The sequence below is a fragment of the Epinephelus lanceolatus genome, chromosome 1 (assembly GCF_041903045.1).
Source record: "Epinephelus lanceolatus isolate andai-2023 chromosome 1, ASM4190304v1, whole genome shotgun sequence".
NCBI lineage: Eukaryota > Metazoa > Chordata > Actinopteri > Perciformes > Serranidae > Epinephelus > Epinephelus lanceolatus.
The window spans coordinates 14,982,659-15,039,743 of NC_135734.1; the positions used below are offsets into that span (position 1 = coordinate 14,982,659).

General features: G+C 40.0%; 4 protein-coding genes across 5 annotated transcripts; 2 read left to right on the forward strand and 2 right to left on the reverse strand.

Moving 5' to 3' along the window:
• Positions 1–4,662: 4,662 nt before the first annotated feature.
• On the reverse strand, positions 4,663–13,075 carry pmela (premelanosome protein a). 2 transcript variants are annotated; one of them, XM_033625692.2, is made up of 12 exons: positions 12,921–13,075; positions 11,775–11,870; positions 11,532–11,678; positions 11,005–11,139; positions 9,587–9,748; positions 9,205–9,489; positions 8,241–9,098; positions 7,978–8,133; positions 7,749–7,851; positions 7,256–7,461; positions 7,078–7,168; positions 4,663–5,221 (listed from the first exon to the last, which is right to left on the reverse strand). In XM_033625692.2, exons 1-12 carry the CDS (start codon positions 12,976–12,978, stop codon positions 5,077–5,079), a joined length of 2,442 nt encoding a protein of 813 aa, XP_033481583.2. In that variant the 5' UTR covers positions 12,979–13,075; the 3' UTR covers positions 4,663–5,076. The 2 variants fall into 2 exon arrangements, with proteins under 2 accessions (XP_033481583.2, XP_033481582.2); XM_033625691.2 differs by having other exon boundaries at positions 7,978–8,136.
• An 8,041-nt stretch (positions 13,076–21,116) lies between these two features.
• On the forward strand, positions 21,117–26,208 carry cdk2 (cyclin dependent kinase 2). The gene is made up of 7 exons (XM_033625474.2): positions 21,117–21,571; positions 23,161–23,238; positions 23,349–23,469; positions 23,595–23,765; positions 23,967–24,068; positions 24,198–24,401; positions 25,226–26,208. Exons 1-7 carry the CDS (start codon positions 21,456–21,458, stop codon positions 25,328–25,330), a joined length of 897 nt encoding a protein of 298 aa, XP_033481365.1. The 5' UTR covers positions 21,117–21,455; the 3' UTR covers positions 25,331–26,208.
• A 1,297-nt stretch (positions 26,209–27,505) lies between these two features.
• On the reverse strand, positions 27,506–33,293 carry olfml3b (olfactomedin-like 3b). The gene is made up of 3 exons (XM_033625610.2): positions 33,103–33,293; positions 31,120–31,405; positions 27,506–30,410 (listed from the first exon to the last, which is right to left on the reverse strand). The coding sequence occupies exons 1-3, from the start codon at positions 33,199–33,201 to the stop codon at positions 29,626–29,628; spliced, it is 1,170 nt and encodes a 389-aa protein (XP_033481501.2). The 5' UTR covers positions 33,202–33,293; the 3' UTR covers positions 27,506–29,625.
• An 8,260-nt stretch (positions 33,294–41,553) lies between these two features.
• avil (advillin) lies at positions 41,554–51,375 on the forward strand. Its single transcript, XM_033627211.2, has 20 exons — positions 41,554–41,705; positions 41,926–42,030; positions 42,249–42,323; positions 42,507–42,703; positions 42,782–42,890; positions 42,971–43,081; positions 44,994–45,199; positions 45,293–45,371; positions 45,580–45,678; positions 45,842–45,995; positions 46,101–46,201; positions 47,224–47,361; positions 47,521–47,679; positions 47,763–47,942; positions 48,473–48,630; positions 48,722–48,866; positions 48,989–49,177; positions 49,255–49,323; positions 49,834–49,944; positions 51,036–51,375. Exons 2-20 carry the CDS (start codon positions 41,971–41,973, stop codon positions 51,147–51,149), a joined length of 2,454 nt encoding a protein of 817 aa, XP_033483102.1. The 5' UTR covers positions 41,554–41,705; positions 41,926–41,970; the 3' UTR covers positions 51,150–51,375.
• The last annotated feature ends 5,710 nt before the right edge of the window (positions 51,376–57,085 follow it).

A 57,085-nucleotide genomic window follows, 5' to 3' on the forward strand; every position in this document is an offset into this window, starting at 1 on the left:
GTTTTCACTGGAGTGAAAATCAGGTTGACGATAATTAAAATGCCTAACAACATAAGAATTTCATGTTCTGTGGACGTAAACATTGTGATGTTTTGCAGATGTTGGGTTTTGGTCTTCATCCCTGATGAATATATGTTGTTATTCACGGTCAAGACGATGGCATAAGACATTTGAAAGATGCTGAATTTTGGTTACTTAACAACACAACCTAAAACAACAAAATATTAACGTCATCTGTCGTCAGTATTCTATGTCAAATTAATGTTGGCATTATCCTGGTCACTCAAAGTCACAACCTAAATTCAACCACATATCAACATTTACATTGACATTGGTGGTCAGTTGGGGCATTTACTATAGACCACTATAGCAAAAAAAACAAAGTTGAAATATTTCATTCTGTAAGACTTTCCATCAACTAGCTTTGAAAACTCCTGAGTAATGTAATTATGCTTCACATGCCAGATTTCTTTATGTTTCAAATCAAGTCTGTGTGACACTACTAAAGTTTATCAATCAATCAATCAATCAATTTTATTTATAAAGCCCAATATCACAAATCACAATTTGCCTCACAGGGCTTTACAGCATACAACATCCCTCTGTCCTTATGACCCTCGCAGCAGATAAGGAAAAACTCCCCCAAAAAAAACCCTTTAACGGGGGAAAAAAACGGTAGAAACCTCAGGAAGAGCAACTGAGGAGGGATCCCTCTTCCAGGACGGACAGACGTGCAATAGATGTCGTACCGAACAGATCAGCATAATAAATTAACAGTAATCCGCATGACACAATGAGACAGAGAGAGAGACAGAGAGAGAGAGAGAGAGAGAGAGAGAGAGAGAGATGCAGGTAATGACAGTAGGTTACAACAACATTATTGAAAGTAATAATATTATAGTTATAGTTCTGGCTACTGTGGTACAATATGTTGAAAGTATGTATTAATATCTGGCAGTATACATGTGTGACAATAGTCATATGTGTATAATAACAGTAGAAGTAGGACTAATGACTAATGATGGCAGTAGCAGCAGGAGGCATCTGGCAGGACCACGGCAGCAGCACAACCACACACGTCACGCTGTCCAGGCACCGCTGCGATATGAGTTAATCTGAGAGACAGTGGAGCACAAAGGCTCCGGAGAAGAAGCCGAGTTAGTGACATCCAGAATGGCCGAGTTAGCAAGATGCAGTAATAGAATACGAGAGAGAGAGAGAGAGAAGGAGAGAAGGTGCCCGGTGTATTATAGGAGGGTCCTCCGGCAGACTAGGCCTAAGTCAGCCTAACTAGGGGCTGGTACAGGGCAAGCCTGAGCCAGCCCTAACTATAAGCTTTATCAAAGAGGAAAGTCTTAAGTCTAGTCTTAAATGTGGAGACGGTGTCTGCCTCCCGGACCGTAACAGGAAGATGATTCCACAGGAGAGGAGCCTGATAGCTGAAGGCTCTAGCTCCTGATCTGCTTTTGAAGACTTTAGGGACCACGAGTAACCCTGCGTTCTCAGAGCGCAGTGTTCTGGTGGGATAATATGGCACTATGAGCTCTCTAAGATATGACGGAGCTTGACCATTTAGAGCTTTATAAGTTAACAGTAGGATTTTAAATTCAATTCTGGATTTTACAGGGAGCCAGTGCAGAGAAGCTAAAACAGGAGAAATATGATCTCATTTCTTAGTTCCTGTTAGTACACGTGCTGCTGCATTCTGAATTAGCTGGAGAGTTTTTAAGGACTTACTAGAGCTACCTGATATTAGAGAGTTACAGTAATCCAGCCTAGAGGTAACAAAAGCGTGGACCAATTTTTCTGCATCTCTTCGGGTCAGGATAGGCCTAATTTTCGCAATATTACGCAGATGAAAAAATGCAGTCCGTGAGGTTTGTTTTAAATGAGAATTAAAAGACAAATCTTGATCAAATATTACTCAAGATGTTACAATCAATATGTGTAGAATTTAGTCAAGGTTGAAACTGCGAGACAAGAATAACTTGAAACTTGTGACAAATGTTATTACCATGGTAAAAAGTAGAAGAAAATGTTGTGTCAGAAGCACTGTATGTGCTGATTGGGTGCTGCAGCAAGACTTATCGCTACATCCTTGACTGTGGTAGGTTTCTGCAGTGTAGAGGACAGATGAAGGAAACTGTATCCCTTTTAACATCAGTTGCTAGGGAGTGGTGTGCAATAAAGAATCGCTCAAATTAATCAGAGCTGTGTAGCTGCTTGGGTGGTGTCAACTCACTGACTGATCTTCAGGTCTCACAGAGGACTCATGACTTGTAAGAGACAGGCCTGGTTATCTGGAAAAGAGTAGCCAGTTCCTGGAGTGTGCTGACAGCTCAGCCACTTTGACTGGGACTAGTGTGCAGGATGCTGTGACCTATTAAAAGCTGCAGGCCTGGTAAGCTGCGGGAGGGCTGTCAGGTCCAAGATAGAGATCATCATGTGAAAAATGATGGCGTTCAAGCAGAGCTGTGGGATTTTGTCTTGACTGCAGTGCACACCCGGAATGAAAGGAGATGGCTGAACAACACTCTGTACATGTGACCAAGAAACACGTTAACGGGAGAGGGTGATTAATGGCCGTGTTTGTGTAATTACTGTAATGGAGCACTGCAGTGTTACACAAGTCCGTTGGAAGGATATTCATTTGGAATATTTATGTATGTTAGTAAAAAGATAGAGAGAGCAAGGACGTGTAGCAGTGTATGCCTGAGTGAAACCCCATCAATACAAGTTTCCCCCTCATATCCTAATAGTTTTGTTAAGAAAAGTATGCTTTTATCTCATATTTTACTGCCCAAAGACTTAGGCGAGTCTGTTTCCCTCTCTGGTGCAATAATACAAAAGGCTGAATTTTAATTTCAGTAAAAACTGACATCAAGAATGCAACAGCCTTCACTCCCATCACACCTTTACTTTGATTCCTAAATACAAACCATGTTATCAAGAGCCATCTTTTCCTTTACTTCCCTATCACTCTACATCTTTGTTTCCCCTGTGCAGGCCAGGCCTTATAGCTTCTTCCAATAAAGATTCTGCTGCATTGACGTCAGCCTCTTGCCTGCACTGCGGTGTGTCATATGATGTTCATGTTACGACCAGCAGCTCTTTGTCAGCTCAATACATAAAGGTACCCTGCAACATCTTAATGAATCATTTTAATTGAGCAGAGAGCAGAACATGATGGCAGTATTTTTTTTTAGCATACTCAGCTGCAGTGTTCCTGTAACCACACCACTTCCTGAGCGCATCTCTGCTCAACCTATAAGTGCCTGCTGAATACATGTGAAATGTTCCTGACATGCTTGTACATATTTTATTAGGTGGTTTGCTGCCATCTAAACAAGGTATCTTTTGTTGTTTTTAGAATATTGTCCATTAATTTTTACTTTTATTTATCAATGCGTTGAGTATGTTGTCTATATGTTATGTACCCGCTATTTAATCTGTGGCTCAGTGTAAATGTGTGATATGTTTTAACGCCCATTTCACTGTTTTATTGATTTATGCTTTTCTTTAAACATAAAGTCGTTGTAATAGATTCGCCCCGATGGATGTTTATGGTTTAGCGCTAATGACCTTTAAAGATATACTATGCAGGTTAGTTACTGTTTGTTAATAGTATCGCTGGCAAAAGTAAAAGCCAGCGCTAGATTCACTTTGCTTGGTTTATGACCTCACGACCTTTGCATTTTTATTTATTTCTTTTTTCAGCGCTGTGTCTGCAATATTTGTGGTCTCCTCTTCGATGCGTACTGCTTACAGTCTAGCACCTGGCAACTATATTTCTATAAAGTCCCAACCTCACCTGTACGCTGTAAAGATAAGAAGAAAATAAGAAAATACAGGCAGAGGGCCGAGTCAGATGATGACTGAGAAGGGTTACTATACATTCTATATTGTGTTGTTTTTTTTTTAAAGGAAAATCCTGCATAGCATACCTTTAAGGTTTTCGTTAAACCTACATTTGTTGATTTTTTTGTCCACTTGGGGGCAGCAAACATTATATCACCTTATAAAGTTACTGTAACAAATGTGTTTTAAACAGTTGCCTATTTACATATCCAACAGATTGGGAGCAACATTCACATTCATTGTAGTTGAAACTTTGAATGTAAATGCAATATTAAATTTCCTTTTAGCTCAGTGTTGGTTTCCACCAACTCCTGAGGGAATTGTTTGACCCCTTTAATCTGTAGAGGTGAGTGCAGAGTGGTGAGAGTGAAACAAAACAGTGAAGCTACAGGCAAAAAACAAAACAAAACTACAAGGTAAAAAAACTTATTCTGCAGAGCTTAAGGGGAACTGCAAAGACATGATAATTCTCATTACTTCATCAACCCTTTTCTTAATACACATTTGATCCATTGTTAACATAAAAATAATGTATTACACCTTGCATGTAAAAAAAGATTCAATAAAATAACAAAATACTTTATATAAATATATCAATTAAACATTTTGTAGTGATGACACCGTTAATCAGTTTTGTGTTGTTCCAGCCAAAGTGTTGTTGTATTGACTTCAGGGTTCAATAAATCAACCAAATATTTCCATTTCTGATGATCAGATTCAAAAAATTACTTTCCTCTGCTCTTCAACTCTTCGAGACATAAAATCACATGAATATTACATGAAAATGAAAAGGAGATAAACACATAACGGTAATAAAGTTCCATTTTATTCATTTCATAACGTTCTGTGATGTAAGTGATTTAATTACAATGTAAAGAAAGAACTGAAATGTGTTAACATTGATTTAGTATAAGTAGGCCAAAAATAAAAGAGTAAGGCATGGCTTCTATAAACTAATGGTGCCAATTAATATAAAACACTGCAGGTCAAAATAAATATCGCTTTCAACATTCTTCTGACACTTCTCTATTTCACACTTCTTTCTATTTCTACGCATGTTGTTGCACACGGGGCTGGTTCACTTAACTTGGCTCATTTAATTGGTTCTGGTATCGTACATTGGCAGTTACAATATCACTATAGTTAGAGTATAATGTGCATAAAGTCAGTATTTTAATGGATGGTGATGATGTTGAGTGCATGAGCTGATGATGTTATTCACACAATCCTCCCCTGAAGCAGTGGACGACTCTCTCCTGGTGACTGTCGGCTCAATAGGTTCCACAACAACATAGGCACTGATGTTACCGCTGAACTGCCTCCATTACTGTCTTCTCTCAGTGGCTGATATTGTTTAAACCGCCTGCACAGAAACATGAAACAGGTGAGATTGGTGAGAATGGTTCACTAAAAACTAAGTTAAAGTAAATATGTGGTTTTACCCAGTGACATCTAGGAGTTTATATGGCATTAAATAGGGGCCTAAATGTCAAAAACATACAAAATCATAAAAAAGTAAAAAAGGAATGAAAACTGTTTAACTGTTTAAAAAGAAAAGAAAAAGAAGAAAGATAGTTCCAAGAAGTTTGGTACGGACCACAGACTCTATGTAAAGATGGACCACCTGGTTCTACTTACTCCCATCGTACAAAACGAGACATGTAAAGCAGCAGATACATCCACCTGTATTGTACACAACATGCCCTTACAAACCACTTCCACCACTAGTGCAAGACAAACCCACCATCGTTACGGATATCTGAACCCTGCCACAATGCAACACTGTAATGAATAATTATGAGGGCAAATGTAGCAATGATCAACTTAACAATTCATTCTAAATGAACACGTGATTCACTTTATAAGTAATGAGATCAAACTCTAAATCTTAACCATAACAGCCTCTCTTTTAACCCAATACTTTTTATAGCATCAAATAACTCATTAAAACCAAACACATTAGAAAATGAAAATTGGCACATACAGTACTTTAGCATGATAAGAACTACATAAAATGGCAAAAACCATCTTTGGAAAAAAGTTTGAATTTTTTTGTTTGGCCCATGTCCCATCTGCTAACATAGAGGGAGCGAGGTTACTGCAGCCGGCCACCAGGGGGACAATCAGGATGTTATGGCTTCACTTTTTGGTAACTGTCCCCTCAGTATGAACTGTAAACAATTTGGTGATTCCTTAACTTTTCATCCAGAACCATCATCAGGATAAAATTTCAATTTGTCCAAAACTAAAATTAATGTCCAAATACCTGCAAAGCTATAGGTAGCAGATTTTTTTTTTCTTTTTGGTGCTTATTAATGAATGTTAGCATTCTGACACACTACACTGTGATGGTGAACATGGTAAATGTTCCCTGCTAAACAACAGCATGTTAACATTGTCATTGTGTGCATATTAGCGTACTGATGTTAGCTCAAATTACTGTTGAAAAGGCTCAGCTGTCAGCTGTCTGTTTGGGTGTTCCACAGGGATCAGTCCCCAGACCCCTTACTTTTTCTAAGGGCCCCAACACACCGAGCCAATACTCAGCCGCTGATCAATTTCCTAGCCCGTCGGTTAAATGAAATCACTGTGACTGGTATTTCAGCTCAGTGCAGGAAAAGAAAAACAGAATTGAAGAAAGCAAACAAACAACTAAATCTGAGAGGGTGTGAGATAAAAACAAACTTGTTGTATAAGGTAAAATTGTGTTTTTCAGCCACTTAGCTCTTTAGCAGATACGGTTTGTAATTGCATGTGTTAGTGTTTGCTAGCACATAGTAAATATCATTTGATTTTTCAACATCAAGTTGTGCTGATATTGTGCTAACTGGCTGGAATCCAACTTGTCGGTCTTGAGGGTCTTGGGTAAGATACAGGAGACATGAGGCCACCCAACAGGCAGCCTTCACCGTCACCAGTTCTTTGATGTTGGTTTGGTGTGTCTGGGCCTTAACACTGTATATGTGAATGATACTATACTGATGACTCAGTTTTACTGGTCACTTTTTAATATTGTGCATACTGGCTTATTGACATGGCTTCTGACACACCTAAACTGATCTGAGGCATCATTTATGTCATCACCTGTATGTTTCCTGCTGTGACAAATTAAATCTTCACATTAAAATGGAGGCAAAAACAGATTTTTCTTTTTTTTTTCATTCATATTTGCCTCACATTAAATTCATAAATTAAGTTAATAATAAATTAGGTACTCACCTGTACATCAAACCAATGCAACAGACAACACAGGCGAGAACCATTACCCCCAGGACTGTGGCTGCAGTTCCAGCTGGGGAACCACCAGAGGCTGCAATTGAAGCACATCATACAAATAAGAGAAAAATCTATAAATTGAGTAATTTAGTGGTTATTAGTTCATTTTTCTTTCACCCACCTAGTGTTACACTGACTCTAGCACTTGCCACAGCAAGACTGACATCATTGGTCAGGGAGACATTGATGCAAAATACTCCGGAGTCATTGAAGAACTGACGAAGGATCATTTGACAGTCTGGAGAGGGTGTAGCTGCATTACAGACCGTTTCCACCGGTGTGATACAGTCAGCATCTGATATGACTGTGCAGACCTCATTTGGCAGACTGGAGAAAGGGTAGTGAAAATGCAGAGACATAGTTACAAAAAGAACAATCATAAGTGGATATGTTATATTATAAATAATATTTTTTTTTTTGTGCTAAGCATAATGCTTAATAAGACAATACATATCCCAGTTTCTGTGTTGGCAACCTACAAGATCATTGTTGCAATACTTTTATGGACCATTAGTCAAAATCAATACACTTCTAAAGTTAAGCTGAACAGTAAGTGAACCTCTTGACCCTGCCTGGGTGCTCTCTTTATTGAGTTGATGGATGTTACTGCTCACCTTCCCTGACAGGTAATGGTGACGTCCACAGCATTCTGATCCAACTCAGTCGCCATTGCTACAACGTTGGTCATCTGTACAATCTCTACACTTTCAATACCCTCTGCAGGGTTGAAAGAGGCAGAAGGGGAGATTTAGACACCATTAAACCCTACTCGTTTACTATTAAAGCAGAACATCATCGAATGAAGTATAAACTGCCATAGCTACAAAAACTGTATTGACTCACGAATAACATCTACAGAGGTGGCGAGGGAGCCATAACGGTAGACCATGCAGTCAGCTGTCAGCTCTGGTGCTTGTCTTTTAGCCACAACGAGGGGAACCTGTGCTGGATCTGCTTCTGCCTCTGCTTGGACTTCAGCTGCAACGGCCTCTTCATCACCTGCTGGTTGTTTTGGAAAATAAGAAACATTTTGCCATAATACTTCTGTAACAAGAGACATCTTTTTATTTTCTGTATACTTATTTTAGTTTACAGTAAACACTCACCTGCAGGAGCTGCAGCTTCATTCTCAGTTGCCTGTACTTCAGTCTCAGTATCAGCAGCTGGTGCTGCCTCTTCTACAGCTGTGGCCTCAGTGGCAGCAGGGGCTACGATGTTATCAGCAGGAGCTTCTGTTTCAGCCTGGACCACCTCTGCATCAGCATCAGCATCAGCAGCAGCATCGACAGCTACGTCGACTTCTTGCTCAACAGGTACTTCGGCTGCAGGAGCAACAGTGGCAGCGCCAGCGTCCTCAACTGCAGCTTCTTCACCCTCTGCAACAGGTGCAACTGAAGCAGCAGCGTCAATCACAGGCTCATTTTCTTCAGCTGCATCTGCAACCACTGCGGTTTCATCTGCAACTACTGCAGTTTCATCTGCAACCTCTGCGTTTTCATCTGCAGCAGCTATATCGGCATCAGCAGCTGCGTCGGCATCTGCAGCAGTTGTATCGGCATCGGCAGCAGCTGCGTCGGTGTCTGCAACAGCTGCATCGATGTCTGCAGCAGCTGCATCGGCATCTACAGCAGTGGCCGCCTCACCTGCTGCTGCATCTGCACCCTCGGCAGCAACATCCGTTTCTGCAGCAGTGTCAGCAGGATCTTGTTCCTCTGGAGCAACAGCTGTGTCGACTACTGCAGGTGCTACTGAGGCAACCTCTATCGCCTCTGTGTCTGCATCAATGACTGCTTCTCCATCTTCTGCTTCAGCTGGCTGCATGGACGCAGCGAGGGGAGTGGCGTCAGAGGCAGGAACGTCCAGAGCAATTGCATCTCCTCCCTCAGCTGGTGCTGCAGGGACGGCTGCAGGGGTGGAGGCCATCACAACTACTGCTGGAGCAGCAGAGGCATCCATAGGAACAGCTGAAAGAAATGTTAAAGACAACTGAGCCAAACTTATTGCACACTTCTTATAGGAAAATATGTATGTCTGAAAGATAAAAAGAGAATAATTAGTTTAAAATCTCACCAGCAGTGGGGTTTCCACAGCCATTGGGGATGCTTGCCATCAGGACCACCTGAGGTTTGAATGTCCCGACTGTGAGGTACGTATGTGTGACGGTGAGGTCTCTGGAGATCAGGGTACCAGTGCTGTCACCAAAGTCCCAGCTGAAGCTGATGTCAGCGTTGTTGAGATACTGGCTGGGATCGTGGAGCTTGACGCTGAAAGCAATGGCTCGGTTCTGGATGAAGTTCTGGTCGTTCTCGTTAACATCATTGACTTGGGTGAGCGATATGGTGAAGGGAACCTGGTCTGAGGACGGAGTAAAAGACGTGGAGCTAGTTAAAGAAATAATAACAATGTAGAATCATTTTCCTCCAGCTAGGTTAGAAATTGTTGGCTAGGTCACCTGTGATGGTGAAGACCGTGGAGGCATAGCCGAGAGGGATGAACTTGTCTTTGCCGCGGCAGTGATAGATGACAACCTCCATGTTGTAGGAGCCCAGGGGGACATTGTCTGTACCGATAGTGAGGGAGGAGGAGGGTCCGTCTGCCACCTGCCAGTAACGCCCTTGAACAGAGCAGCATTGTAATTATTTACAGTGGTCTGGCGATCACAGTGAAAGTCACTGAATTCACAAATTTTGGAGACACTCCAGGTGTTACTTTTATCATGTAGAACATGAGATTCTACCATGTCTTTGATTTGTTGTGGAAGACAAACAGAATAAAGAAATTAACTTTTTATTTTCTGAATTGCGTTGAAGAACAGACTTTTGGTTAAAAAACATGGTGAAGAATGTCTCCAATTTTTTCTTAAATTTGGCACATGTTGGCTTCTTCTTACCTGGTGCTCTGCTATTAAATGAATGAATAGTGTCAGACTTTGCAACTAGTTTACCAAAACAGGTAAATAAAATAAAACTTCTTAAGGGGCGTTACAAATTTATCCACATTATACTAATTAATCAGGGAATAAGTTAACAAACAAATCATTTCCCTGAGTTAAAAGCACAATTTCAATACAATATGCATTTTCCTTTACAGTGTGTCTTCAAATGTAAAAATGTGATGATTTTTTTCATGACAGTTATAAAATGCTGGGGATCAGCACAAACAAGTTGTTTACTGAAAAGGCTTTGTTTGTAAAACGACCTGGGGCAAATATTAAACTTTCTGTAACTATACTATTAAAACTATTCATTTAAATGAATAATTTCTTACTGTTTTTGATATTTTTGTCAGATATGCAATGATAATTGTTGGGTAATATATATTTTGATGCTGTCTGATGTCAAGTCTCTATTTGTGTCAAGACAATGCATGCACGATAGCATGTACTAGGGCCCGTCATAATAGTGTGCACTGGGGCCTGTCATAACTTCCTTACGCCACTGCTGGAGGCAATGATGGATGGCATGACACATAGGCAAGACACCTGACATGCATAACACTATCGGAGAGCAACAAACAACAAAACCAGTTGTGTTTTAACAACCCATTGCTGTGTTTCCAGCAGCCTTTTTGGCAGTTTTTTACAGAGACATCGCTGCTTTTCCAAGGGGCCAGCCAAAGTATTTTAAGCCAAAACATCTTCTCCTAAACATGATCAAGTGTTTTTTTATACCTAAACCTAACTGCAGCATTGTTGAAATGTAAAGTGTTCTGTTCTTTGTCTCTATGGAGCTTTTACATGTTAATGTAAAGTATTCATGGCATTTGCAGTATTTTGGTGTCCTGCAGCATTAACTGCAGCTAAGGATCAACCTTGGTTTTTAACAGTAAATATTATATTAAAGTAAATATTATAAAATTAAATATCTTTACCCCATGTCTTCCACACAAACACATAGTGGGGTTTCTTGTTCTGGCTCCTGTTGAAGGGTGTACCATCAGGAAAAACTCCAGTCGACTGGGAGTCCTGGTCAGGATACACAGCCTGACCCGCCTGGTACTGTTGTCCTGAAAAAGACGACAGCCACAGATCATACATTCATAGCAATAACAGACATGTGATCATTCCAACTGTAAGACTGCATATAGTTATAAGGAATTAAAAAAAGGGAATAAATTGTCTTTTGACCTTTCATAATGAAAGTAGCACAGTTTCAAAAATCACATTGATTATGATAAATATTCAGTGGTCTAACAGGTAATTCACAGATAAATTTGTTCTTTTGCATAATCATCTGTACATTATTTAATGAGTTTTTTCTTACTAATTTCTTGATATGGGAGGTCTAAAAACAATTAAAATCCTTAGGAAACATCATGTCAAAAATGTGTCTTGACATTAAGATCATGTTGTAGTCAAACTTGTGATAAAATTATCCTTTCACAGAAAAGTTTCTTACCATTGATGGTACAGTTTTGTGCCCAGACCACCTGTCCGTCAGGCAGCATTGTCTGATTTGGTGGGAAATTAAGATTAATATTGAAGGTTGCTTTTGCTCCAGTCAGGGTGGGTGCATCATTTTTCAGATCAAAAGTTACTTCACCACCTGAAAAAAACAAACACATTTTAACATCTTTGGCTTGACCTGCAGACAGAATATTGTAACATTTCTGTTTTGAGAAACTGAGAAATGAAGCCTCACCAGACCAACAGTTCCTGAATCTTGGGTCTCCATCTTTCCATACGGGATACATCCGTGAGTTCCATGAGCGGTAACGTGTGAACTGACTTCTAGACTCTGGAAGAAATATCAAAGACTCTTCAGGAAAAGAAGCTACATTCTGCAACACATGCTATTTTCATAAGTTTCAACTAGCACATATGATGAAAAAATACATTTTTTTTAAAGCTTTTATTTCTAAAATCCATTCCTCAGCTGCAAAAAATGTACGTCAGTATTATTCAGCGTATGTTATATGATATTTATGTTTTGTTTGTGCCTGTTATACTATTAACTGCTTATTTCATTCGAATTAAAGTTGTGTACGCCTTTTAATAGAGGCACAACTTTTATATTTATTTCTATGATAATCAAGCAGGATTTGGACATAATGACAGATGCTTATGTAAATGAGAGCGGGTCAATGTTTGTGGTGTTGAGGAGGAGTGAGGAGTGTCGGGGTTCTTGGCGGTGGGAGTCACACGACCTGCAATCCCCCTCAATCCCTTTCATGTGACCATCAGCTGAGCAGCAGCATCAGTAATCCCAGTGAGAGGAATGAGGGATCCCAGACAACTGGCTCCCTGGGCTTTTTTCCTCAGCCTGTGATGTGTGTATATGGAAAAGCCATTGCATAAAATAAGATGATGAATGTTTTTCAATTTCCCAAGTGTGACAAGACAAGACCATACATGACAGAACAGTTTTCTGAATAATTGCACTGAATTATCATGGATGCAAACTGCCAAAAGGTTGTACATCTTCCCTCTCAGTGCGGAGCGCGTTAGCATGAAATAAGCATGGAAATGAGAGATATTTATTTGCTTTTCAATTTGTAGTCCAAACAGTTACAGACTAAAGCATGTAACTGATGGCAAAGCAGAACATTAGTCACAGACAATGAACATTAACCACTCTCCCTGTTGCAAAAACTCCATCTTAACAAATTATTTACACTCAACTCTTAAACTTTGCTTTTCGTAAAAGAAAGAATTAAGCTAACAAGATAGATAAGGTAATTCCTCTTTATTCGTATGCAGCTTTTCTTGCTTTAAATCTTTTATAAGAGTATCAAATGAAATACAAAAGTTCATTGTAATAGCACTGAGAAAAAAAAATTGAACTCACTTGTCGCAGTGGCAAATGTAAAAGCCAAAACCAGCAGCAGCAGTGCCAGAGTCCTCATCCTGTATTTGTTGGTCTGTCTCCTCTCTCTGAGCCCCGATCCTCACCCAGCAGTCCTGAACCCCAACACAACTCCCAGAGAGACTTAAGAAATGTCCTTTCGCTCTCTTTATGAGGGCCTCAGACCTGAATTACCATAAAGTTTCTTCTCACCTCTGACATCACTGGGAGTCTCGGACTGGGACCACCCCCTTGAGAAAGAACAGATATGAGTACTGCTTTCTTACTAATTATTACAAACTATTGTTGTGTTTTATAAAAACTGTTGTGTTTACTTGTTGACATTATGATCTTTTCTATTAATTCTTTTTCTCTGCCTGAGTTAGCAATGATTTTACTTTGTGTGTTATGTGTATTTTTGTTTGAGAACAGTGGTAGAATGTAACTAAGTACATTAAGTTAAGCATGGGTGGATGATGAGACAACAGGCCCCTGGGCACAGACATGCAAAAGGCCCCTCCACCTTCCCTACACAGGAGCAAGACACAGAATTTGCGCAGGGTTTGCCTTTTTTAATTGTTGTTGTCGTTTTGTGTATCTTATTAGTTGTCAAGATCTTTTTGTAACCTTGTGTCTCTGTGTGGTAATTTTGTGTGTCCCTGTGGTTGTTTTGTGTTTTTTATAAACATTTTGCATCTCTTAGGGATATATTAATGTCCTTTTTGGTAATTTTATTTCTTTTTGTAGTTCCTTTGCATCTCCTTATAGGTGTTTTGTGTCACTTTGAGGTCATTTTGTGCCTCTGAGGGGTATATTTGTGTATGTTTTGATCATTTTATGTATCTTTGAAATCGTTTTTTGTCTCTATGTACTTCCTTTGCATCTCTTTGTGGTCATTTTGAGTATCTTCCTGATCGATACATGTTAATTTGAGTGACATTTTGCAGGTGAAGGTTGGGGGGCCACTAACACTTTGGCCCCTGGGCCTGTTCCCAGTAGGCCCGTTTGGTGATCATTTATGAACTTAAATACTGTACTTAACTTTTGAAATACTGGTGCTTGAGAATTTCCATTTTATGGTACTTAATATTTCTCCTCCACTACTTGTCAGAGAGAAATAACTGAACTTTTTACTCTACTGCATTTGTTTTAAAGCTGTAGAGTTACTTTGCAGATTTACATTATTAATGCAAAATGTAAAATCAACAGCTAAATTAGGATAGGCCTATATTATTAAAGTAACCCAGCAGTATATAAAGTATATAACTCCATTTATTGATGTACACATTAATGCATCACTAATGATACTCCAGTAATATAGTATACATTATTCTGAAATGAATCCTTCTCCCCAATGAGTACTTTTACTTTTGATACCAAAGTATATTTTAATGCTAATAGGCTATTTATGTACTTTTACTTAAGTAAGACTTTGAATGCAGGGCTTTTACTTGTGACAGTGTATTTTTTACACTGGTATTTCTACTTTAAATGGAATAAAAGATTTGCTTCTTTCACCACTGCTTAAATGTAAACCATATTTAATCCAAATTTCACTCATTTTTTTCTGATTCCAACACAATGTGTCATAAATGCAGTCTCTCAAATAAGGAACCTCTAGAGAAAGGAACTTGTACGGTAATTTAATACAGAAAAAACGCTCCAAAAGATGGATATACTGCACGTTAATAATTCAAACGAACACAAAGTAACAGACGTGCCTCGAGCAGGACAATATTTTCTGAGTGCATTACTGGAAAATCAATGGATTCTTTCTGCGCAGTGTAAGTGAAATTGTTGTACATAATGCCTGCTCAAGGAAGGAGAGAGTGGTGAGATCTGTGAGCAAAGCTCAAGTCATGCCTGTTTTTGACGTATGACCTTAGAGCTATGTGTGCATGGGCATCACAAGAGCAGTGTGTGGGAGGCAAATCAATAGCATCCTTTTATTTCCTCAGCTATTCCTCCGTATTCAGCTGTCCACCTCAGGCTGCTGCTGCTCTAAGAATGTGTGCTCGCAGCAACACAGACACACCCATGCTCAGTTTATGAGGCATAATCCAAAGTTTCATTCAGAAGAGGACAAGAATGCATTTGAGGAAGGAGCTGATTGATTCTGGGAGTGATTAAAGAACAAAAAACCCATCTTCACTGTTAAACTGTCACCTTCTTGAATGTAAATGATTTTTATCAGTTCCCACGTCTGTTATTTTCCACTTGCTTGTTTATAATACAAATATGAGTCACATTAAGGCCAATGAAGCAGCTCACATGTCGCATTCAAACAACACAAGGCACACGGCATCAATAAATCCTGAAATAAGATATCATTATGCAAAATGAATTATTTATGTTATCCTGAGTGCCTGGGTTTATGTTGGATTAAAAAAAACAGTATCCATATCTCAAGTACCCTACAATCAGGCAGGATACTGTAAACTTGTATATTTATCAAAACTGAATATGTTTCTAATATGAAAGCAATTGCTATGCAGAGGAGGCTGGATTAAGGATTTTATTATTATTATTATTATTATTATACAAGTTTATATTATATCATATAAGTGATTCTGACAAAAAATTCATATTGTTTTCCTTAAAGAGTAAAATCTGAAGTTATAAAAGGTGGGAAAAAAAATAAAAGAAAAAAAGTGGATGCGTTCATAATAGTTTTTCAAAGAAGAAGGGCTGTGTGCACATCCAAAGACTGTATTACGTACCAGGTGCAGGACAAACAGGTGAAATCAAAAATTGAAATTGAAGAGCGGACAAGGAGAGAGAGGGAGCAGCAACAAGCAGAGGAACATGTCCGAATCCAGCTAAAGGTTAACACAGACGTTCATTTTATTTCCGTTATGTTGTCGGATAATTATACTAACAATCCGAGCCTATCTGTGTGAAAAAAATGCACTTTTAGTGGACGTATTTTGACGTTGTTTGACGCGGTCTGAGTGCCCTATTATTTAATATAGCGCGCGCTCACGGGCTGCAGGCAGGTCAGCCCTAGCTTCGTACTGGAGAAATGTCAAATATTGAACATCCTGTCACTCATTTAGACAAAAGTAGATCGGAAAATAGGGCCCAGGTTGAAAAAAACATTAGTTCCCCTTTAAGTGTATAATCACCTGAAAGTAAGAATCATTGGGTTTTATAACCTTAGAATGAGCTGTTTATTTCTACATAGGGAGCAGGTCCTCATCCATGGAGTCCACCATGTTGCTCCTCCATGTTTATACAGTAGCCCAGAACAGACAAACTAAACACTGGCTCTAGACAGGGCCACTGTAGTTAGCAGCCCCTCTGTGATGAGCGGTGTCAGAGAAACACTGATATGTAATGTGAAACTGCTTTATTCAGTGTTTTAAACTGTTTAAACCACCTGGTCTGTTTCTTTTGGAGAGGAAGAGACTTCTGCGGATAATTCAGCTCCTGGTAGAAACCTCTTGAACAATGAACTCTAAAGGAATCTTAACCGGGCGAAGTTTCAGCTGGTTGCAATCTGCAATCCTCACCACTAGATGCCACTAAATCCCCCTAAATCTTACACACTGGCCCTTTACAGTTATTTCTCTTTTTCTTAAATACACATATTTTACACATCCTTTTTCTTTTCCTTTGGACTTGTTTCATTTTTCTGTAACTACTTCTGTGTGTTAATGTTAATGTTAATGTGTTAAAATGTAATTTAAATACACAGTGAATATATTATTATGCAATTATATTTTACTGAGGGGCTGTTATTGTCATAGTGATTAGTGGTTTTTCCACTGATGTTGTCTCATGCCTGTGAGTCTGCTCAGGCTGCTCCACATGTGACCCCTCATGTGCTAACAGCAGAGTTCAGGAGGAAGTAAATCCTTCCCACAGAGCACCTGACTTAACATACCACAAACAGTCGACCGTTAGCTTCTTTGCTCATTAGTCTCCATTGTATGGTGTCTCAATATCACGTTTGGGGAATTTGTAGAATTAAAGACAACATAGAGAGTTGTTTTTCAGACTGAGGGACTCATTTCAAAGAATTGAAAATCTGGGAATTTTACAACTGCTTGCTTTCCAGGAATATTCCTTGATGTACAGTACAGGCCAAAAGTTTGGACACACCTTCTCATTCAATGCGTTTTCTTTATTTTCATGACTATTTACATTGTAGATTCTCACTGAAGGCATCAAAACTATGAATGAACACATGTGGAGTTATGTACTTAACAAAAAAAGGTGAAATAACTGAAAACATGTTTTATATTCTAGTTTCTTCAAAATAGCCACCCTTTGCTCTGATTACTGCTTTGCACACTCTTGGCATTCTCTCCATGAGCTTCAAGAGGTAGTCACCTGAAATGGTTTCCACTTCACAGGTGTGCCTTATCAGGGTTAATTAGTGGAATTTCTTGCTTTATCAATGGGGTTGGGACCATCAGTTGTGTTGTGCAGAAGTCAGGTTAATACACAGCCGACAGCCCTATTGGACAACTGTTAAAATTCATATTATGGCAAGAACCAATCAGCTAACTAAAGAAAAACGAGCGGCCATCATTACTTGAAGAAATGAAGGTCAGTCAGTCGGGAAAATTGCAAAAACTTTAAATGTGTCCCCAAGTGGAGTCGCAAAAACCATCAAGCGCTACAACGAAACTGGCACACATGAGGACCAACCCAGGAAAGGAAGACCAAGAGTCACCTCTGCTTCTGAGGATAAGTTCATCCGAGTCACCAGCCTCAGAAATGGCAAGTTAACAGCAGCTCAGATCAGAGACCAGATGAATGCCACACAGAGTTCTAGCAGCAGACCCATCTCTAGAACAACTGTTAAGAGGAGACTGCGCCAATCAGGCCTTCATGGTCAAATAGCTGCTAGGAAACCACTGCTAAGGAGAGGCAACAAGCAGAAGAGATTTGTTTGGGCCAAGAAACACAAGGAATGGACATTAGACCAGTGGAAATCTGTGCTTTGGTCTGATGAGTCCAAATTTGAGATCTTTGGTTCCAACCGCCGTGTCTTTGTGAGACGCAGAAAAGGTGAACGGATGGATTCCACATGCCTGGTTCCCACTGTGAAGCATGGAGGAGGAGGTGTGATGGTGTGGGGGTGTTTTGCTGCTGACACTGTTGGGGATTTATTCAAAATTGAAGGCACACTGAACCAGCATGGCTACCACAGCATCCTGCAGCGACATGCCATCCCATCCGGTTTGCGTTTAGTTGGACGATCATTTATTTTTCAACAGGACAATGACCCCAAACACACCTCCAGGCTGTGTAAGGGCTATTTGACCAAGAAGGAGAGTGATGGAGTGCTGCGGCAGATGACCTGGCCTCCACAGTCACCGGACCTGAACCCAATCGAGATGGTTTGGGGTGAGCTGGACCGCAGAGTGAAGGCAAAGGGGCCAACAAGTGCTAAACACCTCTGGGAACTCCTTCAAGACTGTTGGAAAACCATTTCAGGTGACTACCTCTTGAAGCTCATGGAGAGAATGCCAAGAGTGTGCAAAGCAGTAATCAGAGCAAAGGGTGGCTATTTTGAAGAAACTAGAATATAAAACATGTTTTCAGTTATTTCACCTTTTTTTGTTAAGTACATAACTCCACATGTGTTCATTCATAGTTTTGATGCCTTCAGTGAGAATCTACAATGTAAATAGTCATGAAAATAAAGAAAACGCATTGAATGAGAAGGTGTGTCCAAACTTTTGGCCTGTACTGTAGTTAACAATGTGTTGCACAGACTGGCTGCATTAGATGATAATTGTTTTGTAGTTTTCTTTACAGCGAGCCAGAATAGAGTGATGAATGATTTGCCACATAAAATAAAGGGAAATAACCACAATAATTACTTTGTGGAACTGCCTAAACATAATGTGACAAGTAATAGAGGGTTATCAAATTTCACATCAGGGTCACAATAAGGCTTGGATGCCTTAAAATTATACAAACACAGAGCCTGTCCTTCACTTGCAGTCTCACACACAAACCTTCTGTTTTCAAACACAAACTCATGGAAAATTGGGATTTTTGTTTTATTATTGGCCAAAAGCCAGGTCAGTAAGGCCATGTGGTTTGTGAAATGTCAGCACAATATCAGACCAGACAGGCAAGTTAATTCATGAATACAGCAAGAATAGCAGCCATTCCATGCATTCACAAGGCTTAAACAAACTTCCCTCATATTTGATCCTAATTCCTTCTCTCTGTTAGTCAGTCGATTTCCTCCCAAACACCAACACTCAAAAACGAGACAAATTAGTTGCACACTTCTGCAAACACAAAGGAAAACTTTCATTAGTACATGACTTTCATCAGGATATACTTCTGGTGTTATAAACCCTCGAAAAAAAGGTATCTGTCACTCGATTAAAACATTTTCACACAGATCACTCCAAATCTGTGAATCACTAACTACATATAACCTCCATTAAATGAGAAATAGATGTCACTCAACATATAAACCAGCTGGGTGGATACATTTCAAGCCTCTGGGCTTTGATCATGTGCAGCGCTGGTATGAGTGCTTCTAACAGAGGCTGTTTCTCTTATAACCGGTGACATCAAATGCCTCATGACCAATCCTGCTCTCAATGTCAGATTAATATAGGTCCCATTTTGACTTGTCAAAATACACAGGTGTACAGAGCTAAATCAAGGCCAAACATTTTGAAGATTTTTTAAAAAAAAAAAATGTAATTGAAAAACAAAATTTGAAAATTTAACTTAAGTTTTAATTCAAACTTTAAAAATGGGGCATGGCATCAGTTGAGGTAGGTGTGGAATAATATTTAACCTAAAAAAAAAAAATGAAAAAAAACAACCTTTTCCTACACTTATTTCAAGTTCAATAAGTTTAAGATCAAAACTTAGCTAACTTTCATTTCATGTTTCAATTTCTTTCTTACTATTTATTCCAGTAAGCCATGACAGTGTGACAATGAGCCAGCATTCATAATACTAGGACCCAAAGCTGTTAAATTTAACTCAGCCATCATTCATTGTCTTATTTACTGCTGTACTTTTCCTACTGTGACATGTCAACTTCATTCCAACTGCAGACCTTTGTTGCAAGTTGCCTTGGAGGCTAATAGGGGAACAGTTCTGGGGTCCCATAACTGCTTCATGCGGCCCTGGAGGCACACAAAGCTGTTGCATGATCTCACCATGATTAGATGAAGTGTTAATTGCTGCAAAAATTTAATAATTGATGGAAATGTTATTGGCTCCTCCAGTGTTTTTCGGTTATGATGATTAAACGTGTCTACTGTGAAAAATGTCTATGACTCTGCTTTAGGAATAATAGCCTTTATGGAGGCATATGATATACAGTATATGCCAGGTTGGAAAGAACTCATTACTCTGAATCTGTGAGGGAGTGCACAGCTACACTTACTGCCACTAGAGGGAGCAACTGTATCTCTAGCATCCTGCCCTGTTCAGTGCACTGTGAAACATGGGGCCTTTTACTACATCATTTAATACCAGACAACATGATTTCTGTGCAAAAACAGTATAAAAAATAAATAAATAAACAAAAATACCTGCCTGTATATTTTTGGAAAACAGCTCGGCTATAAAGGTTTCCAGATGTTTGACCAAATAATATAGGCCTTGTCACTTTGTATACTATGCTGCTTTTTTATTGTATTTTACTTTATTTTGTGTCAACCTGTAAAAAGCAGCTTTGCTGACTAATTTATTTTTCTGAAAGCTATTTTATTACAGTCTATATGGTTTTCTATGACGTGTAATTACCATGTATGTATAAAGATAACGGTAACTACCCCCTCAGCTGAAATAACTGTTTCTCTGTCCTTTAAAATTTTATTTTTAATTTAAGAAGTTCGTACTTGTTCTTTTTTTTACTTGTTTTCCTCTGCTACCACTTCCGCCTCGGACGTTGATTACGTAATACGTCACCGTTGTGTCACCATGTGGCCTGTGAGGTACGTTTGATGGATGATTGTTTCCCGTCCCGGTATAACACGACTCCTTTTCTCAACTTGCACCGACTGACATTAAAGGAAAGAATTTAAAGTATTTAAAACACAGTTTCACCTACATGTGGAGTAGTGTATTTCACGGTGATTCATAAGGAAGACGCCTTTGAGGAGTAATTTCGTAAAACCCCGAAACAGCATTCGGCAACAACAGTCTGTGTGTCTTGAACACAAAAACGAGCGCCCCTGAGGTAACGCGGGAAACGCCGCTGTGTTGGTTGAGTGTTTTCGCAGAGAGGAACCGCCACGCTAATCCACATATTTACGGATATTACCATTATCAGAGCTAACAAATGACCAGACTCCCACAGTATTTAGCTGTTTGGCTCTGAACTGAGACAGTGAATCCTCTACGAGGCCGCTGCCCGCCAGCTGTGGTGTACCCGGACAATTTGAACCCGGAGCAGCGGTTAGTTATATGTCGGTCCCCGCGCTGCCCGTTAACGTCTGTCTCTGTAGCCACCGAGCAGTTGTTAGCTCACACACAAAGAGGGGCGTCCTGCTAACTAGCTGAACAACCAACAAAGCTCCTGTTGTGTTGTTTTGTACAATGGATACGTTTCAGAAGGTGGAGAAGATAGGAGAGGGGACGTATGGAGTGGTTTACAAAGCCAAGAACAAAGTCACCGGAGAAACTGTTGCTCTAAAGAAAATCCGACTCGACACGTAAGTTGATTTGTGAGTGTTGTTGGTGAACATCTGGGCACCACGGGAGGCCACGCTAACGTTACTGGAGCTAACTGTTGCTTTTACTCTGCTACTAATGCGATGGTACTGGTTTACATCAGGGTGTGACAGTGACGAGCTCTGCAGCTAACTAACTAGCACAGCTTCCTCCCTTCATCTCTTGCAGTGTTGTATAAGACAAGTCTTCATCAGCCCCACAGCAGGGACATTTACAGTGCTACAGCTGCAGAGGGGAGGGTGCAAATGACATATAAAACCATGCTGCTCATGCGATTCCCTACACATAAAAATACTTATATCTGAAATTTAACACATTGTGCTGCAGCCATTTAACTGTGTTCAACACCAAAACATGACTTGCATGATAAGAAAAAACCTAAAACCCATGGTTGTTTTTTGGGCAGTAGCACCCTATGGTGGTCCCCAGTCTGCTCCAAAGAGGGGTCACATTATATTGAAGGACATACGATTTTTTTTATTCTTTTTTTTTTTTTAATTTTGGTGAAAGTATCTTTTAGGAGTCTCTTAAAAATATACAATTTTGGTTAAACTACTGAAAATTGTTTTTGTGCTGCACAATTAATCATGATATTAAAGTGCAATATTGCCAAGTGCAACATCCAAATCACAGGAGCTGCAGTATCTTGACAAAGGTAAATGTGTCACTGTGGTGCTACAGAGATGCCTCAGCCTACAAATCATATTTATGACATAAGGGAGCATGTTTGTTTGGTGCAGACCCCAGTTAAAATCACATCCTTATCATTTTTATATTTTTTCCAGCGGAAATAAACTGCAAAAAATACAATTCCCATTACAATTATGACTCATAACACAATATCTGTCAAAATAATTGCAGTATGACTTTTTTGCATATTGTGCAGCCCTAATTTTTGTCCACATTAAGGCATTAATTGTGAGCCAAGTAATTCATATATATAATGCACATTTAAATATGGATCTAAATGTTGCTTATGTGCACCATGCAATAAAACATAAATACTTCTTACTAATGCTGCTTAAAAATTGTTTATTTTTGGTCATCAGTGGCTGCAGTTTTTTTTTTTTATAAAGGTAAAATGTGTTACAACACCATGCTTGTTTGGTACAGACCCCAGCAATAATTACATCATTATCATTTTTGTGTTTTTGTTTTGTTTTGTTTTTAATGAAAATAAAATGCAAAAATTACCATTCCCAATACAAGCGGGACTCATATCGCAATCACAATATCTGTCAAAATAGAAGTATGATTTTTATTTTTTTTTTGCATATTGAGCAGCCCTACTAATATGTTACCTGCCAATGATGGTGCAGTGATATATTTATAGGACTAATAGCAGTGCCAGTATAAGAGATGCTGCTATACAGTTCTGGTTGTCTCTCAAATGTAAGTCCAAGTTATTTTGTCTCTCAAGTTGCTTTTGGTATAAAAGCTTTGAGTGGTTGCTCTGAAGATACACAACAGACAGAAAGAAGGAACTGAAAACCATTGAAACAAGCCAAATGCTGCGGAAACATTCACCAAGTTCAACATAACCAGGTAATTTCCATTTTATTTCATTCAGGGAAACAGAGGGTGTACCAAGCACTGCCATCCGAGAGATTTCACTCCTCAAAGAACTCAGTCACCCAAATATTGTCAAGTAAGTGCCTGATGTTACAACTCTTAAATGAATCTGGTTTGCAGTATCACCTGCCTGTGTGACTTGATTCTTTAAGTTCTCACACCAGCCTGCCTGTTAACATATTTCAGATTGCGGGACGTCATCCACACCGAGAACAAGCTCTACCTTGTTTTTGAGTTCCTTCATCAGGATCTAAAGAAGTTTATGGACTCCTTCACAGTCGCAGGTCTCCCTCTGCCCCTGGTTAAGGTAAACATCGGCTAGATTTGCAAAAATGAATCTGTCTCAATCTCTTCAATAAATTGAGAGTAAATGGACCCTTGATTTTCAAGTTGACTTACCTGGGTGTATATTTTTGTGTGTGTGTTTTGTAGAGCTATCTTTTCCAGCTGCTGCAAGGCCTGGCCTTCTGCCACTCCCACAGAGTTCTTCATCGAGACCTGAAGCCCCAGAACCTCCTCATCAACGCCCAGGGGGAGATCAAGCTTGCTGACTTTGGCCTAGCGAGAGCCTTCGGGGTGCCTGTCCGCACTTACACACATGAGGTAACATGTACAGCTAACCCATCCAGGTCAACAGGCTTCTCAGAAAAGTTTGGAGTTGTATGGTTTAAAATGTAGCCAGTGTTCACTGTATCATGCTTCCTCTGTGTGAATTGAGCACAATGGTATAGTGAACATTGGCTAATGGCAGTCCTGAGAAATTGTGTTTCTAAAAACCAAACTCGCTTCTGTGATATTTTTCAGGTGGTAACACTTTGGTATAGAGCACCAGAAATCCTCTTGGGCTGTAAATACTACTCCACAGCTGTCGACATCTGGAGTCTGGGGTGCATCTTTGCTGAGATGGTAATTTTCATCCTGTTCCATGTTTTACAATAAGCCTCACTGTGAATGACTGAAGCCTGCACATGTTGCACAGCAGATCAAATGTAACATCTAACCAACAGACTCTCTTCACTGTCCACTGTCATGCAGCTCACCAAGAGGGCCTTATTCCCTGGAGACTCAGAGATCGACCAGTTATTCCGAATCTTCCGCACCTTGGGCACACCTGATGAGACCGTCTGGCCAGGAGTCACATCAATGCCCGACTACAAACCATCTTTCCCCAAGTGGGCCCGACAGGATTTATCCAAAGTGGTGCCAATTCTTGATGAGGATGGAAGAGAACTGCTTGGGGTGAGAACCTTTGTCATTCATTCATAGATTAGTGTTACCTTTGCAAAAGAAGTTTGACTCATGTGTGTTTGTGTGTTAGCCAGATCAAAATATGACAATAATATACATGTTAAAGTTTGTGAAGAGGGTCAAGGACCATGAACTACTGCACTTAAGTGCAACAAAATTAGACAAATCTTGTCCAAGGATAATGTGTTACCTTTTTAATTTTGATGAAGATCCGGATGCAGATTACAAGTTAAATAATTTTGCAGCCTTGGCAGAACTATGAACTCTCAGGGCCAGAACACATGCTGCGTCTTTTACCGCCTGGGAAACGTGAGGTCAGATGATGTGTGCTACTTTTGTGCATACTCTGGGCCGCCATTAAGGATGCAGGGGCAGGTTGCGCCTGACTTTGCTAAGCAGTCATAACCAGCACTGTATTATAGCCTTTTACCAGAAATCCTGAGTAAGGAACTGATGTTCTTCCAGGTGTTGTTTTAAGGTCTAGTGTGTAGGATTTAGTTGCAGAGTAAAGCTCCTCACTTTCATACTGATGCAGGCAGCTGTGGACCCAGACCCAGGTTAATCTGAGTGAGACAGAGGCAGCTACCAATACAGTTCACAGCAACGTCATATGTTACAGTCTCTGGGTTTTGTTTGATATCTAATGTCGGCAAAAAATGTTGTACATTTTTCACTATTTCCTGACATTGTCTAGACTAAAATGATGAATCGATTAGTCAGGAAAAGAAATGGTAGGTTATTGACAATAGTTGTTAGTTGCAGCTGTACTTTATAGACACAACCATATTTCTCTATTTCTGTTTTTGTCCATGCAGGAAATGCTGAATTATGATCCAAACAAAAGGATATCTGCCAAAAACGCCCTTGTACACCGATTCTTCCGTGACGTCACCATGCCAATTCCTCATCTGAGACTCTGAGTCAAGCAAAGCATCAGTCCATTTTGACACCAACAATGTCTAAGCAATAAGAACCTCCTCTCCTCACCTCATACCCGGGACTGGAGTGGACAGAAAAAGTGGACACTACAGGATATGTTGGATCCTTTAATGGATATTTGTTAATACCTAAAGCCAGCTTTCTAGACGGTAGACGTCCCGAGGGTGTTATAATTGTAATGAAGGTTAAACTGTAATTTTCAATATCATATTTTTGCATATTTGTGTTCAGCTGCCATTTTCATCGTTGATGTTTGTGATTGGGATGGTCCTGATGGGGTCAGGGAAACTCATCCTAGTTATCTGCCAATGAAACGGTATGTTGGCTTTAGGATGTTCAAATTCAGATAGTCAAATAGTTAGAGTTAAATATGTTTAAATGAGTTTGTGGGATAGTGCAAATAACAAATGTCATACTTTGTGAGACAGCAGCAGCTGCAATGAAAGATGTGAGTGAAGGTTGTCACAAAGCAAACATCATCAGCTGATCGTAAAACAGTTGGAGCTAAAAGAATATGAGACAGCTGTCGTGCTCTTTTGATTTGATTTTCTTGCAGCTAAAGTCTAAATTTGGGTCTAAAATATCTGAAGATATTTTCTAGCAGCACCTTTTGGTTGTTTAAAACACAAAAATGTTTATTGGTTGTTCGGCTGGCAGGATTACTCACCAAACTGAAGTTCTCAGCGTTGTACATACAGTTGTGATATAGACATGTTCCCCATTGTTATTCAGATTTTACAGAATTTAATGTGCTGTTGCCTCTTTCTTACTCTAGATTTTATTCAAATTTAAGGAACCGTTTTTATGGATTTTGTTAATTTACAGTTTGAAAAAATAAAACTTGTTTAAACAACTGTTACTGTTTGTTCGTGTGAGGATTGTTTTGGTCTTAAAGGAATAGTTCATCCCTGTATGACCATTTGTATATTACACACTCAGGGTTATGTTGAATTCATGAAGAAATCATTTCTCTGGCATGCCTCTGGTGAACAAAGAATCCAAAAATGGAGAAGTCAGTGGGGTCCACATTTAACAACACCAAAACTATATCAAAACATCTGTTTACAAAGTCTGCCACAACTCGTGAAATACAAGTATTATTTATAGTCGTATGCTCAGTATTTCCCAAACACACCGCCCTTTCTGATGGGGAACTAAACTAAAAGTGAAATGTACTTTTGCTCTCTTCAAAGCAGTTTTTGTTAATGGAGTCTGGCTTTGAAGAGAGCATAGGTAAGTTTCACTTTCAGTTCAGTTCCCTGTCTGTTTGGGAAGCACTGAGCATGTGACTGGATAAATGAGACTTGGATAACGTTGCATGAGTTGTGTGAGAGTTTGTAAATGGATGTTTTTATATAGTTTTACTGTTGTTAAGCATGGACCCGTATGACTTAAATTCATCATGAACTTTCTCTGTTTTTGGATTCTTCGTTCACTGTGGAGGCATGTGAAAAAAAAATCAGTTTTGTTCCCAAAGTTCAAAGTAACACAGTAAATAAAGTAAATGATATACAAATGATCATTTTGGGGAAGGGGGTGTACTGTCCCTTTAAGCTTGCACTTCAGGTGGTTCATTTGAGGCAAAAATATTTTCTTCAGTTCTGGAGCCAAGTGACGCAATTAATGCCTGATAGTTGTGAAACTGAAATACCAGAGTCAAATGCTGTCTCGCATTATTAAATCAAATTACTGTCACACATCATTAATCTTGGGCTGGACAAATGCACAGGTCCATTTCTACTGTTGGCATCTCGTCACACTGGTTTTGTTCACCTGAGTAGTTTTTACGGTACATGGTGTAATTTTCTCCAGCAGAGAAGACCCATGTATGTTTTTATGTAATGAAATGGCAGTGATGTCGACTTCAAATTCAAATTCATATCTTAATTTTAAGTCACATTATGTGAAAAAGTGCATGACAGTTTGAGTTGAAACTACAGAAAGCACAGGAAAAGTACAGCAAAAGAGATGTTAAGTTTTCAAGACAAAAAAGGTTCAAGTATGTAAAATTAGATGATTAACTTGAGCTACAAGGTAAAATTAGTTAAAAATTAAATAAATAAAATTAGTGTTTTAAAAGTTGAAAATAACTGCTTCACACAAGTAAATTACTTTAAAAAACGCTCCAATGAAATACCAATCAACCAACAGACTTCCAACTAAATAAGTCTTTATTAGTCGCGCCATATTTAGATGTCACGTCGGTCAATGCAAGAAGGTTGAAATCAAGAAAAGATGAACAGAGACAAACAGATAGCACAGATAATCTGAATCACAGGGAAAGTAATGCATTGCTGTCTGCCACAGTGTCTTTTTGGTGCTACTGTACCACTTGGGAGTGCCAAAGTCTAAAATGTTTAAATCTTACACATAGTGGCTTTATTATGCTCATATCTGCACATCCTGTACATAGTAGGAGACAGAGCTCTAGTGTTAACGGGTGTAGTTTGCCATTTTATTTCCATAATGAACAAGAATTAGAGGCAGAAATGGGCAAAGATAGTTGGGAAATGAGCAGTAAAAAATAGATATGTTATATTCAGATATAAATTAATAAACGATTGCATTGCATGAGAGGCGTTATTCAAATAGTGGTGCTCTATGTTAATTTTATTAATTTCATTTAATAAAATGTTAATAGCACAAAATCCATATGTGCTCGACTTGTGTGAAAAGTTGATGCATAAACAGAGAAATGTAATCTGAGGTTGCCATAGTGACAACATTTTTGTGGCTGCACTATATGTGAGACAACCCCATAGATATTTTGATTATGACAGCTGGTAAATTAAAACAATGTGTACTAGAAATGTTAAAAGACTGACGAGTTAATAAAGCTGCTGAATGAACTTTGAGGCATAACTGAAGAAATGTTTATTTTTTTAATGCTATCTTAAGAACTATGCATTGTCTTTTATGTAAAGTGATAAAAGTTAAATAGATGCTACACATACTGTTATGAGGTGAGTGATTGCAGGAGGGTACATTTGACTATAAACTCAGGTTGAATTCAACTGACCAACAAACGAGTGTTTCTATGCACTCAGCACTGCTACAGGATATATGTCATTAACATTTATTCAGACAGCAAAATGACAGGTTAAGTAGACGCACAGATATTGAGGTTTAAGTGAGTGGTCCAATAAAGTATGATGTGTCCTGTGTCCTGTATATTGACAAAAAAAGATAAGTGCTTGGCTGATTTAACTCAACAGATCACAGGTAAGTGCATTAAGTTGATGCACCAGTAGGCACAGATATAACTGATAAAATGGAAAGGCAGTGCAGTTTGATTAGAAATAACTGTTTGGCAGTGATGACAAAATGTGCCTCAGATAAAGAAGTCACATGATACCTTTTTAAATGTGGAAATATATGTCCAATGTTAACGTCTAAAAGTGCGAGTTTACCGATGCAGCTCAGCAATCCAGCACCAATGAATTTTTTAAGGCTTTATGTGATTCAGACTCAAAGCCCACACTGGTGATATTGCATGTTTAGCTGACTGATTACAAATCACATCACTGCTGACCATTTTGCACACCATGTTGGAGTGTTGGAGACTTTTGAACTTACTTTTCCTTCCCTCCAACCCTTTCCATTCATTTACATATGATATTGGAACCCATTTCTGCCAGTGTGATAGAAGAAAATGATTATAATAACTGATTGTAATTAGAAATTATATGAAAATAATCACTCTGTATTCCAAAATAATGAATTGTTATCATAAAACAATGATTCTTTATCTCAAAATAATGACTCAGTATCATAAAATAATGCCTCTATCTTAAAGTAATGAGTCAGTATCTGATATACTAAGAATCTGACAAAGTATCTGAAATACTAAGTCATTGTTTTATGAAATTTTCTCATTATAATTACTTAAATATTCTTTTTTTTATTTTAAATGGGTTGCAAACTCTTGAAACTTGCTTGAGTTGTCACAGTGCACAAATGTTTAAAAAATGTTCTGTAATTATTGAGACTTCAAACAGTCTGGACTTAAACTTTCATGTACCACACCACAATAATGAAACTGAAAAAAACAGGTATTACTTGATGGTCTCTGGATTACACAGTTAAAGTTTCAAGATTTATTTTTACACTGTACGGACCCCAGTGGCACATTAATCTGAATTCTACATTATGCATTAAAATGGTCAGCAGTGCACATGATTTGCGGTTAAGGAACTAAAGCACTGGTTTGGTACTTTAATGGGGTTTGGGTTTGTTTGTGGGAGTTTTGGGAGGATGTTGTGGTGTATTATGTAACTCAAATTTCTAGTTTCTTTTTCATGATAAGCTTGTACAGAATCTGGTAGCCATCATCCCAGGCATACAACAGCTGCTCGTGTGGGTTGTATTTCAGACTGGAGTGGGCTCCGTAACGCTTTGGAAAGTAAACTAGTGGTGCATCTTCATTGGTCACCATACCATTGACGTCAAACACACACTGGACACCTGAGCGACCAGGCTGCTTGGTGTTGTACACGACATACAAAGTGCCACAGATGACAAAAGCTGCCTCCGCGTTCTCCCTCGGACAGTTTGTGTCCCACATTTGCTCGATGCCCAGAGAGTTGGCGTCCATTTTCGCCAGAGAGATGTACCTCTCGTTCTGCCGTGTGGCATAAATGGCCCACAGGCCTTCCTCGTCCACAGCCAGGTCCATCACTGTCTCAGGGGTCAGGCCGTACACTGGGACGTGGTCCTGCACCGGGAACACTGCGCTGTCTTTCACAGAGTTGTTCTTTATGTCATATTTAACCACCATTATCTCATCAGCCTGATTTATATAATACACATGATTGTTGAAGACAACATGTCCAGTCCCCTTCCAGGCAGACGGCAGTTTCAGGTCCTTGGACAGAGACAGGCCCAGTGAGCGGGAGAAGTCTTGTACAGTTGCAAACTCATGGATGGTGATTTCATCTGTCCCGTTAAAAATGTAGATCTTCCCAGAGCCCCTGCTGGTGTCTTTGGTCCACGTGCCCTTTGGCCCTCCAACTCGCTTCAAGATCTTCATGGCTTTTATGCTGGAGATCATGTCGCTGCAGTCTGAAAATGAGACAGCAGCAGGCTTTACATGATGGGTGAAACCTCGCCAACACACTGATCATGTTTACATTTTATTATAATTTAAATACATCCGGAGCGTCTTTAAAGGAAAAGCTTGAAATTTAAGGAAACACGTTTATTTGCTTTCTTGTCCAGAGTTAGAAAAGAAGATCAATGTCTGTTCACTGGCATGCAGGAGACGCTTAGCTTAGTGCTAAAGTTGCCAAACACCCAGTGGAGACTCCTGGTCACTGCAGCCAGTTAACAATAGTCCAGCACCTAAAACCATAGCCTGTCGGAGTTTTTTTGTACAGATTAAACTAAAGAAATGTAACAAGGTAATTAATGAGCTTTAAAGGTGCTGGTAGGTACAAATTTGTTACCTTCAGGCAGAGCCAGGCTAGCCATTTCCCTCCGTTTCCAGTCTTTATGCTAAGCTAAGCTAACCTGCTGCTAATTCCAGTCTTATTTTTCAATGCACACACACAAGAGTTTCATCAGTCTTCTTACTGAACTCTCATCAAGAAAGAAAATAGGCGCATTTCCCCAAATATTAAACCATTCGTTGAAGTCATTTGGGACAAGGTCAAGTCAAGTCCTTCTGGGTGAATCCAAGTCAGGTCCTCATGTTTATAACTTAAGTCCCCTGCACTATTATGCAGTGTTTATTCTGATAAACATGTCGTCTTGTTGTCCAAGCACATCTAACCTGATAGTTTTGAATACTTGGCCTTCTGCTTCTCCTCTACCAGCGTCACTTGCTGCTCTATCAGCTTGTCATCCACGTCCACACATGGCTGAGCTCCGTTCTGAGTCTCCAGGTAGTCCAGCTCACGCTCAACCCGGTCCACCCTGGTCCCCACACCATCCAGACTCGTCCTCAGTATCTCTTTCTCTTTATCCAGGTTCTCCAGCTGGGAAACCATCTGTTGCTTTAGCTCCCGCAGCTCGGAGGCGTAACGGGCGGTCTGTTCATGCCACAGGGAGATCCGGTCCTGTGTTAAAAGAAGGTGACAAAGATGGGTTATGTCTGAATTTTTACACAAGCTGAAGTGGTCACTTGTTTTCAACTTATCTGTTTGTGCTTTAGTAATATGAGCAACACGTGATGTCAGTTTTATGGTAACTGTAAATCAGAGGTGTGGACCCTGGACTGGAGTCACATGACTTGGACTTGAGTCAGACTCTAATCACAAATTTGGTGACTTTAGATTTGACAAAATAAAAAAAAAAGACTTGCAGCTTGACCTGAACATTAAAATCACTGACTCGTGATTCCACCTGGACTTGAGCCTTTTGTCTTGAAAAAACTTAATGCCTTTCCTCAAGCTGCAAAAGTAATAAATGAAACAAGGTTCCCAGCTGATGTAGCTACATATGCTGCTGTGCTGAAGCAGCATGTAGCTACATCAGCTGACTCTCGCCTCAAGGACAGAGAACTACAGACATTTTTTCAGTATGAGGTGAGTTTACAACAAAACAGGACAGAGACATACAAAATGAATTCTGTTGTGGTACTGGTTATTAGTGCTATACACTATGAAAGTGCAATGTCAGCACTATCTTTTAAGATAAGTTCAGTTGCACTTTTAAAGAGCATTCATGATTTCTGTAAACCAGCCTTATATATTATTACTCTGTTGTTAAAATGGCACGTTTAGGATTTGGAACTTAAAGTTTTGACTTGCGACTTGACGCAGGACTTGCCTATCTTTACTTGGGACTTGATTGAAAAGACCTGAGACTTACTCGTGACTTGCAAAACAATGACCTGTTCCCACCTCTGCTATAAATACACTACTAGAAAGCTCTGAGAAGGCCATAATTTTAAGTTTTTTTTCAGGCTCCGTAAACAGACTGGGACAGAGGGACATAATAAGTAGGAAACTCATCCTTCAAACAACCAGGTTCAACCCACACGTGGCAAGTTTCCACCCTGCTCAAATGTCTTTTAGCAAAACACTAAATCCTACCAGCGCACTATGCTGCAGCCCTTGACCTCTGACCTCAATGTGGAGGAGGAACAAGAAAATAGATTTTCTCTGCAGATGATGAGAGAAATCTGACACCACATTACAGAGAGATACAGATACTGAGTGATGTGGATGATCAACATCTTTATTTTTAGTAACTCCATTCATAGAAAACCACAATATTAAAGTAGAATAACTGCATAACATGATCCACATGTTGAGCTATTACTGGACCCTTGAGGTATATTTGATACATTGGAGATATATTTGTATCCATCACAAAAATCATTTTCCACACAGGCAGGACATTCACTGAAAGATATTTAATGTGTCATGTGCTGCTGGTGATATCAGTACTGACTTCATCATCATGAGAAATGTCATTTTCAGATGCTAATATAGCACAACTCTTCTGAACAAACCAGCTTTCACCTATTTTTTAAAGCATTTTCCATTATGTAACTTTAAAAATTAGCATTTTCTGAGTGCACTGTGTCATTTTTGAGATCATATATGGACCAATCCAACTTTTAAATTACATTTTTGTCTCAGTTTCTGAGGCTCATGCTCCCTACACATTTTAGAAAGCAGCATTTTCCAGCATTTTCCCCAGGATTTGCCCACATCTGCATTCCATTGCCTTTGCCCTGACCCTGAAAGTTTCCTTTCAGAGGGACTCTGGAGCACAGGGCTCGGCAGGAAGGTAAAGTGAGTCTTACCTCAATAGCGAGCAGCCTCCGCTCCAAGTAGTCAATCAGTGCTTGGTGCTGAGCGCTGGCAAAGCAGGCCAAAGTAACCAAGACAACAAGTCCTCTCATTTTGTGTCGGCTCAGTCTCTTTAGCTCCTGTAAAAAGTTTGACTGGAGTTGAGTGAGAGTGTGTGTGTGAAGGAGCCAGCAGATTCCCAGAGGTGGGCTGGAATGTTTTACTAAGCTGTCTGGGAGGAGCCAAAAACATCTGGTGAAGATGGAGGCACACAGTCTCTGAGAGAGACAAGACACTGGTTTTATTCTCACTCCAACTTTTACCTGAAAAAGTGGTGGGAATGTTTTTTATTCAAAACATATGACATTAATGTGGCACACGTTACGTAGGAGGAGCAAGGGAAATGTGAGTCAGTGAGGCACTGTACTCCTGTGTTGAGGGGAGGACCATGGACTGTGGAATTCAAAATTAAATCATGTTGTAAACCCCCCTAATGATGCAACAATGACAAATTATGTGACCACAATATGACCTGTTCTAAGAGATGGATATAGTAGCTGTTGTCCTGAGCTGTGATCCAAACAGGTGTCTTTATTTTGAATGGTGAGAGCAGAAATCTAATGTACCTCATTTGACAGGACATGAAACACTGATGCACACAGATCCAGAGGTTTAGATTATATTAGATAAGATTAAATGACTTTATTCATCCTAAACAAGGACATTAGTTTGGTTGCTGCAGGTCAGAAAGGTCAGATCTGACAGGAGTGACACTATCACATATTCCATCTGGATATTGGTGTTGCTGGGTCCAGTTGTTAAAAAATGTAATCTGGATCAGAATAATCTGGAGTTTGAAATCCCATGTTTTGCTATTCAGCATCAGTTAAGCCATTTGACTTTTGTGTCACTTTTTCAAAGCAACATTGGACTGGATCACCCTGATGCAGGTACAGACTTTTCAAGATTACCAAACCCAGATAACCAGTGTTCAAATGGGAGTACATATCACAGTGCAGGCTACAAAAGACTAGCAGGTAGAAAAGCCAATGTGGGGTCACTCTCAGTGTTTTAATTTGAAAGGACAGAGAACAGCATGAGGGATGTAACTATTAGAAACAATTTTTGCCTGTCAGGGTCTCTGAACATTTTCATGACAAAATTTCCAAACTTTTCCATGACTTTTCAAGGACCTATAATGACATTTCTGTGACCATTTTTAATGTATAAAACAAACATGTATCCATCTAAAAATGCAGAACAATTTATAGTAGTAGTAGTAGGGACAAAATCTTGTATTTATAAACGTTTACTTCATTGTACAGATACAGAAAGACTTAATTGGTAGCCTAATGTCTACTTTATCAATGTAATGGTAAAACAAACCAATGTATATATATGCAGTTTAAAAGTTTTATTACATTTTGTGACTAAAATCCACCCTGAATCCAGCCTTCTGCTGGGGTCAGGATGATCCTGAATTTTGTTTTTGTCTTTTTTCAATCAAAGGTATCCTAATCTTAGTGAAAGAATTTGAACAACACATACAGACGGTTTGATCCAGATCACAACTAAAACCTGTATTTTTACTCTTGAACAACCCATTTTCAATATTTGATCCAATCCAATAGCTGAAGTCCAAACAGATTACTTCTAAATAACTTGGCCCAGGAGACCACCTAACCACTTAATTTGAAAAATAAGTATTTGATACACAATCATTTAATAAATCTGACTGTAAGTCATAAACGACCCATATCTCACATGCCATTCAAAAGTTTCACAGTGTTGGGACCTTCTCAATCCTTCTGTTGAGCATCTTAGCATCCTTAAGTCACTCAGCAAACACTTTATAGACACTAAACACTAAACAGGGGATGACCTTCAGTCTGAAGTTTGGTTTGAGCAATTATGTAAAACTAAACTGTAATGGACCGTAAAACAAAAACATTGTAATAGTGCTGGAAGAAAAATCTTTTAATAACCAAAATGGTTTGATTCATCAGTGCAGTGTTGTTTGGTCGTGTTCCAGCAGAGCCTGCTGTGTTTTCAGCTGTCTCTGTGTACAGTAATACTGGACTGATGTCTGCAGCATAAAAACAGTAGTTAGTTTGGTGAGCAGTGAATTACTGGGGAAATAGGAAATAGTGTCTGCGGTGTCACTTATAATTATCAGACCACCTTGTTGTACAGAAGTCAGTAGTGACATCACTGCACCTCTTTTTCAACACAGCCTGCTTTACTTTAGTTTTTCCAGTAGCTCTGAAACTCACTCACACAGGCCAGAGTGTGTTCATACTATAATTAATAGCTTTATGCTGTTCCTGTCCTTTTAAGTTTTACAGATTTATGATTTATTCTATTTTGGCAGCTTTGAACTACATGACATAACATCCCATAGAGACCCATCTGTGGTGGAGAGACATGAAGTAAAAAGTTTTTATAGAAGTTTGCTGTAACTAGTGCAGTCCGTCTTTCATTCATGCTCTGTCTTGTGTGATTTTATGTTAATTGTGCCGCATGCTTCTGCAGTGGCAAATCGATTTTGCAAATCAAAACAGTATTATTTTCATTCCGCACAAACTATGATGCAATAGTTTTGCATTTTCAGATTTTCAGCACCACTGCAGTATGTCTGCCTACATGGTCCATTGGCAGTATCACCGCTAACAGAATGGCAGCTTTTATCCTCATTAAATCACAAACTGATGCAATCAAACGAGGAACTATGAAAGACGGCGTCTGCTCTGTACTGCTGCTGAACTCTTAACACTCCAAGTCACAGTCCTCTAGATAATGGAATATGAAAGTCAGCTATAAATGATTCTAGTTTTACAGTTATTACTATTATAGTGATAAAACCGAGGTTACTTATGTGTTTAAAAGAAAAACTGTGTAGCCTTTTGATGGACTGTCCTGGGTGTGTCCTGCTGCGTGGAGCTTCAGCCTCCCACAAACCTGAACAGAAAAATTAGTTTAGAAAATTAATCTATGAATGAGATAAACAAGCAACAGGGTCACAGGATTACATTCATAGTAGGGCTGCAGCTGTATCACCGTCATTAGACACTGACATTTGGTTGAAGTTAGGCTGCTGACCAAAATTCAATATCAAGACATCATCAGCCAATGAAAATTTGACGTAGAATACTGACGACAGACAACACTGATATTTTGTTGGTTTTAGGTTGTGTAGTAAAGTAACCAAAAATGACTACCAAACATCTCGTGCTAACATCATCTTGACATAGAATAATGAAATTTAGTAGTGAGGTATGGAGAACAAAACCCAATGTCTTCAAATTGTCATAATGTTAATATCCACACAATGTGAAATTCTTATATCGTTAGACATTTAAAATTTCGTCAATCCAATTTTCAGCCCAACTAAACTTTAATGTCTGTCTGATGTAAGAGAAGAAAACCGATGGTTATCATACTGTGTACATTTGCTCATCCATGGTAGGCCTATTGAAAACTGCGAATATCACCTGCGCATCCAGTCTCTTTTGGTCTTAAAGTCTTCAACTGCCTGGAGTGTTTGTTCAACCAAACATTACCTCGAGGGTCACGGTAACAGATGATAATAATAACTGCGTAATACTGTATACCATGATATTTTCTCAGTACCATGAAAATCTCACACTATTTCAACGTGCTCCACCCACCCAAACACTGTTGCAGACAAAATAAACCCCCTCATGGCCATGACACTTGTCCATGGCAGTGCCCCCCAGCAGGACAATGCACCATGCCACACCATAAAAACTGCTCAGCCATGACCCGAAGAATGGGACAAAGAGCTCAAGGTGTCAACTTGACCTCCACATTACCCAGATCCCAACTTGATCGAACATTTGAGGGACGTGCTAATACCCCAGAGGTACCCCCGATCCACGGTTGGTGCTCCTTGGACTGGACTCACGTTAAGGCATGGACACAGGACCTGTGGAGGGTGTCCCTTGGTGTCTGGCACCAGGGCGCTACCTTCAGATCATTTGTGTCCTGTGGGTTGTGAGGTGGGGTACCAGCATGTCCCACAGATGTTTGATCAGATTGGGGTCCAAGGAATTTGGAGGCAAGGTTGATGCCTTGAGCTCTTTCTCACGTTTCTTGTACCATTCCTGAGCAGTTTTTGTGGTGTAGTATGGCACATTGTCCTGCTGGGGGGTGTCTGGTCTGCACTGGTGTAGTTGGGTGTAGCGTGTCAGGTGGCGACCACACAAATGTCAGAACCCAAGATTTCCCGAAAGAACTTGGCATTGTCACAAGATGATTAGTGTTGTTCACGTCACCTGTCAGTGGTTTTAATGTTTGGCTGATCAGTGTATATTCAAAGATCATATTTTAAAATAATCCAGACTCTTGGCCATGCCTTAGATAGCTTTATGTGATCCATCTGTGGATTACTCAGATAACCTATAGATACAAATCCAAGGCAGGCTATGTACCCTTTTGACGAGTGCCACTGCTGCGGTGTGTAGAAAAATACATGGGAAAACTTTTACAAAATAAGGATTTGAGATAAGCTTGAGATCATACTGAGCCCAGGAAGATGTGGGTGAATGGTTTAACTAAAAATAAAGCTTAAATATCGCTCACAGCTTTTTAAAATCCAAGGTTTTTTTTTTTTTTTTACTTTTTTACCCAACAATAACTCTATTGTGCTGGGCTGCAGCTCATTTGTAAATTGGCGCTACGGCCATCTCAGCATCCTACACAGGAAATATGGTGCTATTTAATGCTGCTACAACTAAAGGCCTGCTGTATTGGTCATTGTTGGCAATTGGGTCATTGTAATTCATGGTCATGTGAAGCACGTTTCTGACTCTCTGTTATCTCACTTTGTACTGTCATTGCTTAAGGTTTGTTTAAGAATGTGCTTATTTGAATTTGCGTCACTTTTATGATCAGTTGATTTTTCATTTCATTTTAAAAAAGGTCAGCATACAGATATACAAGCTGCTATAACAACCTGGATAAATATAAGTGAAAACAACTTAAGGTGGTTATGTTAGTATGTAACAGCCCAGCATGTGCGAGTGTGTGTAGGTGTTCCTGTGCTGTGTATGAAAATGTTTCTGGGCAGTGACTTTGTGTTAAATGATAACAGAACAAATATTTGTTAGTCATTATTGAAAACTATCTTGTGCTTTTACACGCATGGGATTAATCCTGTCACTGACAGAACAGTAAGAAGAGATTCCTAATGTTTGGCAAATCTCTAATAAAAATGCACAGTTGATGCATTCACCTCATAAATCATGACATAAGGTTCTCCCTACATGATAGCACATTAGAGGTTCTGTCTCTGGTTTTACTCAGCATAAGAACCAAATGTTATGGTATCATCCACCCCTATTAATGTATTTGATGTGTTTGTGTCAGGGAAGGTTGGAGCTGCCTGAACAGGAGCTTCAATGCTGGCGTCAAGTCAGAGTATTTTGCAGCATTGTCAGTCTTGTCAAAACCTGGTTCCCACATTACCCACAATGCAACCTAATGCTGTGCTCCAGTTACCCTGACAGTCAAAGGATGGAGCTGGGAATGACATTGGACCCAATTTCACTGCGTTCCAGTACAACTAGTTGGAAAGCCAAGATGTTGCTAGCAATGCTAGTTCTAGCCAGGTTAGCCATTTCCAGCAATACCAGTAAATAAAAACATTACGCTGTATTTTGCTCCTACACACATTGTAGCAACAAGTCCACAGGTAGAGGTTGGACAGGACTGCGTGTGCGACTGTTTTAATGAGAAATCAGACAGAAGTGCTAATTAACAGTGAATTACTACAGCTTTCACTACTGATTATGTGCGGAGCTGCCATCTTGGATTTTGATGACAGGGTTGGTGAAGTTCCTCTGACACTGAGTTGGAATTCCACCTTTAGACGGCAATCCAGTTGAAATTTCCAATTGGGAACTCCGAAATTCCCACTTCCCAGTGCAAAAGGGAGACACCATGAGATCTGAGTGCATTATAATTGTATAGCTGCTAATGTAGCCTCGAGCCACCCAGCCCCAAGCAGGGATGAGCAGCAGGCTACAGAGGTCCGGTAAGCTGGGTCCATGTCATTGGTTCAACAGCCCATTGGTTTGACATCCCATTAGTCCGACTGTCCACGGTGCTGAACGGCTCGCGGCGGGCGTATGGTGCGCCGCGACCAGCTTGAGGCGGAGCAGGCTCACGGTTTGTTTGTCACTTTTTTTTTTTTTCATTTTAACCAAGACCATGATCTTTTCCTGACCCTAACCAAGTGGTTTTTGTGCCTAAACCTAACCAGACCTTAACCACAGGGCATCATGATTTCGGAACGGACTTCAGAACAATGAGTTTAATATGGTCGGAACAATGGGATGTCGAACCAATGGGCAGTTCCCGGTAAGCTCACTACTTTCTACCTCTACACATGCTTTATTTATTGTTTGTTTTTAAACTTGTAGTCTCCACCTGACAACAGGTAACCATACATCCCAAATGACCCTGACTCAAGTGACATCACTTGAGGTTATTTGAGATTTCATGCAGCTCCCTCTAGAGCCACAAAAGGGTTCATATAAATTTTGTCATACTTGCAGTAGTACTTCCAAAAGATTATCCTTAAAGGTGCAATATTAACCTGGTCACACTTCTCTTAAAATACTGAAACTTGGTCAGTGGCTCTTAGCATCAGACACTGACGCACAGAGGCACTCTGTCAAGGAACTGAGCCAAGGTGAGGTGAACCCAAAAGCGAGACACTCAAGATAATCTGAGAAGCAGTTTATTAAAGCAACCAAGTCCAAAAATCCACAATCCAAAATCCACAGGCAAAAAACAGGCAAGCAAAGTCGGTACACGTAAGACAATAATATCAGGCAAAGTCCAAAATCCACAGTCAGAAAACAGGCAAGCAAGGTCGGTACACATAAGGCAATAATATCTGGCAGAGGTACAAAAGGGCTAGGCTAAAGGCAAACACGGGAAGGCAAAAAAGGTCTTACACGGACGACCTGCTCACAGGAAAGAATGCTGGAAACGCTGGACACAGGGGACACAAGACGATCTGGCAACGGGACACATGAGGAAGAGTGCTTATATACACAGAGGGGTGATTAGACAATGAGACACAGGTGAGGCACATGGGGGAGGGGACCCAGGTGAGGTTTTGGAGGGAATCAGACAAAGACAGGAAGTGAAGTCACCTGAAATGAGACACAACAGTGAGTACCAAAGCGAGACAGGAAGTGAATGAAAATAATGAAACACAAGACAGGGGAATGATAAACACAAACTTGACTAATTACTGGGAGAGGCAGAGCGGCTGAGAGGCCTGACACACTCTTAGCGGTGGTGAGACGCACTGGATAGCAGCATTTTTTGACACTCTAGGCAACTACCACAGTATGGAGAACAGGAAAGTCCACATATGACGGTTGAAAGGGGAGGTGGATGGTCAAACAACTTCTGACTTTCACCAGGAGACCGCTGTTTGTTTCCCATGTGAAACCAAAATTCAATGGAGTTATTTAATAACCATGTTGTGTGCTAGTATGTGCACCATGCTAGGCTCATGGCGTGTGTCACGTGATGTATGTCATGATGTTACTTTACGTTAGTAACAACAGTAGCCTACTTACTTTAAGCCAAGTTTTTTTTTATAAACCTAACCATGAGCTTTAGTTGTCTAAACCTAAGAAAGTAACCCTAAAAGCAAAGGTTGTTTTTTATCTATGTTCTAAGTTACTTTTGAAAAAGCCAGTATACATACAATGAGCATAAATTCACCCACCCAAAACTGACACAGAAGGAGGAGTACGTAACGTGTCATATTTTAACGTGTAGGCCAGCTGACCAAAACGTCGGCATTTGAGTTGGGAGTGAGAATGTGTTGGCAACATACAGCTCTTATGTCTAATGTCACAAGTAAACATAAAGATCGTATCAGCTCTAACTGCTGTATGAGTGCAGAGCGGCACCTTTAAAAACAAATTTACGTGAAAGATTTACGACATCACTCTGGACAGGTCTACACTTTGGTGCTCACCTCTGTCCATAAACAAACCCATCTCACTAAGGTGTGCCAGTGCAGCCAGGCCTGACCTCATCTGCTTTAGTGTGTATACGTATGTGATACTAATATAACACTATTACTATCACTAATGCCAATACGACTAGGCCTACTAATAGTAATAAAAACACATAATTATTATTATCTATATCCTTGTAAGTAACTGTAATATACGATTCTTTTGAAGCTCATTAACACAAAGTTGTTATTTATAGACAGTCTTTCTACCCATAGCAGTGGATACATCCATATATGGAGTGAATGTGGTGGTATGGGGCCAAGCTGGCTGTAAATGAATGAACAAGATGGCGCTGATTAGTGTTACTGTGTGTGTTTGTGCATTTGAATATGAGTCAATCCTTTTTTCCAGCACATTTGCCTACAGGATTGTGTGTCTTCTTCAGTGATTGGGCAGAACACCGTGAGAGGTCCAGAAACATGCAAACACAGGCAAATGTTTTAGAGGCAGCGAGGGGAAGAGGATTGAGGGCCTCTTGTTATCACATAGAAATCAGCTGTTTGCACATCATACAAGGCTGCAGGGAAGTCTACAAACAAGAATACAAGGTATGTTCTGATGGATAATACATTGATTAGGAGATTTTATCATGTTGGCTCGCTGTAGGTTTGCTACAAATCTTATTTTGTGTGGTTAAAGAAGTGAAAAGAGACTAAAGAGGAAAGGTTTTTTTTAAAATAATGTTTGTGTTGTTGTAGGTCTGTACTGAAGGAGACTGTATTTAATGTACCAAAAAAAGAAACAGTGATCATTTTGATTTCCCTCCAGAAAGAGAATACAAAGTGCTACTGAAACTGTGAGCATCGGAGCAACATGGAGTACACATTCAGAGCAGTATCTCACAGCCCTGGGATTATAATCTGGAGAATTGAGGTAATTTGATTTTACAGTAGCTGCTGCAATAGTGACTGTGGACTGGGGTTATTCAAAATCAGTTGTACAGTTTGGAAAGAGAAAAAAAGGTCTGGGACTCGCAAATGACTAAAACAGCAGTTATGATGTGGGGGGAAAAAACTGAGATCGAGGAATACTGGTTTTTACATCTGAAATGTAGACCTTTTTTTGGACGCCTTGTTCTCTCTGTGCAACAGAAAATGGAGCTGGTCCAAATCCCTGAGAAATCTTATGGAAACTTTTATGAGGGCGACTGCTACGTACTTCTGTCTGTAAGTCTGGGAAGGTGACTAATAGTGGTTTTGGGTGCCATGGCTGCTTGTTTGTTTGTTTGGATCTGTTGTGTTTGAAGACAGTAAAAAGAAGTGGTGACAAAAATTGCTTTTGTCTTTTAGTAAATCAGATAACATCCTGAACCATGCACACTGTTTCTTCACTCCTGTATTTCTCCACAGACTCAGAAGGTGAGCAGCTCTCTGTGTTATGATATCCACTACTGGATCGGCTCACAGTCCACTCAGGACGAACAAGGTGCAGCTGCTGTTTACACCATACAGCTCGATGAATTTTTGGGTTCCACTCCGGTCCAGCACCGAGAGGTTCAGAACCATGAGTCTGATGCCTTCAGGGGCTACTTCAAACAAGGCATAATGTGAGTGAAATTATCATGGCCATCATTTTATAAACAGTTAAAAAAAAACCTTGAAAATCATCATCCTGTCTTGTGTAGCTATAAGAAAGGTGGAGTTGCATCAGGAATGAGGCACACTGAAACCAACACCTATGACGTTAAGAGGCTGCTTCATGTCAAAGGGAAGAAGAGAGTGATTGCAACCGAGGTGGGCCACGCTTCACAGTGGTTATGTAACATTATGGCACAGAGGATGTCATTTTGAAGGAGTGCTCTAATTTGTTTCAGGTGGAGATGAGCTGGAAGAGCTTCAACCTTGGAGATGTGTTTTTGTTGGACATTGGCAAGACTATTGTTCAGTGGAATGGACCAAAGTGCAACAAACAGGAAAAGCTTAAAGTAAGATTTTTGTGGTCATTTGGTTGCCTGTGTTTATGACTGGGTGCAGAATTCATATGGAAATGCACAAAAATATTGAATAGAAAACTAGATGCATTTACTCCACATTATTTCACTCTTCACTTCTTTTTCAACAATACAAGATATGTCGTATAGGATACAGTAAATCAGCTTACCAGCGAATACATTTGCAACTGTTTTTGCCGGTGCATAATAATAACATAACAGTAACTTTACCTGGCTTACAATTTACATTTTCTAACAAAGATGTTTTATGATCATGTGAAAGTCATGTGAGCAGCTTTTGAGGTGCAGACCCTGAAACAAGACTGACAGACTGCTCTAACTCCTGCCCTCACCCCGTCTAAATATCATCATTACACCTCTATGGAAAGCTGTGGGAGGGTGCAGTCGGAGCTCATTTCCTTCTTCCTGCAAAGAGGCTGGAGGCTCTGAATGATTCACAACCCCACTGCGCACAGTCTAAAGCTATGTAACAGCAGTACAGTGAGGGAGGAAACTTTCAGGTTATTGATCTTTATATTCTAGTATTACCATCATTTTGGCTCCCCCACATAATACTTCATTCAGATATATTTAGCCATTATTCAGGTTATGTGCTCATTTATGTTGCATGTCCTGTCTTTATAATGAGATTTCTGACAAACCAACTTTGGAACTCCATATAGATAAAACTAGTATTGGATATAACTTACAAACTTCTACTTAACTGGGAAGTGAGAAACTAAAAAAATGGTTAAAGTGGTAGCTAGGCTAAGATATTCTGACTTTAAAGAGGACCTAGTATGCTCATTTTTAGGATCATACTTGTATTTTGGGTTTCTGTTAGAACATATTTACATGCTTTAATGTTCAAAAAACACTTTCATTTTCCTCATACTGTCTGTGCTGGAACACCTGTATTCATCCTCTGTCTGAGATGCTCAGTTTTAATGGCTGTCTCTTTAAGCGCCTCTCCTACAAAAAGGCCCAGTCACCTCTGATTGGTCAGCGTTTCCAGATCCTTATTTTGGAATTCCTGCACCTTCATTGCAGCCAGGGGAATGACTGTAACAGAGATTAGTGGCATTTTCTACCATGTAAAATCATCAAAAAAAAGCTTCTAAACACAACCAGACATGTTCCAGCAGGAATATAATCCAAAATCAGAGAGAAATGAACACCATCAGTGACCAGGATTACATGTTGTATTGGAAGCCATCACTTGCAGTAGTCGTGCATGGAGCAGACAACCACATTAAGGAATTTGTCTTGAGCTGACGCCTTGTAGCCAAAGCAGAACAGAACGGTCTGAAGCCTGAGGTCTCTGCTCATTATCTGAAACTTTGGTCACATTTAATTTGAACATGCATTATCATGATACATGACAGAAAATAAGGAAAATATGTCCCCTTTAAGTCTCTTGTATGGCTCCAAAACCACTGGATCTTTATGTCATAATTTTAAGGTCTGGAACCCAAACTGAGATAACCAGGATGACATCATCAGTTTTTTTCCAGGCTTACGAAATCTCCCTCCCTCCACAGAAGATATTATACAGCTGTTTTCACAGTCTGAGTAGGGTAGTAATTATGACTAGTATACTGATCCTCATCTATAAAATCGGTTTAGTTCATCTTTAATATCTGCTTCTTTGCTTTGCTGTGACTAGATGCCTGTGTGCTGATCAAAACAGTTTTACTGAATGAGTTAAAAACAGCACATATATCTTTGCCGAATGAGCTAATGAAAAATGATTAGGGTACACTTTACAGCAATGATGTTTTCACCACATTATGACACCTCACTTTAATATCTTGTGGTGAATTTAGTGGGCATGCTCAGTTTTTTAGTTTGAAGTCTGAGATTTCTTGATTGTGTAGTTTTTCTGTGTCACACTTCTGCTCCTCAGGGCATGTTGTTGGCCAAAGACATCCGAGACAGAGAGAGAGGAGGTCGGGCAGAGATCCGAGTGATCGAGGGTGATGCAGAGGGCAACTCTCCTCAGAGCATGGAGATCCTGAGCAGTGTTCTTGGAGAAAGAAGCTTTGCGCTGAAGGATGGATCTCCAGATGAAACTGCTGACCAGGAACAGAAGGCGAAGCTCACACTTTACCAGTGAGCTGCTCCCCAGCCGTGACATTTTCATGTAGCTTATGTCCAGTTAAAGTGTAGCTTGTTTTTTCTTATTTGTTTGTGCGTTTATTTCAGTGTGTCAGACGCTGATGGTCAGATGAAGGTCACAGAAGTCGCTACCAGACCATTGGTTCAGGATCTCCTGAGCCATGAAGTGAGTTGGTGCAATAAAGACTAAATAAAGATGCATATGTGATTATGGCCAGTGGCACCTATAAAATGTAGCTGTTCGTCTAGTGTGACATTTCCCTGAACAACTTAAAGTTTTAAACTCTTGACACTGCTGTTTAGACTCAAATGACTTGAACAAATAGTTTATTTACTGATTTCATCTTGTAAATTTAATGTAATTATGTGTTTAGGACTGCTACTTCCTGGATCAGGGAGGGATGAAAATCTTTGTATGGAAGGGGAAGAAAGCAAACAGAGCTGAGAGACAGGCTGCTATGGCCAGAGCTTTGGTGAGTGACCCTACATCAGGCCTTCATGTGTAATCTCAGCTTGTGTTCGATTGCTCTTGCATGCATACAACTAGATAAAACTAATGCGGTCCAATACAGCAGTCCTGCAGTACATTCCACCTGAGTGTATTTGCCATAGATTTTTTCTGATTGGCTGTTATAGGAGTTCATCAAAGCAAAAAACTACCCAATCACTACAAATGTGGAGACGGTGAATGACGGGGCAGAGTCAGCTCTCTTCAAGCAGCTGTTCCAGAGGTGGACTGTAAAGAACCAGACTCAAGGTCTGGGCAAAGTGCATACAAGAGGGAAAGTTGGTACGTGTGTTTTTAAATTCACAAAAACACAACAAGAACAGACTATTGCTTCTGATAAACAAAGAAAGAAATGAACTGGTTTTGTTTTGTGACCATATGTTTCAGCTCATGTCACACAGGAAAAGTTTGATGCCTCTCTGATGCACATGATGCCAGAGGTTGCTGCACAGGAGCGAATGGTGGACAATGGCTCAGGTCAAGTGGAGGTATCAGTGGCAATTTAATCTGAATGTACTTCGAGAAGGATCAGTCTGTTATCCACTGTGTTAACTTTTTGAAAAACTAATGAGTAAATCGGTGCCATGAGGCAGTTAGGACAGGCCCCTGTGCATGCTAGTTACTAGTTATGAAACACATTTTGTGTCCAAACTATCTATCGTATATCCATTGTCTCGTCACACAATCAGATAGAGATAGAATCGCTTACTGTTCTGTGCACACCACATTGCTGGAGGGCCCACTCTCTCCATGGGCATGCTAACACTATTATGTTAGCATTATACTATTAACATTCAGCTCAAAGTGCAGCTAAGCATAGGAGCAGGTGACAAACAAAGCTGCATTATAAAATGCTCCTCTTACGTTTTTACTCACACCTCACTCTCATACACTTTTAATTAATTCCTCCACACTCTCACACCCATCATTAATACCCCCCCTGGACTCCCACTCTTTCATAGAGTAGGCCCACATTTCAACTAGGAATGTACAAATAGAGGAGTCTTCAAGAATAATAGAATGACTCAATAAAATAATAAATGTATGATTAATTACAACTTCATTTGGTAATATGTACCACTCAAGGTGCCTTCTTCACAGCAGACATTTTGACTTGTAGCAGGAAAAACAGCAGGTATTACTAATAACATTAATGATGGCTCTGCACTAATCAATTGTGCCATTAGCTAGTAGGCCGTGAGAGTGATAGTGAGCCAGCATGCACGATACCAAGACCCTGAAACTGAAGCTAAATAGACTACAGCCATGATTGATTTCATTATTTAGGCCACACTTGTACTTTTCCTACTGTGACATGCCAAAGTGTCTCCTGAGAAAAAGGTGAGTAGGGTCCCACAGTTCTGGGTTAATCTGAACAAACAGTTCTGTAGTTGGTATTTCTTACCAACATTTTTCTTTTATATGTGTAATGAGCATTTTAACCCTTGAAGGGGAACTTTACCTGCAAATTTCAGCACTTCTAGTAAATGTGCCTTTGCAATATGTTCAGGTGTGGAGAATTGAGAATCTGGAGCTTGTCCCTGTGGACCCTCAATGGTACGGATACTTCTATGGAGGAGACTGCTACCTGATCCTCTACACTTATCTAGTCAACAACAAGAAGTGTTACCTGCTCTATATATGGCAGGTGAGGATTTAATTCAACACCCAGTATCTTACATAATAATAATGGTAATTCACAATCAGTTGCTTACAGGAAAGTCTATCCCTCACTGTCCCTGCTTTGGAATTTCCTGATTTTCACTGCATTATATGATAGAAAATACTTTACCACTTATTGTTTCAGGGCCGTCACGCCACACAAGATGAAGTGGCAGCCTCAGCATTTCAGGCTGTGGACTTGGATCAGAAGTACGGGGGAGAGCCAGTTCAAGTGAGAATAACAATGGGCAAAGAACCAAGACACTTTATGGCCATGTTCAAGGGTAAAATGGTCATCTTTGAGGTACGACTGCATTTATAATCATACATTTGGAAACACTGTGGTGTATACAGTTTTTATAACAGTGTAGATTTTTTTTCTGTTAGGGAGGCACATCTAGAAAAGAGTTTGCTGATCCAGAGCCACCCATAAGGTTGTTCCAGGTCCACGGTTCTGACCCGTCCAACACAAAAGCCATTGAGGTTCCAGCGCTGGCCACCTCTCTAAACTCCAATGATGTGTTTCTACTAAAGTGCCAATCGGGAGTCTATCTGTGGTGTGGAAAGGTAAACAAAGGTGGTGTTAAAATAAGATGGCGAAAATGATGGTGGCTGGTGACAATACAACACAGTATGATACCTTTGTAGTGTCTGTTGTGATACTAATGGGTAAAATACATAGAAATCCACATCCAGAAACATTTGTGTACTTTTGTGTCCGTCACTATTTTCATGTTTTGGACTATGGCCTGTAGCACCAATGAAGTAAAATCGTGAGAGTGTAATGATACTTTAGACAACAGTGTGCTTCCAGTGTTGTGGCAACAGTTTGGGAGGGCCCTTGTGCACAAAGCCAGAGCTGGAACTGGACGCAGACTACGAGCCGGGCCTTATCGGCCAACATCAAGGCCTCACCTCACTAACTTGTGCCTGAAGCAAATCCCTGCAGCGAGAGACTGTTGGAAAGTCTCTCTGGAATAATGGATACTCTTAAAGCAGCATGTTAATACTCATACGTTCTACAATCACATGTGGGATGTAATGTTTGTGTGTCCACATACCTTACTGTAACAGAGTAACTGACTTTTCATTACCAGGGATCAAGTGGAGACGAGAGAGCCATGGCAAAGGAGGTGAGCTCTGTGATTAGCCAGCAATCACAGCAAGGCAATGAAGAGCTTGTGGCCGAGGGTCAGGAGCCCATTGAGTTCTGGGAGCTGCTCGGAGGGAAAGCTCCCTATGCTAGTGACAAGAGGTGATGATGACACATTTACAATACTGTTATTTGCAAATGGGCTTCAAATGGGTTTTTCACTATTTTGCATCTAACATGTTGTTGATAACAGATTACAGCAAACGGTTTCAGACCACCAGCCGCGCCTGTTTGAATGCTCCAATAAGACAGGCCGTTTCATTGTGACCGAGGTGACTCAGTTCACGCAGGACGATCTCAATGAGGATGATGTCATGCTGCTGGACACATGGGACCAGGTATGAAGCGACACTATACATTTAAGAGCTGCAGGTGATTACATCATCAACATACCTAAATTTTTGTGTAGCCTTTTCTGTCCCACGCTACCTTAAATGTTCATTTTTATCGTTGGTCTCAGGTGTTTCTCTGGATAGGTAAAGAGGCCAATGAGGTAGAGCGTAAAGAAGCACTGGTCACCAGCCAAGAGTACCTGCGCACCCATCCAGGTGCCAGAGATCCAGACACCCTCATCATCTTGATCAAGCAAGGATTTGAGCCACCGATCTTCACTGGGTGGTTCACAGCATGGGACCCTTCCAAATGGAGTGTGAGTGGTTTTGAAGTGAAATGTAGATCAACATGTACACTGATGATTTTTTTAAAATAAATATTTCTTTCTTTTAGGGAGGAAAGAGTTACGAGGAGTTGAAGAAGGAGCTGGGAGATGAACTGTCACTTGTTCATGTTACAGTTGTATGTAACATCTTATTTATTTTTTTAAGCTTTTTTGCAACATAAATCATTATTTGTCTGATACAGTGGTCACCAAGATGTTTCCATTCTTCTTCATGCACATTGCATTGAAGTTTCGGTGTTAGTGCTTCAGGTAAAGAGGTTTTGTCATGATTAAATTCCAGTCAGATATAGAAGAACATTTGGGAATAATTACTTTAGAGCTGCAAACATCCAGTCTTACCTAAAGCATTACCAGGATAACAAATCTTAAGAGGAATGCTAAGAACATTACAGTTACATGGAAGAACTGAAGATGGATTTTCAACACTGTTGTTTTTGTTTAGCCGATCTTGAATACAAAAGAGTATGACAAAGAGTCAGGGATTGTATCAAAGAACTCTATCCCTCTACCATTGTCTCACCAAAAATGTGTTTTAAGAGCCGGTTTAATGTCGCAACAGGAAGTGATACATTAATGAAGATACAAAGATCAATACTCTGAATCTAAACCATGATGTGACTTTCTAGGAGCAGAACTGTGTTGAACCTCAGAAAAACTTTCAGTCCTTCCCACCTGACGACTTGGTGAACAAGCTCGCCAGCGAACTGCCTGAAGGTGTTGACCCAACCCAGAAAGAGGTGAATGTGTGTGTGTGTGTGTGTGTGTGAGAGGGGAGCAGGTGCTTAACATGGTGTGATGAAGTTAAAGTTCAGCCACCATGTTCATGCACTCTGCCCCTGGGACAGTTCTGTCATATCTTCTGCATAATCTAACCGGTCATGGCAGAAATAAAACCTCAATTGACAATCAGCCAAAAAAGTACAAGTCTGTGATCCCGAAAGCCACATTAAATTATCCAAAGTGGAAATTATGAACTTGGTAATGCTTTATTTTAAGGATAATCAGTAAGGCAAACCAGGCACTCCAAAATATAAGATAAAATATGTCACTGAGGAAGAAAATAATAAAAAGCCTTTATTGTTGTGGCTATATCATTTAAAAAAGCCAACATGTTTTGACCAATAGGTGTTCATCAGGGCATTTATAAACGGACAACAGGGATGTTGCCTAACCTATATTGTAGCAACTGCCAATGGGAGGCAATCACATGACTCACATGATCCCATGACAGGTAAAACAAATTGAAAATAATGCCTGAATAGCGCCTGATTTGCCTTCTTGTTTATCCTCTTTTGTTCCCTATTTTCTAAGAGCACCCAATACATTTTTGAACTATGTTTGAGTATACAGAGCAACCAGTAATTTCTTTTTCCTTGCTTATTTTTATGGCTTTATAGGGGGAAAATAGGGATTTCCTTATAAAGAAAGGCTCAGTTTATATCCAAAGATTAGTTAATTATTCCTTTATTGTATCTCCATGTTGAACTGTAAGCTGTCTGTAGACAAATGTCACATTTTTATGAGCTGCCCCTATTTTAAAATGAGTATGAAATTACATAGCTTTTTTCTTTTTAAGGTAATTCCAAAGAAATAACTAGGAAACTGCTGACACATAAAACCTTTTCCATTAATAGTATCATTGCCATGTCTGATTCAGTTATTATTTTTCAGGAGCTACTTATAGTCAGCAGTTAGTCTCTGAATTGTTCCCCCCTCAATCATTGTTCATCCACTCAGCATTTTGTGCACCTTGTTGTAAAATGTAACCACGATGCTTTGCTGCTATTGTGATACATTCACCAACTACAGTTTGGGAACTGTTTTTCAGAAACACCTGTCTGACTCTGACTTCTACGACGTATTTGGCATCACCAAAGACGACTTTGCCAGCATGCCGCAGTGGAAACAACTAAACCTGAAGAAAGAAAAGGGGATGTTTTGATCAGATTGTTTTCTGTACTTGATATAAACTTCCCTCTTTAGCTTAACCTGTTTTTGGAGTAAATGTTAATAATGTGTCTTTTTAGGTCTGATTTTTATTGTAATTCATACATTTGTTCCAAATCACTGTATGTCTTGAATACTTGATTCTTTTATAAATTGTGTGGATGTTGTTCAATCAACACTGTATAATTAATTGTTTGTGATAATATTATTTGAACTCTAAGAATGAAAAAAAAATATAAAGTATATTGCTTAATCTGCTGTGTTTGTTTTGTGGCACAACTTACATCTAATGAAATGGCATATTTTAGCTAAAACAAGATGTCACATTCATTACTGATTTACCGACTATAATTGGACATGATCTATTTATTATGGATTCAAATTCCAGCTTGATGCTTTTTACTGCTGGATCTCAATGAAGCTTCTGACACTATTTATTGATCACCATATACTTATTGACTGACTGGAAAACAAATGTGGCATTTCTGGTCTGGCTCTTGAGTGGCAACAATCTTATCTATCTGAAAGAACACAGTATATTATCTTTACTAATACAACATCAGTATTTTGTGATGTGAATTATGGAGTACCTCAGGACTCCATTCTTGGTCCTCTGCTCTTCTCTCTGTAGGCCAATATAAACACAGTCATGGAATTAATTTACACTGTTGCACTGATGAAACTCAACTGTATTCGCCTGCAAAGGCAGATGATCATTCCCAAACTTGGAGGCCTGCTTGCCTGCTGTGACAAACTGGATGTTAAGTAATTTCTTGCCCCTAAATTTAGATCAAACTGAAAAACACTGGTCCTTCTCAACACAGACGCCAGTTTTATCAAGTAACAGAAACTCTAGACAACTGTGTCATATCCCAAAGTTTGACACCCAAGAATCTTGTTGTTACATTTGATTCAAACCTTGTTTTGACCAGCACATTAAAGATATCAAGATTGCCTCACTTCACCCACGCAACATGGCTAAAATCAGGTCATTTTATCCATGGCTGATACAGAGATCTTAATTTCCACCTTTGTACCATTAAGACTGGATTACTGTAACATTTTGTTGTCAGGCCTGCCAGGCCTTCCAGTACTAGAAGTCTCCAAATGGTGCAGAGCACTGCAGCAAGAATTTAAAATAAAACTAGAGTATCTGACCATAATATACCAGTTTTAGCTTTTCTTGATTTGCTCCTTAACCATGTGAGATTGGACTCTCTGCTGTTAGTGTGCAGGGCACCTGTGTGTCCCCAGACTTTAAAAAGAAGTCAGTGGAATTCCCCTTGAGTAACCTCCCTATGGACATCAGACAATCTGACTCTGTTAAAACCTTTAAATCCAAACTCAAAACTTTTTTGCCTGAACTTTAAATTAATTGCTTTCTCTGCCATCACATGATGATGGGTTGGTCTCAGTCTCAATGTATAATTTAAGCCTAGTTGTCCTGCCGACAAGCCACTGCTTCTCAACAACCCTTTGTTGGTTGTGTCCCACAAACACTGCTGTGTGCCTCTCTGTCTCTTTCTCTGTCTCTGTCTTTCTCTCTCCCTCCCTACCTCTCTGTTTTATTATAACTCAGGCTTCTCTGTGCTGGACCATGGGCCCTCCTGGGACCTCTTTTTCTCTCCAGGCTGTTGGTGCCTCATTCCAGATGTCTGGATCTACTTTAGTCTCTCGCTGTGCTTGTTCATTCTCCTGTCTATGAGAATAATGTGCTTCAGTTTTGCTTCTTGTGTGTTTCTGTAGCCTGTCCTCTTTTATCCCAACCAGCAGAAAAAAAATGTTGGCACTGTACGTTTCTCTAAGCCACAGATACATTTGCACACTATTATATAGTGCATACGTTGAAACTTGAAGTTTCAACAGTGCTGTGGTTAACATGTGGTTAGGTTTAGGCACAAAAACCACTTGGTAAGGAAATTATCATAGTTCTGTTGTCACAATCATGGCTGGAGAACCAGCTGATGTCTCTGTAAAAAACAATCAATCAATCAATCAATCAATCAATCAATTTTATTTATAAAGCCCAATATCACAAATCACAATTTGCCTCACAGGGCTTTACAGCATACAACATCCCTCTGTCCTTATGACCCTCACAGCGGATAAGGAAAACTCCCCCAAAAAAACCCTTTAACGGGGAAAAAAAAAAAACGGTAGAAACCTCAACCGTTTTTTTAGTTTGATGGTCCTCAACAGTAATCTGCAGCTTTCCAGCTGTAGCGCCATCCACCATTCCCTCCACCTTCCAATGACAAAGTCAGCTCATATACTACCTTACTTTAGAAACGCTGATATTATACATACAGTACAGGCCAAAAGTTTGGACACACCTTCTCATTCAATGCGTTTTCTTTATTTTCATGACTATTTACATTGTAGATTCTCACTGAAGGCATCAAAACTATGAATGAACACATGTGGAGTTATGTACTTAACAAAAAAAGGTGAAATAACTGAAAACATGTTTTATATTCTAGTTTCTTCAAAATAGCCACCCTTTGCTCTGATTACTGCTTTGCACACTCTTGGCATTCTCTCCATGAGCTTCAAGAGGTAGTCACCTGAAATGGTTTTCCAACAGTCTTGAAGGAGTTCCCAGAGGTGTTTAGCACTTGTTGGCCCCTTTGCCTTCACTCTGCGGTCCAGCTCACCCCAAACCATCTCGATTGGGTTCAGGTCCGGTGACTGTGGAGGCCAGGTCATCTGCCGCAGCACTCCATCACTCTCCTTCTTGGTCAAATAGCCCTTACACAGCCTGGAGGTGTGTTTGGGGTCATTGTCCTGTTGAAAAATAAATGATCGTCCAACTAAATGCAAACCGGACGGGATGGCATGTTGCTGTAGGATGCTGTGGTAACCATGCTGGTTCAGTGTGCCTTCAATTTTGAATAAATCCCCAACAGTGTCACCAGCAAAACACCCCCACACCATCACACCTCCTCCTCCATGCTTCACAGTGGGAACCAGGCATGTGGAATCCATCCGTTCACCTTTTCTGCGTCTCACAAAGACACGGCGGTTGGAACCAAAGATCTCAAATTTGGACTCATCAGACCAAAGCACAGATTTCCACTGGTCTAATGTCCATTCCTTGTGTTTCTTGGCCCAAACAAATCTCTTCTGCTTGTTGCCTCTCCTTAGCAGTGGTTTCCTAGCAGCTATTTGACCATGAAGGCCTGATTGGCGCAGTCTCCTCTTAACAGTTGTTCTAGAGATGGGTCTGCTGCTAGAACTCTGTGTGGCATTCATCTGGTCTCTGATCTGAGCTGCTGTTAACTTGCCATTTCTGAGGCTGGTGACTCGGATGAACTTATCCTCAGAAGCAGAGGTGACTCTTGGGCTTCCTTTCCTGGGTCGGTCCTCATGTGTGCCAGTTTCGTTGTAGCGCTTGATGGTTTTTGCGACTCCACTTGGGGACACATTTAAAGTTTTTGCAATTTTCCCGACTGACTGACCTTCATTTCTTAAAGTAATGATGGCCACTCGTTTTTCTTTAGTTAGCTGATTGGTTCTTGCCATAATATGAATTTTAACAGTTGTCCAATAGGGCTGTCGGCTGTGTATTAACCTGACTTCTGCATAACACAACTGATGGTCCCAACCCCATTGATAAAGCAAGAAATTCCACTAATTAACCCTGATAAGGCACACCTGTGAAGTGTAAACCATTTCAGGTGACTACCTCTTGAAGCTCATGGAGAGAATGCCAAGAGTGTGCAAAGCAGTAATCAGAGCAAAGGGTGGCTATTTTGAAGAAACTAGAATATAAAACATGTTTTCAGTTATTTCACCTTTCTTTGTTAAGTACATAACTCCACATGTGTTCATTCATAGTTTTGATGCCTTCAGTGAGAATCTACAATGTAAATAGTCATGAAAATAAAGAAAACGCATTGAATGAGAAGGTGTGTCCAAACTTTTGGCCTGTACTGTATGTTAAAGTACAAATGTATCATATTCCTGGTTTGCAAAAACGTACAGTTTCAACATTTTCTCCTGGGGACTGGGCTGCTTCTTTCCAGGTTACATGGTAAAGAGGTTGTGTGGCTCTGTTTGGTGTTACCTGGAAGCTGCCTGACATCCTCCTGGATCCACCTTTTTCATATACAGTACAGGCCAAAAGTTTGGACACACCTTCTCATTCAATGCGTTTTCTTTATTTTCATGACTATTTACATTGTAGATTCTCACTGAAGGCATCAAAACTATGAATGAACACATGTGGAGTTATGTACTTAACAAAAAAAGGTGAAATAACTGAAAACATGTTTTATATTCTAGTTTCTTCAAAATAGCCACCCTTTGCTCTGATTACTGCTTTGCACACTCTTGGCATTCTCTCCATGAGCTTCAAGAGGTAGTCACCTGAAATGGTTTTCCAACAGTCTTGAAGGAGTTCCCAGAGGTGTTTAGCACTTGTTGGCCCCTTTGCCTTCACTCTGCGGTCCAGCTCACCCCAAACCATCTGGATTGGGTTCAGGTCCGGTGACTGTGGAGGCCAGGTCATCTGCCGCAGCACTCCATCACTCTCCTTCTTGGTCAAATAGCCCTTACACAGCCTGGAGGTGTGTTTGGGGTCATTGTCCTGTTGAAAAATAAATGATCGTCCAACTAAACGCAAACCGGATGGGATGGCATGTCGCTGCAGGATGCTGTGGTAGCCATGCTGGTTCAGTGTGCCTTCAATTTTGAATAAATCCCCAACAGTGTCAGCAGCAAAACACCCCCACACCATCACACCTCCTCCTCCATGCTTCACAGTGGGAACCAGGCATGTGGAATCCATCCGTTCACCTTTTCTGCGTCTCACAAAGACACGGCGGTTGGAACCAAAGATCTCAAATTTGGACTCATCAGACCAAAGCACAGATTTCCACTGGTCTAATGTCCATTCCTTGTGTTTCTTGGCCCAAACAAATCTCTTCTGCTTGTTGCCTCTCCTTAGCAGTGGTTTCCTAGCAGCTATTTGACCATGAAGGCCTGATTGGCGCAGTCTCCTCTTAACAGTTGTTCTAGAGATGGGTCTGCTGCTAGAACTCTGTGTGGCATTCATCTGGTCTCTGATCTGAGCTGCTGTTAACTTGCCATTTCTGAGGCTGGTGACTCGGATGAACTTATCCTCAGAAGCAGAGGTGACTCTTGGGCTTCCTTTCCTGGGTCGGTCCTCATGTGTGCCAGTTTGGTTGTAGCGCTTGATGGTTTTTGCGACTCCACTTGGGGACACATTTAAAGTTTTTGCAATTTTCCCGACTGACTGACCTTCATTTCTTAAAGTAATGATGGCCACTCGTTTTTCTTTAGTTAGCTGATTGGTTCTTGCCATAATATGAATTTTAACAGTTGTCCAATAGGGCTGTCGGCTGTGTATTAACCTGACTTCTGCACAACACAACTGATGGTCCCAACCCCATTGATAAAGCAAGAAATTCCACTAATTAACCCTGATAAGGCACACCTGTGAAGTGGAAACCATTTCAGGTGACTACCTCTTGAAGCTCATGGAGAGAATGCCAAGAGTGTGCAAAGCAGTAATCAGAGCAAAGGGTGGCTATTTTGAAGAAACTAGAATATAAAACATGTTTTCAGTTATTTCACCTTTTTTTGTTAAGTACATAACTCCACATGTGTTCATTCATAGTTTTGATGCCTTCAGTGAGAATCTACAATGTAAATAGTCATGAAAATAAAGAAAACGCATTGAATGAGAAGGTGTGTCCAAACTTTTGGCCTGTACTGTATATAAAAGCATAATTCTAAGGCTACGAAAACCAAACGAATTTTATTTTATAGCGATTATACACTTGTATAAACATATTAATGGGTAGAGTATTCAGATTCAGATTCAGATTGACAATAAACTATGCCAAATATTACACACTGGCCCTTTAAGTCCCCTAAGGCAAGTTGTGAGTTGTAACATTGGGCTAT

Coding starts and splice junctions, on each gene's coding strand:
- olfml3b (XM_033625610.2), bottom strand. CDS start 33,201: ATGAGAGGACTTGTTGTCTTGGTTACTTTGGCCTGCTTTGCCAGCGCT. Junction 31,406..33,102: donor GGAGGCTGCTCGCTATTGAG/GTAAGACTCACT, acceptor CTTTTAACACAG/GACCGGATCTCCCTGTGGCA. Junction 30,411..31,119: donor CAAGTATTCAAAACTATCAG/GTTAGATGTGCT, acceptor TCTCATTTTCAG/ACTGCAGCGACATGATCTCC.
- cdk2 (XM_033625474.2), top strand. CDS start 21,456: ATGGATACGTTTCAGAAGGTGGAGAAGATAGGAGAGGGGACGTATGGA. Junction 23,470..23,594: donor TCCCTCTGCCCCTGGTTAAG/GTAAACATCGGC, acceptor TGTGTTTTGTAG/AGCTATCTTTTCCAGCTGCT. Junction 23,766..23,966: donor TCCGCACTTACACACATGAG/GTAACATGTACA, acceptor GATATTTTTCAG/GTGGTAACACTTTGGTATAG.
- avil (XM_033627211.2), top strand. CDS start 41,971: ATGGAGTACACATTCAGAGCAGTATCTCACAGCCCTGGGATTATAATC. Junction 45,372..45,579: donor AGGATCTCCTGAGCCATGAA/GTGAGTTGGTGC, acceptor TTATGTGTTTAG/GACTGCTACTTCCTGGATCA. Junction 47,362..47,520: donor ACCTGCTCTATATATGGCAG/GTGAGGATTTAA, acceptor TTATTGTTTCAG/GGCCGTCACGCCACACAAGA.
- pmela (XM_033625691.2), bottom strand. CDS start 12,978: ATGAGGACTCTGGCACTGCTGCTGCTGGTTTTGGCTTTTACATTTGCC. Junction 11,679..11,774: donor ATTCAGGAACTGTTGGTCTG/GTGAGGCTTCAT, acceptor TGTTTTTTTCAG/GTGGTGAAGTAACTTTTGAT. Junction 11,140..11,531: donor ACAAAACTGTACCATCAATG/GTAAGAAACTTT, acceptor CGTCTTTTTCAG/GACAACAGTACCAGGCGGGT.